This window comes from Triticum aestivum, chromosome 1D (assembly GCF_018294505.1).
Source record: "Triticum aestivum cultivar Chinese Spring chromosome 1D, IWGSC CS RefSeq v2.1, whole genome shotgun sequence".
Lineage (NCBI taxonomy): Eukaryota > Viridiplantae > Streptophyta > Magnoliopsida > Poales > Poaceae > Triticum > Triticum aestivum.
The window spans coordinates 162,611-234,699 of NC_057796.1; the positions used below are offsets into that span (position 1 = coordinate 162,611).

Genomic DNA, 72,089 nt, shown 5'->3' on the forward strand with positions numbered 1-72,089 from the left:
CCTATTTTGAAACGGAGGGAGTAGATAACATCTTGCTAATTAGCACACAAACATATGAAACAAGAAATTAAAAACAAAGTTAATATTGCTAACAAAGGCTTGAAACAAGGTAGGTACCTGGATGGTAGAATACTAAGAATAGCATGATTTCGCTTCTGCTTAGTCACGAACAAAAATCTGAGCTCCTCCTTTCTAATCCCAAACAACACAAGAAATCAGAGCGTGAGAAAGAGATATGTACGGGGATGATCTTCATGAAACCAACGAACGATCTATAAAGACTACAGGAAAAAGACAGATTTGCATTGAAGAGGAGGTTGATTGAAATATGAAAATTTATACTCGGAGTACCTTCTTCCACTAATCACGCACAGCAGCAGAAAAATCACGAATAGAAGACTCGGGCGAGGCTGATTCGTTTCCAATGGGAGAAGCAGAAGATTGCGCCCGTGCGGCAAGCCGAGAAAATAGCGTCTGTTACCCTTTTCCCGTCTCTTTAGAATAAGTCTATCTATTACATTTTTTATTAGGGAAGTCTATCACTTACCTATGGAAACATATCCTGATATCCATCGGGGGCCTCTTCGTATTTAGGAGAGTCTATCAGGTACGTATGGAAACCAATCCATCGGGGGGGCCTTCATACTCGGGGGCCTGGGCCGGCCCATAGCCTTCACCAAAATGCTCATTACGACCACCACGAGCTATCCCATCACTAGATCGAGGTGTCCGATCCCTTGCCTCCCTCATCTATCTACAATGCATCCACGGTGGAAAATTGGCAAAAAAAACGCACAGAGTTAGTCGATGCTTATTCCTTAGATACCGTCATTATTTCTTCTCCGACAAAAAAAGTTGACGACCCGTAGGCCTTCCACCTCCACGCGGCATTGCTCCGTCAGGCTTTCGCCCATTGCGGAAAATTTCCCACTGTTGCCTCCCGTAGGAGTCTGGGCCGTGTCTCAGTCCCAGTGTGGCTGATCATCCTCTCGGACCAGCTACTGATCATCGCCTTGGTAAGCTATTACCTCACCAACTAGTTAATCAGACGCGAGCCCCTCCTTAGGCGGATTTCTCCTTTTGCTCCTCAGCCTACGGGGTATTAGCAACCGTATTTTGGTGTAGAAATGAGAGAGTTTTCGCCAACAAAGGAGAAGAAATGAAGAACGGAAGAGAAGGAGAGAAAGAGGAGAAAGAAGGGAAGAAGGAGTGGGCGGGCGCGGGGCAGGCCTCCTGTCGGTCAACAGCAAGCCGACAGGGCCTGGTCGGTTGGGCCCTGGCACCGACAGCGCGCTGCAGGCCGATTGGGAGCGGGCGGGGGGCGGGCGCCAATAGTCGGCCGCCACGTGGCCGACTGGCCAGCGACAGGCCGAAATAACCCTGTTGGCTTCTCGTCCAGCGACTGGATCCAATCGGCTGCCAGATGGCCGACAATGTATTATTTAAAAAAATCGGTGTAATATTTCTGAAAATTAATAAAAAAAAAGTGTACTATTTAAAAAAATAGCTTCGGAATAAGGCACCCCATAGGCAAATTGGGATTGTATACTCCCTCCGTTTCTTTTTAGTCTGCATATAAGATTTGGTCAAAGTCAAACTTTGTAAAGTTTGACCAATTTTGTATGAAAAAGTATCAACATCTACAATACTAAAGTTATATGGTATGAAAATTAATTTCATGATGCATCTAACAATATTGATTTCATATTATGTATCTTGGTGTTTTTTCTATAAACTTAGTCAAAGTTAACAAAGTTTGATTTTGACCAAATTTTATATACAGACTAAAAAGAAATGGAGGAAGTATGAATCAAGCTAGGCTCCTCCCATTCCTTCTAGGCAAACCAACATGTGTCAGAGGGACAGTTTAGGTACAATCAAATATCACATAAGTATAGGTACAATCACAAGTTCTTAAGTTTACAAGTTCATAACCCTATAAGCAGACACGGCCTCTACTGTTATGGAGGGGGACGAGGCAGGTGTTCCATAGCCGCCAAACTTTGAGAAAGCGCCTTCAGTTAGTTTTGTTGGAATTGTAGTAAAGCATTCTATCGGATATGAATGTTGGCACTAACTAAAAAGAATTAACATGGAATTGTGCCTTGATTCTTAGGTTTACCTTATCCTTCTCGAGCCACAGGTGGGTGGCCATCGTGGCCTGGCGCAAGGCTTCCGTAGCCTCTGACATTGTATCTTCGCCCGGAAGGGGTGTGCAGACAAATATTCACTTTTACACCTGTCTGGATTGTCTCTCGATCTCAATTTTAAACACGTTATCAGCACGCTCTTCCCTAAGGTCTCGGCGATCAGACGAAAAAGGAATCGAAAACATTCAATCCAGATAGATCGCTGACGATGGAATCCGGAGCGACCCGGCGTCCCATCCGCCCAAGGCGGAATGGCTCCCAGCGTGGAGCCCCTCGGCCCTGTCTCTGCCTTCGGCGGATTGACATCAGAAACCGGCGGCCAGCGAGTGCAAATCCATGGCGATCTGAACCGCAACTGCCAAGTCCACAGCAAGATGGCGTACAGAAAGGAATTGATCAGAAGATGCCCCGCGATGGTGCTTTGGGCAAAAAGCCATGGTGGTCTTCAACCCCATCGATTGAGATTTATATGCTAATAAAGGAGAAAGGTACCATGTGTTCAATTTCTCTTGCACTGGATCGGGCGGCAACTGCTGCTGCTTTTCATCAACATCGCTAGCGGCGCCCGCGTCCATGAGCCTCGGCTACTTCACCACGGGACGCATAGGCTAAAGTGCACACGGCGACTCGGATGAGCGGCTAGGGCTAGATGAGCGGCTGGGGCCAGATTCATTTACTGGCTATAAAGATATCATATAATCCTGCAATCTTGTAAAAGTACGCCTGAAAAAGTGGAGGTACCAACAAAATCTATTTCACTCCTCGTTTAAAGCAACATGGGGAGATGTATGGCAGAAGTACATCAGGATTCAGCTTCTCGCAAGTAAGGATATCAAGGCCATGTGAATCAGTAAATGCAAGTCAACTCCACGTTGACAGACACCTAATGGGTAGTATACACACAGTGGATGGAAAACCTCCACCAACTCAGGTCATAGTGCACATAATGACCGGGACATCGGAATACCCGACTCAATCGCATTGGGAAATCGCGAGCAGTCACCATGGGTAATGATATTTTCTATCAACTCTGTATTGATATATAGATTCTGGAGAAACATAAAACGGAGGTCTACAAATGTCGACATACATTTCTCAACTAGATTGCAAAAACCTTTCAAATGATTCAGATCCAAAGACCATGGCCATGGCAAAGTGTGAACAACACTCGGACTGAACTCAACAAAGGTTATAATCTAGGTAGAGATGATCTTGCTCAATAATGGGAAGGTATTCATAAGCAATACCTACACCAATTTTCTTCTGGAAACAGAATTGAGAATAAGAAGGTGGTGAAACATAGAGCAAGTATTGTAGCACAAGGGTTCACGTAGATACCCAACTATTCTCCAGAGGTGGAATCTCTTTCCGATAACTTATATCATTGGCAATACAAAATCATCTATCTCTGCGATTGATAGATGTAGTGATTACATATCCATGTGGATCACTAGATTCAAACATAGTTGGTTCCCGATGGAATCTCAATTCTGAATCGAAGTACAAAATGCAACATATATTGTGTAAAATCAATAAGTCACCATATGACTTATTATTATCGTCGGTACATTTGGTACAACCGACGTAGTGAGTTCCTTATTCACAAGGATTACTCCTACAATGATGATTATCCATGTTTGTGTGTCTGCAATGACGACACATGTAATCATCTAAATGACGGAGTTTAAAATGAAGGATTTGGGTAAACCAAAATACCGCTCATTACTACAACTTGAGCACCTTCATTCATACATTATGTTATACTATGTTGTCTATATCCAAAATATATTGGAGAAATTCATTGTGGACAAATCTTATCCATCCATAGAGAAAGGTCTATTTAGCCCAAGAGATATTGGAAATGAGATATTGGGACTGAACGTTCCATAATGCCATTGGATCCACCAAAAACAATTGGTTGGTACTCAAGAATATCTTTGGATATCTCCAATGCATCAAACATCTTGTTCTGGTTTTTCAGTTTCACAGATATGTGAACACGGATATCATTGGATACATCGTTCAGATCCCCACTATGTCAGATCGTAGACAAGCTTAGTGTTCCTACTAAGTGTGGTAGCCCTCTCATGAAGAGTCTTCGAAATAGACCTCATGGCTGCATGCACCAACCATTATCTCAACGATAATGTTTCTTGTGTTGCCCGGATGCAAAAGGTTACATAATAAGCAATATCACTATATTGCATATCTTGCAAGTCAAATCATGCGACTGATTTGTTCACCAGGTCTCTACCAACTTCTATGTTCCAGAAATGTGTTTATGGAATTGGTATATGACAACTTCGGAATATGCAAGAATCAGGGGGAGTATCTTCCTGAATTGTTCCTGTTTAAAGCATCATATTATACTCTTTTTCCCTTCATGAGTTTATTTTATAGGCTCTCATAAAGGTTTTTAATGAGGTAATATCAACACAAGACCATATGTCATATTTTATGTTTTCCCCACCGGGGTTTTTAAGAAAGTATATACGACATATTTATTGTTCTCAAAACTCTATGAGTCTTCTCGTATCGAGTTAAATGAGGCAATAACCATTATATGTTGCATCATTTTCTTCTTATTTTTCCACCAGATTTGCAGGAGTTTTAGCAACATATCAAACACATATATCCTCACTTTTTCCCATAGGGTTTTGGAGGAGTTTTTCAAAATGATTATATTTACACTAAAAGCATGGATTAGGGGGAGTGTTAGGATTTAATTAATTCTAATAATCCCTACTTTCCTAACCAAGGCGGTTGCTTCACGTCCTACGGACGCACCCCTTCGGGGGCTATATATTTGTAATCTCATCATCGGTACAGACAACTATTCACTTTACACCTGTCTCGATTGTCTCTCGATCTCAATTCTAAACATAAACTAGCGTAAATCTCCTCCACTTTGATGTTAGTTTTTAGGTCATCTGTCAGCTCCTAGTATCTTTAGTTGTTGCCGCGTGTGTTTGCATGTATTCTAATAATTATTGATTGATGACATGCACATTTTACTTTAAAAAAATACACAACCTCACAAAAGGTCATAAATTACTCCATGCTTCCATGCGCTGGGGACAAAGCTGCCATCGCCACCAACCATATTCCTCCAGCGCAGCAAGTATGAATGGCATTTTCCTCTCAGGGCCGAAACTGAAACTGATACCGAAATTGGTCCATTGAAGCTGATTGTTGTATGGATGGAAATATATTTTTTGCTTTGATGATCTATTGCAAGTTAATTTTGTGTATTTATTGATGGACGGTGATATTTGGCAACCGTGTGACAGATTGCAAAAGTACCAACCCACCTCCCACCTTGCGATCCCACGTCCTCCCGAACAGTCCGCCTCCTTTGATCCCGCGTCCTTCCCGATTTTCTGGGCTGTTCCTGTTCCCCGCACAAAAATAGGTAAAAGAAACGGCGACCTCCTACCCTTCGATCCCACGTCCTCCCGAACAACCCCGTACTTCGATCCCGCGTCCACCCCATGTTTTTCCCTGGAAAGAGTAAAAAATAAGGGATTGGTGGGGGATCGAACCCACAACCCACATAGTAAATTTAGCAACAACATCCAGTTGGGCTACTCTGCTCTACTGATTACAAACAATTTACACACTGATTGTATCTTGTTGAGACAAGATTGAACAAAAAGGACAGTAACTTAAAATTCAAACCGGCAGCCCCACTAGTTCGGGTATTAGGACTATGCACCCTAGTTCCATATATTTTTCTACATGTTTCACACCGGTTCATAGAGTTCACAAACCCAAGCGTTCCTTTCCCTCCTTTTCAGATGCAAAATACCATGGTGCCTGCACGTTTATCATGTATGGGGTTCATCTTTTATCATGCTAATTACATAGTGGTGTTTGTACTTAAGTTATTAGGTATGCGGTTCATATATTACCATGCTATTTAGATACAAGTTTTTGTGGTATATTTTTCAACAACTCCTTCCCCCCTCCCCACAGTAAAAAATGTTACCGCAATGGTGGTACTTAAGTTATCAGGTATGGATTTGGTTTATTACCATATAGTTTACATAGAAATTATTGAGGGTATGTTTTTCAACAACTTTTCTCCCTTGGTCAAATTTACCGTGGCATTTGTATGTAAGTTATCAGGTATACGGTTCATATTTTACCGTGCTATTTTCGTACAAGTTACCGGGGGTATGGCTTTCAACAACTTTTCCCCCTTTGGTCAAATTTACCTAGGCGTTTGTATGTAAGTTATTGTCCATGTTGTTCGTATATTACCATGCTATTTTACATAAGTTAATAGGGGTATGTTTTTCAAATAACTTTGTTCGTTTGGTATCCAGTGGCATCTTGAACACCTGCATGTGGAGCGCTGAATTTGTTTGAGCCGCGTCCAGACATGGGTACGATGGTGCCATTCCAGCAACAATGCTCAACTTCCCCATTTGGGTATCATTGTACTTGAACAGCCGCGTCCAGACTTGGGCAAGATGGTTCACCCATGGCCGCTCGCGAGCCCTCTAGCACTTCTGTCGTCAACCTTCCGCCGTCTCGAACCCTTCTCGACGCATGTGGCTGCGACCACCCTCGAGCACCTCCGTCACGTCACGAGGGTGCGGATTCGGACGTACCGCAGTGGTCGTGGTGGATCTAGCCGCCGGCTGACCTGGATGCTCGATTTGGGGCCTCAGATAGGATGATAGGGTGAGGGAAGGGGAGGTGGAGATGCTAGGGATAGCGGCGGAGGACGGCGCAAGACGGTGAGGTCGCCGGCGCAAGCGATAGCTGTTGGTTTGGGGTTGGGGAGTAAGTCGGAAGAGAGGATGAAGAAAGGGCGCGGCTGGGTTTCCCCCACGAATCGAGCGGGGATGGAGGAGGCAGCAAACATCGTGTGGATCTAGCGATCGGGATCGAAGGGCAGCCAGGACGTTCGGCAGTTTTGTCAAAACGACTGGTGTGCCAGATAGATATTTCGTAGAAGTTATTAGGGGATATGTTTTTCAACAAATTTTTACCTTCTTGGTTGAAGTTACCTTGATTTTTGTATGCAATTTATCGGGTATACGGTTTGTAAATTATCGTGTTATTTTCACATATGTTATCGGGTGGTTATATTTTTCAACAATTATTTACATCATTGGTTAAAGTTATCGGGGTATTTGTATGCAAGTTATTGGGTATGCGGGACATATATTATCATACTATTTACACGTAAGTTAGCCAGGGCATGTATTTCAATAACTTTTTTCCCCGGATCAAAAAGTTACCAAGGTGTTTGTATGTAAGTTATCGGGTATGCGGTGTTTATATTACCATATTATTTACACAAATTATCGGAGGCACGTTTTTAACACCACTTCATTGGGTCAAAGTTATCGATGTTTGTACATAATTTATCAAGTCTGTGAAGCATAAATTACCATGATATAAGCTTAAGTTAGAGAGGTTATTCCCCACAAAAAAAAAGTTAGCGAGATTATGCTTTTCAGCAACTCTTTCCCGGAGTCAGTGTTACCACCAGATTGGTGTGTAAGTTATCAGGTGTGTGTTACGTACGTTACCACACTATTTATCCAAAAAATGACGGCGGATATGTTTTCAACAACTCTTTTTTCTGGGTCCAAATCGTCCAAAGTTATCAATGTTTGTACATAATTTATCAAGTCTGTGAGGCATAAAATTACCATGATATACGCATAAGTTAGCGAGGTTATTCCCCGCAAAAATAAGTTAGCGAGTTATGCTTTTCAGAAACTCTTTCCTCAAGTCAAAGTTACCATGAAATTTGTGTGTAAGTTATCAGGTGTGTGTATGTATATTACCACACTATTTATTCAAAAAAATGACGGTGGATATGTTTTCAGCAACTCTTTTTTCTAGGGTCAAAATTTTTACCACAGTAATTGTCAACAGTTTTTTTCTGGGGGCCAAAATGATCCTCATTACCTACTGTTCTTTTTACCACCAACAAACTGCTCAACATGAGCATGGCAAAAAAAATCAGAGATATAAAAAAATTGGGCAAAACTAGGAATTGATCCCTGGTGGCCTAGGCTATGATCCATAGCACTAGCCACTTGGTAGTAGTTAGTTTCATCTTGTCATATCAACACGAGGTTTTTTATAGGCAGACAGGCACCAGGCTTCACTTGGTCTGCAGCCCTGGCTGCTGCTTGCGACGGATCTTCACGCTTCCCCTTGGCGTCTTGGGGGTGCGGATGAGCACATGCATGGTGCAGCGGGGCACGGCCTTGCGTGCCTGCTGTGTGTGCACCGGCCGAGCTCCCATGCTCGAGCTCAAGCTCATGCATGGCGGCCTGCCCTCGGGTGCATACGACCAAGGCGAGCGGGAGGAGGAACGGCGATTCTCACCACGCTCGAATGCAAGATCGACTTGGACAGAGACAGACGAGGAAGCCGGTGAGGAGACACTGATTGCCGGAAACGGCTCCGCCGAGGAGAAAACAACAATGGCGTGGTCAGGCCCAAGCTCCTGTGGACAGGCCGTTGCACAGGTGGACGACGGACGTCATAGCGGAGATTCCCGTCGATGAGGTGGAGGACGAAACGGACCACAGCAGCGAAGCGAAATTAGCCCCACGGGTCAACACCCAGGCCACTCACACCCGCAATCGAGCAACTGCACCCGCGCATATCGCCAACAATCGCACGATCTCGATAGAAGCACCCCGAGGTCGTGTGGTAGTTTCACAATCTGCCACACGGTTGCCATATACATATTTCGTTTATTGATTGGGGATTTCGTACACTTATGCCACATGCTCTCTGCGAAGTCATTATGCATAATGCATGTATTTTATACCAGCCCCATGCTTTTACTACAACTGCTACCATGCAAGACCAAAGTTACAGCAAACTTAATCATATGATGATCCAGACCTACTACTAGGAGCACAATCCAGTTAATGCAGATGGCTGGCATCACTAACAAATATAGTAATGTCCAGACTTGAATCAAGTCTGCATTTGCTTCACCACGACAGCAAATGTAACAGCGAGACAGGACAACAACAAACAAACAAACATATGGACAGTAACAACTAACAACGATCAGTTGATCGGACCACCGGTGAGATTAATAACAATAACCTCCCTCCCTCCCTCATGGATAACACGACGTCACATTCTCTTCTGGGTATTACATAACATTAATAATATACACATTCCCAGCAGCAGCATCGGGTAACAACTTAACAACAAGACTGCCTACATGCTTTGATTGCTTGGTATTTACCAGCTCCAGCGGTCCCAGCTACTCGGCACCACCTCATCTTCTTCCAAAAGGCTGTACCAAAAAGTTCAAAAGCAGCTTTGGTTACCCACCCACCGCATTTGTTCAAAGCATGCCAGCGTCGTCTCCAGATTAGATGATACCATGGCTGCAAACAAGAAAACATCAACCGGTCCAGATTAGATTAGATAGATGATAATCTAGGTGTGGGTGCTTAACAATGCACATGTCACTGTAAGCTAAAGAAATCACCAGAATCTGCCAGCATGGCCCTAGGACCTAGAAAGAAGAAATTTATGAAACCGCTGTGCTTTCACGACATCAGCTGCCTTGACAAAATCGGCCTTGCCAGGTGCGGCGGCGGCGGTTGCACCAGATGAGATTCTCCTCCTGTTCCTCATACGGAATAAAAAGTCTTCTGTATCAAGGACATACGAAACCTGCAAATATGACCCCCATACTTCACCAATTAATTACTCCACACACAAAAATAGTAGTAAAATGTAGCCAATGGCCAAAGCGGCGGCACCATCAGCCAAGAGTTTCAGTAGCACAAAACAGAGTAGATTCAATGTTACATCACTATGGTAGTGACAGGCAGAATGCTCCTTCCCACTAAGTTATATATACGTACCTTTGAGGATTTGCAGGTTATCTTGCATTCAAGGCCATTCGCGACCTTGAAACCATCCATGACCGCCAAGGAAGCTTGAGGGCCATTGCTGCTCCCGCGTTTCCGCTTATTCCTGGGAAAATGAGATGAGGTTATTAACCCATGAACAGAACAAGATGAAGATCATGAGAGCCACGGCACAATGCCAGAAAAATACTCACCTCTCAAGGAACACATCTTCAGACACCTTTGAATCCGAAATACTTGACAAGTACTCGTCATAAAGATATGACGAAAAGTTTGGATCAATTGAGACTGCAGTTACTTCAGGCTTTTCATGCCCATACTCCATGAGCTGAACAGATAATCTCGTAGGATTTGAGCGCTGCAAATTACAGCAGGAAGAGTGAGTGAGTGGTTTGGTACGACACGAACAATCCTCTGCAGGAGTATCCCTCTATTTGTTGACCCTAGGAAACTACATTACGTAAATAAACTTCTAACAGCTGACATGATTTATTATCAAGGGGCAGAACATCAGATGTCTGAAAAGTGTGACAGCCTCTCTCACAAATTGGGAATTATCTGGTTTTTGCCCGGTTTTTCCCAGTTAACTAGGCAACTCTCTTCTGCTATATGAAATGCAGGAAGCCTCTGCCCCTCTCAAGGTGTTACTCGAATTTTGGGGGGAATTATCCGGCTGATTAGTGAGCAAGTTTGTATAGAAAGGAGGTTTCTTACGAGAAACATTGCCTGGTAACAAGGCACAGCAAAATGGAAGTAACTATGCAAATCACTGAAAGATGAATGTGTTGTAAAGAAACTAACCCGTTCAAATCGATATATGCTCTCGTCATGGAGAAGAACCCGAGCATTTTCATGGTAAACTAGATCAAAGAACCTTCCAGGAGACCTGGACTTCTCATATATATAAAGCTGGAGCAGCTTGTTATCCATTTCATCAGCTGCTATTGCTTGAAGCTGAAGACAGACATGAAAATGATATTGTAAGCACTTCCTAATATAACAGAACTATGTTTGCAATATAATAGAGCCAATCATTAAGGTAACTTGCCTGCTTCACAACTTTGTATATCAGCTTATCTAATGTAAAAAGAACATAGGACTGAGTCCCGATGATTGAACGGCAGTCATCCTCGAATTTGGTGTTGTCAGAAGAGCCATCAATCAAGTTATAAAGTGCACCCATAAACCTGCACTAACAGCACATTAGTTATCCATCACGGTGAAACATCCCAATGGAGCAGAGTAGCTATGCAAATGTTACTTTGAGTATTGGTGTGGGGAGCTCGTATCCTTGGAAGTTCTCCACTTCTTTTCAGCTGTAGAAGAGTTTGTCTTGGCTGATAGTAGCCTCTCGTATAAGATCTGCAGACCAGTGCAAGTTAGCCAAGGGGTGTTAACTATATAGGCAAAGAACATGTCAAAAGGGGTGCTGACTATATAGGCATGCATGTATTCAAACAACTAACCTGGTGTAGCCTGAACAGAACATAAAATGAATCATTTCCATAAAATATGCGTGAAAACTTCCCGCCATGATCCTGCAAAGCTGTGGGGACATGCTTGGCGAGTGGTCTAACTGTATTATGCAAACGCTCTGAAAACGGTAGTGACATCCCTCCGTCGGCATCATGTGCCTCTGTGTTTCCCTCTGCCTCACCCTCACTTTCAACCTTAGCATCAGGATCATCATGATCAGCATCCTCTTCGTCCTCGTTATCTTCCCGAGAACACTCCTCGCCGTCACCAGATTCACTACCAGAAGCGTCCTCGCCAGCCTCAGATGCATTTTCACTTTCTGTAGATCTCTGGGCACTTTCGTCACCTTCATCATCTGCATCAGCATCATTCGCTCCAGCAAACTCAGCTGCTCTAGTTCTACCAGCGGAAACTTCCTTCGGCTTCGAAGCTCCGTCTACAGCTGCATTTCCTAGAGGCCCAAAATTATCCTCTTCAAAATCCCCATTAGGAGATAATTCTCCCTCTTCTCTTTCAACCTTTGAATTCTTCTGAGGCACAGATCCTGGCCTCCCAGCTTCTCCTCTCTGTGAAAAAAGAATACAAATTAACATAAGCAAAGCATAAGTTTCTTGAAATCTATTTTAGGATAAGGGGTATATGCATGGTGATGTGACCATCCGAAATTGCTCCTTCACACGTGGGCGTTGCAACGCCGGCTCGGACAGCGTCCGGAGCGCCCTGTCTCCTTTCAGTTTCCTTTCATGGGAGAGGCCCACCGCGTGACCAGCTAGTAAACGCCAGGAGGCATGCACGGGAGGCTTGCTGTCCCATGTACCACCTGGCCCCACTAGCCTTTACCCCTTGCGCTCGCATGCAAACTCATGGGCCCACCACCTCCACTATTCTCAATCCCTCCCTGTTAATTTACCGCATGTAAGCAACACGGGCCCACCACCTCCTAATCTTCCCCTCCCCCCCATATAACCGGTGGGGACCAGTGAGGCTCTCTTGTTCTGATTTGCCAAAAGGGGAAACAACACTCAGCGAGCGGTAGAACAAACGTGCGACATAGCAACCCTCATGAACATCGGTGCCAAAGCTATTATTTCACGTCCAAAAATACTTCAAGCTATTTCATGTGCTACACAAAAGGAAAGGGACTTGGATCATGATAATTTAATGCGACAAGTTTTAGTCATTGTTCAAGAAAGCGCGCTTAAGCACTGAGCGATGGCAAACCGCTTCGCTTTTGCCCTAAACGGTAGATTAACCGTTTGGCCAGAATGTGGCTATTTTTGAACTACTTTTGCTTGTCTGCTTGCGCAATTATGGCAATATGCCATTTATCTTATTTAAGCTCTGTATGGGAACTTCCTTCATATTCTGGCAAAATTCTGGCCACATGATCTCTATTAGGTTATGACTATTTGAACTAAACTGCATTTTAGTTGTTATTTTGCTTGCCATGTGAGGAAGGGAGCCTTGGCGCAGCGGTAAAGCTGTTGCCCTGTGACCAAGAGGTCATGGGTTCGAGTCCTGGAAACAGCCTCTTGCAGAAATGTAGGAAGGCTGCGTACAATAGACCCAAAGTGGTCGGACCCTTCCCCGGAGCTATATGCACCGGGCTGCCCTTTGCTTGCCATGTGAACCTGATGTGTATCCGCTATGGTGTCAACTGTATTTTAGATGTTATTCAATTACCCATGTGCCATGTTCCCTATTTTCCTGTGTATATTATTCAAAATCTGTCAAATTCTAGCCAATTTCAAAAACGCTTAAGCGCAGTTAAGCTGCTCTAAAGCATTCATTGCTCTAAGCTGTGGCGATCCGCTTCGCTTACGCTATCCGCTTTTTTGAACATTGGTTTTAGTTGGTTCTATGTTGCTCCAGATGCCTCCACCACAAAAAGAGATCAGACCAAAATTCAGGACTCCCCCAAAGAGGTTGTGTTACCGATCCATGGCAAGAAATAAGGAAAGCTAGCTATGTTATGTTTTCTTCCTTTGCATTGTTCCATAGTCCTTTTGTCACGTACCGAGTCTAATTCGGTTGCTAGTGATCAAGGTAGCCGCATAATTTGTTAGGAAAATCTTTTGTTAGTTTGAATAGGAGTCTGTATCAGGTTTGTTTACCTGTTTGCTTGTGACTCGTGACTCGGTTTGGAATGACCGGGGGTGTCGCCTATAAAACGGGCTGGCTATAGTTAGATTGAATTTAGAGCTTTAGACATCCACAATGAAGCGGACCTCTGGGTGTCTGTTTTATCTATCTTTGTGGAACTTTCTGATTGAAGATTTACTTTGGCAAGATGATTCTCATGTGTACATCAAGAGATTGTAGCTATTGGATCGAGGTCCATCACCGGCGGGTTGCGTGCTGGTTACGTTCTACTATGGCGGGAGGTTCCTCGTGTATCGAGGGCATTGTTTATAAGGCAGACCTAAGGCGAGCACCACCCGCTCTAGCGCCTAGGTGGCGCCTAAGCGACTAAGGCGGGCGCCTAAGCGCCTAAGGCAGGCATATTTGTAAGGCGCTGCCAAGGCGCCTTATCGCCTTAGTGTCACCTAAGCGTCTAAGGCAGGACACCTTAAAATCATAGGTCGAGGGATTTCTTGTTGGTTGTCGTTCCCCATCTGCAGGTTACGTGTACTGCTCACGTAATTGGGAGATTTTAACGGTGGATTTCGGAGGAGGACGTTGCATCGTAAAAGATCAAGACAAATCAGCAGCTGTTCGAGGTTGTGCTCATATCACATCACACATGTAAAACTAGACAGGTTCTTACTAATTTCATGGTTTTTATTTGACCATGTACGATTACACTTGGCATCAACAACATTGCCACCAATAAGAATAAACTAAAAGACACAATGCAACCAAAGGCATGAAAGCGAACACACAAGCATAACAATTACTAGTAAGTAAACCCAGTTTAAGAATGATCATACCCCTATAGATGGAATTGTTTCATTGCCACCCATAGCTTCAACAACAGCCTCACTTCCGGAGAAATTATCTCTAGAAGAATTAGTACCTGAAAGGCAAATTAAACCAATGAGAATTGGCTAAGACAGTAGTAACAAATTAGCTACGCTAAAATGTAACTTAAAAGACATCCTCACGTATTTAACAGAGGACAGCACATACCTGATGTAAGCTCCATATTTGTTCTCCGCTGATTCTGTTCAGTCTGATGTAATGACATGTTAGATGGCCCCTCACCTCTGCGGACAGTTCGATCAGCATCATGGAAGCCATTTTGAGCATCTTCTGAAACTCCATTCGCCAATAAACCACGAGAAGATTGTGCTTGTTCCTTCGGAATGCTTTCATCTCGGTTGGCTTGCTTAACAGTGACTGCACCGTTTGGTATTACATTATTACTTTCCCCTGCACTTGCAAGACCAGTCGTAGGGGTTCGGCTCTTCGATTTTACCACACTTGCATCTTCAACGGCAGGAGTTCGGGGTTGAACTCCCAAAATAGGTTCCACAAATGTCGTCCAGGTTCTCATCACTTTGTCAACTTGATCTGGAGAGCTGCAGACTTCTCCACAAGAGTACTTGATGATCTGATAAACATCTTCATGAATTTCTGAATCTACATACTCAAATGACATATTGGGAACTATTGGCCGCCTATTCCCAGCAGCAATAGCAAGAAGCACATCATCCTCCTTCCTTTTCTTCTCATTAATTTCTTTGATCTCAGACAATAGAGCTGCACAGGGGGGGAGGGGGTAGTTTAAAACATACAGCTTTGAAGCAATGGGAAGTATCATATACTAGCATCATGCATATGATACTAGTGTATGATACTACCTCCACAATACATAGTATCACAACTTGATATCATAGTAGCCTCATTTATTGCCATGCAAGACTTGGTATCATAGTATCATAACTTGGTATCATAGTATCATAGCTTGGTTCATAGCAGTCTCATTTATTGCCATGCAAGTCACATACTAGTACATCATTTAACATGATACGGTATCATAGTATGATACTCAACCCTCTCCTTCCTCATTTAATTGTGTGCCACATAAGCTAAAATGCCTAGTTGGCATGCATGATACTACCTATGGTACTCCCATTGTGACCCGCCTGATGATTTCAGTTGCAGTATCATAAATGCATACCTCTTGTGCTCAGATTCTTCGTATCTTGTTGTTTGAAATAGAAACTGCGATGGTCAAGGGACTTGTGATAATTCTTGGCATATATTTCAGCCCAAACCTTATTAAAATCTGACCGGCACCTTGACCATTCCTCCTGCTTTTGCTTAAGCCTAGTTAAAATAACTGGTAATGCCACACTCGCATTTTTACGAAGAACATCCATGACATCAAGGCCATGGTCACCATATAGCCGTTCTATGCACCTCAAATTCAGAGCTGTCAAAAGCACAAAGAGTTAAATGATACACATGTTCTTTTCAACCATACAAGAGCAGTCAAAAGCCATGCAGCAAAGAACTACCATACATGCCCAGCGCATGCTGGCAGATACTTACAGGTCAAATGTTCATCGATGCGTATAGGGCTGTCTGGTTTGATTGAATTTTCTTGCATTTTTTCTATCAACTCCTCAACACGCTTAATCGCCACATTAACTGATTCCAGCAGCATGTCCAACTCAAACCTGAAAAGTGCATTTCACAAAGAGTAACTAATTAATTATTATCATCCACGGGCAACTTAAATGGCATGATAAGCTGTGGAGTAATGCTACTCTGGTTAATGGGTGACACAATGCAGAAAAAGAAACACAAAATGTGATACAACTGTTATGGACATATTATTTATGATTAAGAACAGGTTCTGGTTAAGCAAAAGCATCTTATTTATGATTGAAATTAAATCTCTAACGCATACAAATTATGGAAGAGTGTTTTTACGTGTTTTCTTGCTTTATGGTTACTGTCGATCAGTTATTTCTTCAGTGTTCTACGGTTCTAACTTCCTACTGTGATGGACTCTGTTTTTGTAGTCAGTGGCTTTTCAATTTTCCTAAGAATTGTGGGTGCATGACAATTCAGAAAGGATTAATGCCTGTTGTCAACTCTAGCCTACCCAACTTGTTTGGGACAGAAAAGCTTTGTTGTTGCTGCTGTTATTAATGCCTGTTTACAAAGTTAAGTGCATCATGATCCCAGAGAGTTGACAGTTGTAGTCGTGCATCACTAGATTAACCTTTGAGCTAACATGAAAACAAAAGAGAACCGGAACCGAATTCTTCAATGGGGTTCCAATGGAGTCTATACAGGGCAAAAGGATGGGGGCTCCTGTGGTTTGCCAATTGGAGAACAGATGGCACCAAGCATCATGATGGTGCAGCAACAGTTAATGTTGGATGCTTGGTAAGGAAATGAAGATGCATGGAAGTTTTGCTGAACTAATGTGTCTACTTTCCATGTCATGTTATGATTCTCATTTTGGACAAGATTGTACCCAGTCTAAGGTTATGGTCCTAGTGTTGCTGGTAGGGTGGGGTCCTTTTTTCTAACATGTACTATTGTGTGCTTTGCTGGTGCCAACAGTAAGATACTCCCTCCATTTTTATTTACTCTGCATATTAGGTTTGACTGAAGTCAACTTCGAAAATTTGACCAAATTTATAGAAAAAAAAAATGAACATTTACAATAGAAAATCTATATGATGTGTAAGTGTATTCAATAATGAAACTAATGGTATTGATTTGTTATTGTATATGTTAATATTTCTGTCTATAAACTATGTCAAAGTTTACAAAGTTTGACTTTGACCAAAGCTAATATGTGGAGTAAATAAAAACAGAGGGAGAACAATCAAATACGAAACATATTCCAGAACCTGTCATCTTCGCATCTAAACAAGCTTTCTTCGTACTGATTCTTCCGCATGTGTTTAAATGAATAATCTTCGCTTCCTGAGGTAACTGATACCCAGTGATCATTGAGCACAGAGATTCCAAGGTCAGTTCTGCAACTTGAAGCAGGCACGGGGTACTGAAAAATGAAAGGAAGTGTGAGATATTGTGGAAAGAATTGTCAGACAGAAATGGCAGGGAGTAAAAAAAAAGAAGATACTACGTTGAGTTGAACCAGCTTACATTTTTAGGCAAAAGTCGGTAACTGGGAGTGCACCGCTGACAGTTTGAGAGGTCAAGCTCTGATATTGGCTTGCATAGATACTTCTCTTTCGCAGAGAACGTGGTAGCTTTGTGGATAGTGGCTTCCTTAGAATTGAGCGCAGACACTTTATCAAGCCTTTCTCGTTCCTTTTCGCTCGGTTTTTCAGCATCTCTTTCCCTGTCCTCCCCTGCACGCCCTTTGTCTCTCTCTTTTTCCAATGCCTTGACTGTTCGTGATGTTTGCCCTTCATTAAAAAAAAGAACTACTATAAAGAATCCCTATAAAGAGTAAAAGCAATGAAACTTTGAACTTCAGGGTAAGGGATCGCTTACTTTTATTGATGACTCCATCCAGAAAACCATCTACAGAGTAAAGGAAAGGAACTCTTTAGAAATGGGGGAGAACATAATAATAAAACAGAAAGTGCATTCAGCAAACATAATTCACAAGTGAACGAATATATGTGGTCTACCTATGTTTTCACAATGTTCCAAGAACTCGCTAAATCCAGTCATAAGCTCTGGGTAGCGCTGAAGTATGTCATGTACCTGAAAATAAGCAAGGCTATCCATGTTCAGAAATGCAACAGTAGGTTTATCCAGTGGTTGGGTAGGTATCTCACAAACTCTTTACAGATATCATTAGCTAAGATTCATAATTTATCTTTATAACAAATCAGTCTAACTTACCAGATTTTTCAATTCACTTCTTGTAATTATTTCCTGACTGTATATGTGAAGGCATTTCAAAAACTCCTGGTAAGCTTCAGGCTCTAGCTTCTCCTTGACTTTCTCACAGAAAAGGAACTCTTGTGTGTATGCACCTGATTTTGAATGATAGAAATGAATCTATAAATCCAAGAGGAAGGACTGTGTAGGGCATTATTACATTGGAGATCGACGATGTATGCTAAGCTGAATAAAAGCACAAGATAAATTCTACAGCTAACAGGGCCATACGCAAGTCACTGGTAAATTCCAAAATTAATAGAAACTGGAGATCTCCAAGGCACTGATGATGCTATACTGCACAAGTATCCACACAAATTGGCGTCTCAGTACTATTATCAACATGGTCAGGGACTCACTTTTCAGTGCATCATTATCATTGTACGACGAAGCAGAGATGCTTGCCGCCCCTTGGTGTGTTTCACCCTCCAGCTTCTTTGAGAAAGCTTTGCGCTTGCGTAGCCCTCCGTCCAAATCTTTGCTTTCGTACTCAGCATCCTTGTCATGATCTTTTCTGTCCCGGTCGATCTTACGATCCTTTTCCTTGTCGACACGCTTCCTGTCGGGGTCATGCTCGAGATCAGGGCGATCAACACTGCTGTCACGCTCAGCAGTTGATGGCTGAGGCCTCTCTCTCTGGAGACGGAGAAAACGACAAGTCAGCATAGAAGTTCTGTGGCCAGTGAAGGACTCCCTCCGTTCCAAAAAGAAGTATCTCAACTTAGTACAAAGTGGAGACACTTATTTTGGGACGGAGGGAGGGAGTATTACAGCATTGAAGTCCAAATGTATATGCCGGATGATTTTATATCTACAACTGTCAAATCAATCAAGGCATGGAGGAGCCAATGCCAAATAATATACAGTGATCCAAAAGCCAATGTAAGAACTCAACTCCATCATCAGTACATTTCATTCATTTCAATAGAGTAAATGTTGCTGGTTCACATATAAGGAAAGGAAATTGTCCCTGCTCCTGCTATGCACTGACTATATAAAGCCAGAAATGAAGACAGATAACCATACCAGTGGTCAATGTCCATATTTACCTTGATGCTCTGCACATTCCTGGCACTGGCAGAAGGCACTGCCGCGGTCTCCTGTTTGGCGGAAACGGCTTTAGGAGCAGCCAGCACTTGCGGAGCGTTGGACGTATCAGGCAAGAAATGCTTGAACTCCTCGAGCAGGTCGGGGTGGTCGTGGAACAGCGTAGCGACCTGGATCAATCCCATCCGTGTTAGCATCGTATGCACAAGCACCACATATCTAGATAAATCAGGAAATTCTTTGCTTCTACAGGTAGAAGAAGATGAAGATGGGAAATAGACCTCCTGGTAGACGTCCTGGATGGACTTGTTGTGCATGCGGTACATGTTGAGGATGGCGAGGAATGCCTTGTAGACGTGGTCCTGTGCCTGGAACCTGGCCTTGATCTTGTTGACGAAGTTGATGGCCTCCATGAAGTCGACGGGCTGCTTCTTGTCGCCGGCGGTGCCGTCGATGTCCTGGAGCTTGATGGCGAAGCCCTTGGGCAGGAAGGCGTTGAAGCCGAGGATGAGCTCCGGGTAGCCGCTGAAGAGCGTCTTCACCCGGATGATGACGCCCGCCGTGTCGATCCTGCCACGACCATCACAAAGGCAAAGGGGAAAACTTAAATCGGCCAACATGTTTCCTTGGGTTTCCCGTTTCGGCGAAACCCGAATCCCGGCCGGAATCGCGGCCGGAATGGGGCGATTGAGATGCGGGGAGGGAGGGAGATGGGGAGAGACGGACCTGGCGCTCTTGAAGTCGCGCATGACCTCGAGGAACTCGTCGTACTTGGCGCGGTTGTCGTGGAACTTGTCCTTGACGGCCTTGAGGTAGGCGAGCGCGTCGTTGGTGGTCAGCTTCTGCGCCGACAGCGCGGGCGACGCCGGCGGCGGAGACATCCTCGCCGCCCTAGATGCGACGGAGGATGGATTAGATCGGGGAGGGAAGGAAGTTTGGGGAAATGGAAGGGAGGCGCTCACGGATCGGATCGACGGAGGAAGCCGCCGGTGTCGGAGCGGTCGGGCTGCGGCCCCGTGCGGCGGGGCCGGTCAGCTCGTCCGGCGGCGCCGCCGCCGCCGGCCGGATCTGCTCGGCGCAAACCCTAGGCAGCGAAGCGGGGGGGAGGGAGCGCGAGACGATCCACAGATGAGATGAGAGAATGTGTTGCGAAACAAAACTGGGAAGGAAGGCAGGCAGGAAATACGAACCAAACCCACCGCGGCCGATGGGAAAACAGAGCGTGTGTTTGTGATACCATCCGTGTGGCCGCGGTGTTTCTTTCTTTTTCTCTTGTGTGCTTCCCCAAGTGAGCGGGCAAGCAAAACACCGGAGGCCACGGTTTATCTGGGCCGTCCGATCGTGGGACACAGCGGATAAGCGGTCGGATCCGGATGTGCATGTGAGATTAGGTTGGACATCGACGTGAGAGAACACAGTGCGGTGTGTGTGTGCTGCGATGCCATCTGTGGTTGTGGCGTGCGTCTTCTCGTGCTTCTCCAAGTGTGCAAGCGAGACACCCGCCACCGCCGATGATCTAGACTGTTCGGTCAGGGGATAAGACGGATAAGCGGTTGGATCTGGGTGTCTGTGCGGGGTTACGTCGGGTTCGGACATGGCGGGGCGGTGGACCGACACTTCCCCACCGTCGCCGATGTGGGTCATGCAATCGGCGAGTATTTCGTAGAGGAAGGAGTAAATATGAACCAAACCTGGCGAGGCGATGGGAAAACACTGTGTGTGTGATACCATCCGTGTGGCTGCGGTGTTTCTTTCTCATGTGTGCTTCTTCAAGCGAGCAGACAACAAAAACACCGAAGGCCACCGCTGATATGGGCCATCCGATGATGGGATACTGCGGATAATCGGTCGGATCTGAATGTACATGTAGGATTGGGCCGAATATTAACGTGGGAAAACAAACAGAGAGTGTTTGTGTGTGATACCATCCGTGTGGCTGCGGTGTTTCTTTCTCATGTGTACTTCTCTAAGTGAGCAAACAACAAAAACACCAAAGGCCGCCGTTGATCTGTGTCGTCCGATTATGAGACACTGGAGATAATCGGTCAGATCCGAATGTACATTTAGGATTGGGCCGAATACTAACGTTGGAAAGTAAACAGTGTGTGTGTGTGTGATTGAAGGAAATATGCCCTAGAGGCAATAATAAAGTTGTTATTTATATTTCCTTATATCATGATAAATGTTTATTATTCATGCTAGAATTGTATTAACCGGAAACTTAGTACATGTGTGAATACATAGACAAACAGAGCGTCACTAGTATGCCTCTACTTGACTAGCTCGTTGAATCAAAGATGGTTAAGTTTCCTAACCATAGACATGAGTTGTCATTTGATTAACGGGATCACATCATTAGAGAATGATGTGATTGACTTGACCCATTCCGTTAGCTTAGCATTTGATCGTTTAGTATATTGCTATTGCTTTCTTCATGACTTATACATGTTCCTATGACTATGAGATTATGCAACTCCCGAATATCGGAGGAACACTTTGTGTGCTACCAAACATCACAACGTAACTGGATGATTATAAAGATGCTCTACAGGTGTCTTCGATGGTACTTGTTGAGTTGGCATAGATCAAGATAAGGATTTGTCACTCCGATTGTCGGAGAGGTATCTCTGGGCCCTCTCGGTAATGCACATCACTATAAGCCTTGCAAGCAATGTGACTAATGAGTTAGTTGCAGGATGATGCATTACGAAACGAGTAAAGAGACTTGCCGGTAACGAGATTGAGCTAGGTATTGAGACACCGACGATCGAATCTCGGGCAAGTAACATACCGATGACAAAGGGAACAACGTATGTTGTTATGCGGTTTGACCGATAAAGATCTTCGTAGAATATGTAGGAATCAATATGAGCATCCAGGTCCCGCTATTGGTTATTGACCGGAGATGTGTCTCGGTCATGTCTACATAGTTCTTGAACCCGTAGGGTCCGCACGCTTAACGTTCGGTGACGATCGGTAATATGAGTTTATGTGTTTTGATGTACCGAAGGTAGTTTGGAGTCCCGGATATGATCACGGACATGACGAGGAATCTCGAAATGGTCGAGACATAAAGATCGATATATTGGAAGCCTATATTTGGACATCGGAATAGTTCCGGGTGAAATCGGGATTTTACCGGAGTACCGGGAGGTTACCGGAACCCCCCGGTAAGTGTATGGGCCTTATTGGGCCATAGTGGAGAGAGAGAGGAGACCAGGGCAGGCCGCGCGCCCCCTCTCCCTCTGGTCTGAATTGGACTAGGAGGGGCGCGGCGCCCCCCTTTCCTTCCTCCCTCTCTCCCCCTTCCTTCTCTCCTAGTCCAACTAGGGAAGGGGGGGGATCCTACTCCCGGTGGAGGGGGGCCATAGAGGGCCGGCCCTCCCCCTTCTCCACTCCTTTATATACGGGGGAGGGGGAACCCCATAGACACACAAGTTGATCATTGATCTTTTAGCCGTGTGCGGTGCCCCCCTCCACCATAATCCACCTTGGTCATATCGTAGCGGTGCTTAGGCGAAGCCCTGCGTCGGTAGCTTCATCAACACCGTCATCACGCTGTCGTGCTGACGGAACTCTCCCTCGAAGCTCTACTGGATCGTGAGTTCGTGGGACGCCACCGAGCTGAACGTGTGTAGATCGCGAAGGTGCCGTACGTTCGGTATTAGGATCGGTCGATCGTGAAGACGTACGACTACATCAACCGCGTTGTCATAACGCTTCCGCTTACGGTCTACGAGGGTACGTGGACGACACTCTCCCCTCTCGTTGCTATGCATCACCATGATCTTGGGTGTGCGTAGGAATTTTTTTGAAATTGCTACGTTCCCCAACAGTGGCATCCGAGCCAGGTTTATGCGTAGATTTTATATGCACGAGTAGAACACAAGTGAGTTGTGGGCGATACAAGTCATACTGCTTACCAGCATGTCATACTTTGATTCGGCGGTATTGTTGGATGAAGCGGCCCAGACCGACATTATGCCTACGCTTACGCGAGACTAGTTCTACCGACGTGCTTCGCACACAGATGGCTGGCGGGTGTCAGTTTCTCCAACTTTAGTTGAATCGAGTGTGGCTACGCCTGGTCCTTGTGAAGGTTAAAACAACAGATACTTGACAAAATATCGTTGTGGTTTTGATGCGTAGGTAAGAACGGTTCTTGCTCAGCCCGTAGCAGCCACGTAAAACTTGCAACAACAAAGTAGAGGACGTCTAACTTGTTTTTGCAGGGCATGTTGTGATGTGATATGGTCAAGACATGATGCTAAATTTTATTGTATGAGATGATCATGTTTTGTAACAGAGTTATCGGCAACTGGCAGGAGCCATATGGTTGTCGCTTTATTGTATGAAATGCAACCACCATGTAATTGCTTTACTTTATCACTAAGCAGTAGCGATAGTCATAGAAGCAATAGTTGGCGAGACGACAATGATGCTACGATGGAGATCAAGTGTCGCGCTGGTGACGATGGTGATCATGACGGTGTTTTCACTACAAAAAAAATATACTTCCGTGATGATACGTGTTTGTCACAGTAGGTCGCGTATTTTGTCATGCATGTACATCCATGATAAATTTATGACAGAATTAAGATAGTCATACCTGTGCTGTCGTAGAAGTGTTCCATGACATTACCAAAATTATCATCACGGAAGTGTCCACTTCCATGACGATAAATCGCGCGTCACAGAAGTGCTTTCGTCAAGGGTGACCGACACGAGGCATCCACCGTAACGGAACGCCGTTAAGTTATCGGGTCCGGTTTTGGATCCGATAACCCGTTAACAGCCCCGACCAATGGGGATTTTCCACATGTAAAATCATCATTGGCTGGAGGAAACACGTGTCGGCTCACCGTTGGGACAGATGTCATCCACTCATTGGACACAAAGCGCCTATGATACGTTGACACGTGGCACGGCCCAACAGAGGCCCATTCGTGTGAAAAGGCCGGCCCGTTTGACTTGGTCAAAAGGTGGCGGGCCGGCCCACGGCAAGCTTGTTAACGGCCTGTTCGCATATAGCCCATTTACAGCCTGCTATCCCAGGGCCCGTTTACGGCCTATCCGAATTAGGCCTAGTAGCGTCATCTGGGCCGTCCAATATAATTTCAGCCCGTTTTAACTTCCGGCCCATGTATGGCCCATGACGTCTTTCGACCAATATATGCCCTTAGTAACCCTCGGCCCCTTAACGGCCTGTGGTAAAACTGGCCCGTAATGAACAGTGTATCACTTTATACCCATTAACGGTCCATTATTCCGTTGGGCCGTTTCCAGCCCATGATATCTTTCGGCCTTCTCAGGGCCCATTTAATCTTGGGCTCATTTCCAGCATTCGGTTACTTACGGCCTGTTACTGTCATTTTCTGCTTGTGGGCCAAATTCAGCCCGTGGTTACAGTCGGCCCGTTTGCGGCCCGTTAATACGTTGGGCCGTTTTCATGTCGAAAAAAACCTATTGGGCTGTTTTCATAGAGTTATCAAATACGGCCAATAAACGGCCCGTTATTGTCCACGAATAGTACGTCCCATGATTGGCGAAATGATGATACGCCCCGTAGAAGGCCCATGGATCCTACGGCCCGTAAAAGGCCCATGGATCGTACGGCCCGTAGAAGGCCCATGGATCCTACGGCCCGTATAGAAGGCCAATGGATCCTACGGCCCGTAGAAGGCCCATGGATCATACGGTCCGCAGGAGGCCCATGGTTACAACAGTCCGTGTGTTGCCATGATTATTAGAAAAACACAGAAAAAGAACTGCAGTGACTACAAGCAAACAACTAAACAAGACAATAAGGAAATAAATAAGCAAGCAATTAACGCTAGCCTATTACCGCTATTACACATATTACATCCACTGGGCATCAAAGTTCGCCACCAGTGCAAATATAGGGAACAAAGCAGCATATTACATACTGGCCGTCAAAATTGGCCACCAGTGCAAATAAACGCGGCAGCAAAACAAGAGCATAACTGAAACAACTTCATAAGAGCTCAAGAAACGTGGTATCCACCATGCTGGCAATAAGCTTAGCAAGCTTATTAGCTTTGTCCTGTTTGGTGCTAAAATCCTCCAACGCTTGCTGTTGCACCAGAAAGTATGCATCTGAATGCTCCAGGGACTTCCGCAGTCCTTCCGCTTCTTGTCGCAGCACAGCTGATCGATGTCTTTCAGCTTGTAGTTGAGACTCAAGAAACCGAACTGATTCAGACAGTGGGTTTGAATAGCTTGTGCAAGCGGTAGTGGCCAGTAACTCCAACACTAAACCAAGACAGGACTTTGGGGTTGTCTCACTGTCTTCGAGATAGTCTTCCTTAGCTGTTTTATCAGCTTTGTTGGAGATCAACAAAGATGTGTCACTATCCTGAACCTTATCTGCATTACTTCCTTTACCATTACTTAATAAGGCACTCTTCCCCAATATTCTGTCAGCATTCTAAAAGAAGAAACAAGCAGGCACATAACAATTTAGCATGTACTAGTATATGAAACTCATTTCGGTGAATCAGTTCATTAGTAAGGTGGACAGGATTAAACTACCAAGTCTTCTATTGCCAAGTACTAGTACATAATAAAAGCATCAAACAAACATATATCTATGTCCTATAGTCACTGCATTGTCTTGCCAAATCAAAATAGAGACACGGTTCAAATCATATCAGTTCAAGACAAAGCAGCAGTGAAAGAATACAAAGCGTGTGAAACTACACGGCACAACAAGATTTCAGATGGGTACCACGGGTCTACATGTACAACAATACTATTGGCTCTGTTGTGATGCTAGTAATGTGCATGATATGAGAAGTCAACTGTATATACAATTGAAATTGAAATCAGCAGAGCTATTGATAAGAGCAAGCCTGTTAAAGAAACATGCGTGGACATACCTGCTGTGCCATTGCAGTTTCGATTGGATCCTTCAATTTAAAAATAAGTTTGTATGAGTAAATACAGTGATAGAAGAGCAAAGCAGTATGCACAATAGCAATCATAGTTAAAAAAGGCACGCCTAGGCTTTGGGCGTTGGCGAAACGCATTGCGCATAACTACGCTTAATCTGTGTATAACTGCGCATAAGCATGCGCTTTGGTCAGTAAAGCGCAAGGCGGTGGCAAAACGCACAATTAATGCCTAGCGCTTTTTTGAACTATGATAGCAATGGAATCTTAAATTAGAACAGTTGTTATTCAGGTTTAGGCACTTGTTCTACATGAACAGAGTACAATAAGACGCAAGAATATAGTACTTAAAAATAGAAAATGAGCTCATAGACCTAACCACATTCTTGGTTCGGGACCAATACAGAACAAGGCGTTCCCAGTCATCGTCCAGTAAATGTGTCTCAGAAGAACGTAAGGGAATTTGATGAGTTTCTTTACCGGTGACGTATGTTTTCTTCAGGTAATTCCGATACTGCCACCAAGCATTCTTGAAGATAGCAGAGGTATTAGCACAGGTTACCTCATCCTGAGTTTCCAAATCGGTCCTTCTCTATAGAGAAAAATGGGAAATTTTGCTGTATTATAACCATCATGGAGGTAGGATGTATAGGACAAAGCAAAGTAATTGCCATGAATAACATTACTTACACATAACTCCTGGACAAACACCTGCAACTGGCATTTTCCTTCATCTTCAGTATAATATTTCCAAGATGGGAAGATACGCACATACGATTTAACAAGATCAAATGCGATAGATGCTAAACTACGACTAGCTGGTTGTGCTTCCTCCACAGGAATAGGCGTACTAACTGGTGGAGTTGGGGTTCGCCGTGGTAGTACTGGCCCTTTGGGCACTGGAGCTGCCTTACTAACTGCTCTTGTTTGGGAGCTCTGTGGTGGAGATGGTGCTGTGTCAATAGGAACTGGGTTACTATCTGCTGGGGTTGGGGTTAGATTGCGTGAAGCTGGTTCTCTGTCCATCGCAGTAGGGGTACAATCTGCGAGAGTTTGGGTTATGTGTGGTAGGGCTGGTTCTCGTGCATGTACAACTGGGGTGCTATCTCCACCAAGAGGTAGCACTGTTTTATTTGAAGACCGTGTTTTTAGTCCGCTAGATCACCCGCTCCAATTCAAATGGCTGATAAACAGGAAACATAGTTGAATGTACAGACATTGTATGAGAGACAGATACAATAGATAGTGTGGAAAAAAGAGGGCATGAAATAGTTGACATGTATATTGTTTAACTAAAACGGATAGCATGACATAATTTCACATATATGATGTCTATCTAAACTGGATAGCATAGCATAACATAATTCAAAGATATGATGAATAACTAAACATGATCGCATGACATAATTCACCTACATGTTATCTAAGTAATCAGGATCGCATCATTTAATTCACATATGTGATTTATATGCTAAACAGAGGGCATTAGATATGATGTCTGAACTAAGAACATGGTGTTGAATATTGTGTATATGATGTCTAATCTATGCAATGCAAGACACCATATGCATGATATGAGCAGTATAACCGTGCCAAGTTAGAGCATACACCTCGGTGGGGGAATAGAACTGGTCATCTGTCTCTGAATCCATCTCTGAGGAGCTATCGGGACCCAACAAGAGATCTGCTTCGACAGGTAGCACTGTCTGCGCAGAAGGCCTTGTTTTCACTCTAGATTTTTCAATCTCCCACCCAAATGGCTGATTCACAGGAAGATTAGTTTAATGTACAAACATTGTCGACAAATGGAAATGTAATGAAGAAAAGGATGGACAAGATATCATTCAAATATATGATGCCTGGTTAAACAGGATGGCATTGCACATTTCATGTATATTATGGCTGGCTAAAAGACATGAGACTGCACAATTCCCATATATGATATAGAAACTAAACAGGTGGCATTACAGAACATGTCTAAACTAAGCAGATGACATATATGATTTCAAAAGTAGGCACTGCAAGGCAACATATGCATGATATGACTAACATCATCATGCCAAGGTAGAGCAAACACCTTGGGGGGTAAATAGGAGTGGTCAGCGGCGTCTGAATCCGCCTCAGAACAGATAGCTTCCTCTGGATTACAATCTGGAGAGGGGTGGGGAGGGTTTGCCGTTGAACCCACCATGGAGCGATGTCTACATGACATTGTATTGCCGCGCAAAACTCTTCTCTTTTTCTCTACATGCTCAGCATGACTGTGTACAATATCTGACATGCATATAAAAAAATATGGTGAGATTATGTAAGGAGAGCATGCAGAAATTTAGAGTGATGGTAACAACCAGTGGATGGATCCAAAAATAATGATAGCAGGCTGATGATTGCTTTAATTTAATAAAAAGACAGATGATGATTGCTTTGCTATTTGTTTCCCACCCAAGATGAACAACATAGGCATACCCTAGGTGAACCAGATATTAGACAGAGATACTATTCATTGCTTCCTCGATATGTGCCCCATAACTAATTTAGAACTCAAGTTTGAACATTAATTTGGAATCTGAATGTTACTGTCGAAACTGAACGCAATGGTAGCAGAGAGGCACTTGACATGTAGTTTAGGGAGGGCCTGCAGTTCATCTTCAACCTGCACCCCCTGAGCCGCCAGCCACCACCGGCCGAACCGCCGGCCCCAGCGCCGCCTCGCCGCCCCGAAACAACTCCCCACCGCCGGTCCGCCGCCGCTCCGAAACAACTCCCCACCGCCGGTCCGCCGCCGCCCCGAAACAACTCCCCACCGCCGGTCCGCCGCCGCCCCGGCCAGCCCTATAGGCCCCCCGCCCCCACCCTGAACCCTAAGATAGATAGTGGGGTACCTCTCCGGCGAGCCCCCGTCCCCGCTGCGGGTGGTTCTTCCTTAACTCCGGCGAGCCCCCCCACCCCCTGAAAATCGACTGGCCCAAAAGTCGATTCAGTCGACTGAAGTGTAGCTAAATCGGAGCAGAGCAGCAGCACGAGCGAGGAGGAGAGCAGCAGCAGCAGCGCGAGCGAGCGAGAGCCGGAGCAGCAGCAGCTGGGCAAGCGATCGAGCGAGAGCCGGAGCAGCAGCAGCGCGAGCGAGCGAGAGCCGGAGCAGCAGCAGCTGGGCGACCGAGCGATCGAGCGAGAGCCAAAGCAGCAGCAGCAGCGCGAGCGAGCGAGCGAGAGCCGGAGCAGCAGCAGCAGATCCGGCTGGTATGGCCGCCGCCGCCTAAGGGGCCTCGCACTGGGGGAGAGCCGCCGTGGAGATGTCGCCCGCGGCGCTGGCTTCAAGGTAGCCGCTCCATGGGGGTGCGGGATGGAGCACCGTCGGCGCCGGGAGGTCGAGCTAAGGAGAAGGTGCGATGCGATGAGTGCACAACCTCTTTGGTGGCGCCGAGTAGGCCTCGGCTTCGTCCGAGGAGTCGGTGAGGATGCTGCGGTTCCGGTGGAGCAGGTTAAGGCGGCGCTGTGGGGATGGAGCAGCCGCGATAGACGAGGCGATCGTCGGAGCAGCTCCTTGGAGGTGGAGGACGGGGCGGCTGAACCGGCGGGACGACGAGATGGACGACGGATCCTCATCCGGGGAGGTGGACGAGGGACGTCGAGCTATTGCGGTGGACGACGTCGTCGGGGAAGAGGCTCCGGCTGGGCAGCGGTGAGGTGGCGGACGGAGGAGGGTGGGGTTTCGCGGCTGGAGCGGAGAGGTTATGGCGGCCTGGGATTTCGAATGGCAAAAAGGAGGCGATGGGAGGGGGTGAACCATGACTTAGGGACGCGCTTGTCCAAAATGTAGGGTGTGTTACAAAAGTACCCCGCACCGATTTGAACTAGCGGCCCTTTCGGCTCAGGGTTAGAAGGGGGATTTCGCGTGTCGGGATTTGGCAGCTGGAGGGAGTTTTCGCGCGCGTTGTAATTTCGGGATAGCAAGGCGCGGGTTGTGAAGGCGCCAGTTTTGGGAGCACGATATCTGAATTTTCGGGATATAACAAGGCGCGGGTTGAATTTTAGGGACAAGCCTAACGTGTAATATTGTACTTGTACGTACCAAATCAATTCGCACTTCCCTCAACCAAAAAGAAAACGAAAAAAATAAAACTATTCACACCACACAAAGAGAGAGTCTTGCCCCGTTTTACTATAAAAATGCTATTTAAAGCTACTCATACCAACAATTTAGTGCAATTAAATGCTATTCGGTAGTATGAATCCATGTTATGTCCAATTAAATTTTTTCGCTTGCTGTATAATGCATGTAACCTACTCATACCAACATTTTAGTGCATTCCAAATGTCTATACTACCGCTGCAATTCGAACTGAATTTGAATTCGTTTCTCTATTTCAATAACAAATCTACAATCATGATTGTTGCCAACTTCAACCATCATTCGTGTATTACCTTAATAACACACCACATGATTACTATAGAGATAGATATGAACTATGTGTACTACATGAACTCGAATTCTATTTTTTGAATACACTTGATGTTGATTCCAAATAATAGTACATTTGATGTACTAACTATATATTCATAATCTAAACCATGTTCCATACGTGTACACCGTGTTTATCACACATAGTATAGTGCCCCGCCCCCTACATTATGACAAGTATTTAGACCTGAGCTGCAAAAGCCACACATTAGCCCAAATTATGATCAATGTTCTATATGTTATACGTAGTACTAGCAAGATGCCCATGCGTTCCACAGAACATCAACATGATCAAGGGGAGGCCTAATTTGCAAATATGGAGAGGGGTGTGGGTATCTTTTTTCAAAATTGCCATAGTTTCCTTCCTATCCGTCAGATATAAATCGGACGGCCTATATTGCAGGATGGCACCATCATCAACAACTCTGTTTTTTTATAAGAGTAGAGATAAAATATATTATATGTAGTATAACATGTTCATAACCACACCATGTGTATCACCGTTATATATATTCACACATGCGTCGGTTTAAAACACTATGATAAATTCTTCAAATATCCGAATTCGCTTTTTATAATGAAGTATGATCTCTATTCGTCTTTTACACCCACACAATCCTCTTATCTTTGTAGCTAGCTAGCGCTAACTTTCTCTCGTGCATGCAGACGCCCGCATCCCTCTAACCCTCCCTCAGCATTCTCTAGCTCCATCGCGCAAATTCGTCTTTTCACTTTAGGTCGTTCACCCACGGTGTGTGTAGGCCCCCCAGCTCCTTCTTTACGGCACACATCGATCGATATGCCTCTCTAGCCAGGTGTGCCTAGCACAAAACACAAGCTTCCCCTCTTCTCTTATCACCGTCCATGCCTCACTCCCACCACTCTTTTCATCGATCTCGTACTCGCACACTTCTCCCCCTCGATATAGTATGACTCTCGCACCACCTCCTAGATGCATCCCTCTCTCTCTATCCTTCTCCCCGTGCCTCATTTGCTTCTAACACACACATGCATGTATACCGATCGATCTCCCAACATATACCTAGGTCGACTTTAACTATTCCCCCCCATCGATCGACGTACCTCACAAGTTATGTCTCTCCTTTCTCTGACAAAGGACGATTGATCTTCCTATGTAGTTATGTCTGCTTACCACATCCATATCGCCCCCCATCATTCGTGCATGCCTCCTGACCCGTCTCTCACACGCACGTGCACAGACAGGCAGCCATCCCCTCTCTTATTGATATTGCAGGCGTGCCCTCCGGTTGTCTAGCAATCCTATCCCACCATTTGTTAGAAGCAACTCCACTACCACCCCTCCAACACTCTAGCTCTGTCTCTCTCCCAACCTTATTCCTCTCCTGCACATATGCATGGATGCCGATCGATCTCCCTTAATACATGAGGTAGATCGATATCCCTTAATACATGAGGTAGGCCTCTCTCCTCCTCCACACATATACCAGCCATTGTACCTCTATAGTTAATTAGGCCTCCCTCCCCCCCACCACACACCGATAGTCGAGCGCTGTAGGTAGGTATCCATGCCACAGAGAAAAACCGCACCTGTCCCTCTCTCGTTCTAGTAGGCCAGCCACTCTATATCTTTGACGTGGGCACACACAAATTCGATGGCACTCTTTATCGACCGCGCGCGCGCACACACACACATCATCCCTCTCTTTGATTGTATGGACACCTCAAGTCAATGATACCTCCACTCTCTTCTCATGGATCGCCCCCTCTATATATATGATATATCCAGGACTCTATTTCACACACATTGCATATGTTACATTTTTTGATTGACCCCCCCCTAAAAAAACTCTCACGAACCCACACACTATATCTCTCTACGTTTGTATCTCTCTCACACAACCCCACGTAGGTGGTGTACGTATACAAGAAGAGAATAGGTGCACCGTGCACGTACTCACGCTTCGTGCCCAGCCACACCCGCGCGGGTACACGGTGGAGCTCATTTCTGTACGAAATGGCAGCCCACGTGCTAATTTGAACGCGTGTAGCGGTTGTTTACCTACGGAGGTCGTGTACCACGTGTGCACGAAACAAAGTTCGACTTGATGCGTTGGCGCGTTATTTTTAAATAAAGTTATATCGCTCAATGGCACGTACACAGAATATAAAACGATTTTTATGGAGAAAAAGGTAGTCCGCTCCACTATATACTACAATGGAGCCTGCCTGCCTGGTTTGTCTCTCTTTAGAGTATCTCACACAAGGCTGCGGTGGCCTCTCTCTCTCTCACCGTTGGTCACTGATCCGGCCGCATCCCGTCCGTCGGCGAAAAGGGAGGACGTGCATCGTTTCTCCATTCGATGGCGCCGAGGCAGCACGTCCCGATCTGCGGTACACGTCGTTCTCTCTGACCAAGCTCCGGCGTGGTAGGGCCTACGCCACCTGCTCGCTGCCGCAGTATGGGCAGATTCCGCCCGCCGCCGCTCACCTAGTTACATCCCGACGACCTCCAGGTATCCCCTCCGGCCTTGCTCCACTGCCCGTCTTCCCACGTCGCTGCATGTGGATCTTCCATAGTTCTTTGCACAAAACGTAGCTCGTCCGGCGTACTTTCCATATTGCAATCTCGTCCTCACACCGTTTTAGACAAACACAACCGTGTTGTTATCTTCCCTTAGGACAAGGAATATGCTTCTTTTTTGTCGTCGCAACTGTCATCAACAATATTTGTCTTTTTACAAATTTCAAATGGGCATATTTTAGAGTGTAGATTCACTCATTTTGCTTCGTATGTGTACTCCCTCCATTCCTAAATATTTGTCTTTCTAGAGATTTCAACAAGTGACTACATACGGAGCAAAATGAGTGAATCTACACTCTAAAATATGTCTATATACATCCGTATGTAGTAGTCCATTTGAATCTCTAAAAAGACAAATATTTGAGTAGTCACTCGTTGAAATCTCTAGAAAGACAAATACTCCGGAGTATATTTAAGAACCGAGGGGGTAGTGCACAGCCGCATGGGAGACTCAGACCGGTCGTTGCGCCGCATTAATAGTGAGTAATGAGCAGTCAAATCATAAGCCCCACCTTTCCCACTGTAAGTTGCTCGGAAGAAGCAACCATCAATACGCTCTTCTTTGAATCCGCTCATACTACTCCATCCGTCACTGTTTATAGAGCGCGCTTCAGAAAAAGAGAAAATCTCTGGGACCAAGGCGACTAGCGGTCGGCCTGAAAAATAGCATTGGTAGTTATAGCACGGCGTCTATTACTAGAGGAAATAATGCGTACACACATGCATGCAGTGCTTCCACCCCGGGTAGACACATGCATGCACGTACTCCACTCTGTAGTACTACATCGAGAGAAAATTGCGGTTACCACGCCCTAATTAATTGAGCATTAAACCAAACGCGTCTAAAGTCTCTCTGGTGGTGGAAATGCATTGAGAGAAATGCATCATAATGAAGCGCGCCCTGTAAACTGTGACGGAGGGAGGAGTAGTATGAAGGTGCAAAACCAAGTACGCGTATGGCCAGTCGGTCAACGCACCTCGTCTTGGCATATCACTGACATGTGGGACCGGAGTGTGAGCAAACCGATCTCAATTGACGGCAAAATGGCCAACCCGCCATTCCTTGAGAGAGACGAGGAGCGAGAACACACAGACGGGCTCGCACGGAGGCCAAGATATATTCGAGCATGGTTGATCGATATCATCATTACATGTTGGGCTGCCGTTTTCCGCCCTTCTCCGGAATAAATGTGTACTTTATCAAAGATTAAGAAAAATAAGAGTACAGAGGCTCCACCATGCGGTTCTAGTAGTAGTACTACTCGTACTACTAAACCTTGCGCTTGGCTCTTCGCCTCTTCATGAAGTCGAACAATGATGGTACTCCGCATGTTCGGTACTACAGTGTATGCCTCTGGCAATCTGACACCGAATGAACTGATGCATGTCCACCGCCTGGGCGAGGTACGTTGCATTAGTCAAAAGGCGTAAGCGAGCTTCACCTTGTCCTGCAAGCTTCTCCTCGTTCCGCGAGTTGACGGGACACACCAACAAGTAGTGCTAGTCCATACTCCCTCCTTTCCGGTTAATATGGCTTAATCTTTTTTGTGGGTAAATGAGAGAGCTTTATTCATATATAAGCATTCTTAGGACGATCAGCCAAGACCCTGGTCACTAGGAAGCGAGGTACCCGCAAAAAAAGAAGTAGGAAGCGAGGTGTTTCATCAAGCCAACTCTCGGCCACATTCAAAGTGCAGCAAGCACGGTTCGCACAAAGACGCGCCGCATGGTTTGCTGACCTGTTTACATGCTGAATAACAAAAAGGAGAGGAAATATTACCGAGCGCTCCTATTTGTAACAGGATATGAGCCAGAATTAAGCGAGAATTGTGGTGAGTGTTCCATGCAATCAACTTCCATTATCACATGGGAGAACCCTCGAAGAGAACCAAATGTGTTGAAGATTGCTTTATCACATTTTAAAAATATAATAAGAGTGCAGACGCTCCTCCATCCGGTTCCTAGTAGTAGTATAGTACCTCTATAGACTATAGTAGTAGTACTAGTAAACTTTGCGCTTGGCTGTTCGCCTATTCGGGAAGTGCAACAATAATAGTACTAGTATAGTGTATGCTTCTGGCAATCTGACACCAAATTAACTGTTGCACGTCCACCGCCTGAGCGAAGGACAACTTGCATTAGTCAAAAGTTTCTCCTTGTCCTGCGAGCCACCGCGCGCAAGCTTCTCCCGTCCTGCAAGCTTCTCCTCATTCGGCAAGTTGACGGGACACAGCAAAGTAATGCTAGTCCATACTGCCTCCTCTCCGGTTAATATGGCTTAATTTCAAACGAATAAATACACTGTCTGTCACTGTATATTTGTAAAAATACAGTCAGTGGACTTCATAATACGCTCATTACGCTCAATATATACATTTTCCGGTGTTTATACGGTCACTAGCTCACCCTGGCTGAGTATGTGTGTGCATGCACGTGTAGGTTGAGCACTTGAGCGTGACCGTGTGTGTTCCGTCGTGTGCTCGGACATGCATGCATTAGGGCGTCGCGCGTGTTTTTTGCGTCCATGTGTACGTGTGACTGTTGCATACACGTAGGGGGAGTACGTGTAGGGGCCACTAAAGGAGCAGTCAAATCACTCAGTAAGTTAGTCGGAAGAAGCAACCATCATTTCACTCTTCAATGACACGTACGCAATATAAAATGGTTGATATGGAGAGAAAAATAAAACCACTATATATACACTAGCAGGAGCCTAAGCTACAAGCCTGCTTGCTTGGGTTGCTCTCTTCACAAGCATCGAATGACGGTGGCCACACCGCTGGTCACATATCCGGCCTGATCCCGCAGCTGGGGGAAGGGAACAATGTTCTGCGTAGACGCGATCGACATCGGCGAGGGAGAAAATCCACAGTCGGTGCGTCCCAATCGGGGGTCACCGCGGTATGGGCCGATGCCGCGTCCCAACCGCCCTTCTAGCTACAGCCCGACGTCCGTTTCAAAAATAATAGTGCATGTCAGCAAAAATTATACTAGTATCGCTGTTCCGTTTCGAAAAAAGCATATAAGCTGTTACTTCTTACCCAAAGGATCTTTATATCCAACAGACACAAAATATCCATTCGACTGTTCGAAATTACTTTCACTGCTGATCTGATGTCGTGGTAATTGCTGCATCGCCACCAAAACCCACCATCTCTTAAGCTAAAGTAGACCGAGCTAACCCTATATTAGCATATTACTAAGATAAACAGAAGGCACTATAGAATCATTTAGGACGTGAGCTTGCCAATATGAATGTGGAGGGACACCAGCTTAGCCCCGGCCAGCAGCTTGGGCGGAACTGTGAAGAAGTTCAGCTCCTGCACGGCGACGTCGCCGGGACCCCTGCTGCTTGTCACCTCCATTTCCACCTTGACGACGTCGGTCCTGCCTTTCGATCGTCCATTTTGCATCATGCTTTTATATCGATATTTATTGCATTATGGGCTGTTATTACACATTATGTCACAATACTTATGCCTATTCTCTCTTATTTTACAAGGTTTACATAAGGAGGGAGAATGCCGGCAGCTGGAATTCTGGGCTGGAAAAGGAGCAAATATTAGAGACCTATTCTGCACAACTCCAAAAGTCCTGAAACTCCATGAAAGTTATTTTTGGAAATAATAAAAAAATATTGAGTGGAAGAAATACATCAGGGGGGCCTCCACCTGGCCACGAGGGTGGGGGCGCGCCCTACCCCCCAGGGCGCGCCCCCTGCCTCGTGGGCCCCCTGTTGGCCCTCCGGTGGCCATCTTCTGCTATATGAAGTCTTTCATCCGAAGAAAAATAATAAGCAAGCTTTCGGGACGAGACTCCGCCGCCACGAGGCGGAACCTTGGCGGAACCAATCTAGGGCTCCGGCAGAGCTGTTCTGTCGGGGACACTTCCCTCCGGGAGGGGGAAATCATCGCCATCGTCATCACCAACGCTCCTCTCATCGGGAGAGGGCAATCTCCATCAACATCTTCACCAGCACCATCTCCTCTCAAACCCTAGTTCATCTCTTGTATCCAATTCTTGTCTCCAAGTCTGGGATTGGTACCTGTAGGTTGCCAGTAGTGTTGATTACTCCTTGTAGTTGATGCTAGTTGGTTTATTTGGTGGAAGATCATATGTTCAGATCCTATATGCATATTAATACCCCTCTGATTATGAACATGAATATGCTTTGTGAGTAGTTACATTTGTTCCTGAGGACATGGGAGAAGTCTTGCTATTAGTAGTCATGTGAATTTGGTATTCGTTCGATATTTTGATGAGATGTATGTTGTCTATCCTCTAGTAGTGTTATGTGAACGTCGACTACATAACACTTCACCATTATTTGGGCCTAGAGGAAGGCATTGGGAAGTAATAAGTAGATGATGGGTTGCTAGAGTGACAGAAGCTTAAACCCTAGTTTATGCGTTGCTTCGTAAGGGGCTGATTTGGATCCATATGTTTCATGCTATGGTTAGGTTTACCTTAATACTTTTGTTGTAGTTGCGGATGCTTGCAATAGAGGTTAATCATAAGTGGGATGCTTGTTCAAGTAAGGACAGCACCCAAGCACCGGTCAACCCACATATCAAATTATCAAAGTACCGAACGCGAATCATATGAACGTGATGAAAACTAGCTTGACGATAATTCCCATGTGTCCTCGGGAGCGCTTTACTTTATATAAGAGTTTGTCCAGGCTTGTCCTTTGCTACAAAAAGGATTGGTCCACCTTGCTGCACTTTATTTACTTTTGGTACTTGTTGCTCGTTACCAATTATCTTATCACAAAACTATCTGTTACCTATAATTTCAGTGCTTGCAGAGAATACCTTGCTGAAAACTGCTTATCATTTCCTTCTGCTCCTCGTTGGGTTCGACACTCTTACTTATCGAAAGGACTACGATAGATCCCATATACTTGTGGGTCATCAAGACTCTTTTCTGGCGCCGTTGCCGGGGAGTGAAGCGCCTTTGGTAGGTGGAATTTGGTAACGAAAAATTTATATAGTGTGCTGAAATTTACTGTCACTTGTTACTATGGAAAGTAATCCTCTGAGGGGCTTATTCGGGGTATCTTCATCCCGACCAGTAGAGCAAAGAGTTGCTCCTCAACCTACTGAACCTACTAAAAATGAAAATGAAAATGTCCACTTTGAGATTCCTTCAGGTATGTTAGAAAAACTGCTAGCTAATCCTTTTGCAGGAGACGGAACAAAGCATCCTGATGAGCACCTAATATATGTTGATGAAGTTTGTGGATTATTTAAGCTTGCAGGTATACCCGGTGATTTTATTAAGAAGAAGGTCTTCCCTTTATCTTTGAAGGAAGATGCATTGACATGGTATAGGCTATGTGATGATACGGGATCATGGAACTACAAACGATTGAAATTGGAATTTCATCAGAAATTTTATCCTATGCATCTTGTTCATCGTGATCACAATTATATATATAATTTTTGGCCTCGCGAAGGAGAAAGCATCGCTCAAGCTTGGGGGAGGCTTAAATCAATGTTATATTCATGCCCCAATCATGAGCTTCCAAGAGAAATAATTATTCAAAGTTTTTATGCTCGGCTTTCTGATAACAATCGCACCATGCTCGATACTTCTTGTGCTGGCTCTTTTATGATGAAGACTATTGAATTCAAATGGGATTTATTGGATAGAATTAAACGCAACTCTGAAGATTGGGATCTCGATGAAGGTAAGGAGTCAAGTATGACACCTAAGTTTGATTGTGTTAAATCTTTTATGGGTACCGATGTTTTCCGTAAATTTAGCACTAAATATGGACTTGACTCTGAGATAGTAGCTTCTTTCTGTGAATCTTTTGCTACTCATATTGATCTCCCTAAGGAGAAGTGGTTTAAATATCATCCTCCCATAGAAGTAAAAGTAGCTGCACCTATTAAAGTTGAAGAAAAGACTATCACTTATAATGATCCTATTGTTCCTACTTCTTATGTTGAGAAACCACCTTTCCCTGTTAGAATAAAGGATCATGCTAAAGCTTCAACTATGGTTCGTAAAAGCAATATTAGAACTTATACACCTCCTGAGCAAATTAAAGTTGAACCTAATATTGCTATTGTTAAAGATCTCTTGTCTGATAATATCGATGGGCATGTTATTTATTTCTGTGATGAAACTGCGAGAATTGCTAAACCTTGTGCTAAAGATAAACATAGACCTGTGGTAGGCATGCCTGTTATTTCTGTTAAAATAGGAGATCATTGTTATCATGGCTTATGTGATATGGGTGCTAGTGCTAGTGCAATACCCATTGACCTATACAAAGAAATTAAGCATGATATTGCACCTGCTGAGTTAGAAGATATCGATGTTACAATTAAACTTACCAATAGAGATACTATTTCACTAATGGGAATTGTTAGAGATGTTGAAGTCTTATGTGGGAAAACTAAATATCCTGCTGATTTTCTTGTTCTTGGCTCCCCACAAGATAGCTTTTGTCCCATTATATTTGGTAGACCCTTCTTGAATACTGTTAATGCTAAGATAGACTACAAAAAGGATGTCGTTACTATCGGTTTGGGTGATATGTCTCATGAGTTTAATTTCTCTAAATTTAGTAGACAACACCGTGAAGAGGAATTGCCTAGTAAAGATGAAATTATTGGTCTTGCTTCTATTGCCGTGCCTCCTAGTGACCCTTTAGAACAATATTTGCTAAAAATGATATGTTTATGAATGAAAGAAGGAAAATAGATGAAGTATTCTTTAAATAGGAACCCATCCTGAAACACAATTTGCCTGTTGAAATCCTAGGGGATCCTCCTCCACCCAAGGGTGATCCCGTGTTTGAACTTAAACCGTTACCTGATACTCTTAAATATGCTTATCTTGATGAAAAGAAGATATATCCTGTTATTATTAGTGCTAACCTTTCAGAGCATGAAGAAGAGAGATTATTGAAAACTCTGAAGAAGCACCGTGCTGCTATTGGATATACTCTTGATGATCTTAAGGGCATTAGTCCCACTCTATGTCAACATAAAATAAATTTGGAGGAAGATGCCAAACCAGTTCGTGATCATCAACGACGGCTGAATTCTAAGATGAAGGAAGTGGTAAGAAAAGAAATACTAAAGCTCCTTGAGGCAGGTATAATTTATCCCCTTGCTGATAGTCAGTGGGTAAGTCCTGTCCATTGTGTCCCTAAGAAGGGAGGTATTACCGTCGTTCCTAATGATAAAGATGAGTTGATCCCGCAAAGAATTATTACAGGTTATAGGATGGTAATTGATTTCCGCAAATTAAATAAGGCTACTAAAAAAGATCATTACCCCTTACCTTTTATCGATCAAATGCTAGAAAGATTATCCAAACATACACATTTTTGCTTTCTAGATGGTTATTCTGGTTTCTTTCAAATACCTGTGTCAGCCAATGATCAATCAAAGACTACTTTTACTTGCCCTTTTGGTACTTTTGCTTATAGACGTATGCCTTTTGGTTTATGTAACGCACCTGCTACCTTTCAAAGATGCATGATGGCTATATTCTCTAACTTTTGTGAAAAGATTTGTGAGGTTTTCATGGACGACTTCTCCGTTTATGGATCCTCTTTTGATGATTGCTTGAGCAACCTTGATCGAGTTTTGCAGAGATGTGAAGAAACTAATCTTGTCTTGAATTGGGAGAAGTGCCACTTTATGGTTAATGAAGGTATTGTCTTGGGGCATAAAGTTTCTGAAATTGAAGTTGATAAAGCCAAGGTTGATGCTATTGAAAAGATGCCATGTCCTAAGGACATCAAAGGTATAAGAAGTTTCCTTGGTGACGCCGGTTTTTATAGGAGGTTCATTAAGGACTTCTCAAAAATTTCTCGGCCTCTGACTAATTTATTACAAAAAGATATACCATTTGTCTTTGATGATGATTGTGTAGAAGCATTTGAAATACTTAAGAAAGCATTGATCTCTGCACCTATTGTTCAGCCACCTGATTGGAATTTACCCTTTGAAATTATGTGTGATGCTAGTGATTATGCTGTAGGTGCTGTCCTAGGGCAAAGAGTTGATAAGAAATTAAATGTTATCCAATATGCTAGCAAAACTCTAGACAATGCTCAGAGAAATTATGCTACTACTGAAAAAGAATTCTTAGCAGTTGTATTTGCTTGTGATAAGTTCAGACCTTATATTGTCGATTCTAAAGTAACTATTCACACGGATCATGCTGCTATTAAATATCTTGTGATAAGTTCAGACGCAAAGGCAGAAGCAATAAGTCAATGAAGCTGCGTCCCTCCCTTGCCCATGAGCGTGGTGGTTGGCAGGACTAGGAGAAGCTTTCGTTCGCTACACGCTCTCCCTCTCGTACGCGGTGGACATGCAGTAGTTCAATCGGTGTCAGATGGCCAGAAGCATACTGTAGTACTCCTCCATTGCAGTAGTACTCCATCATTTTGTTCGACTTCCCGAAGAGGTGAAGAGCCAGCGCAGCCCGGACGCTCGTGTGGCAGTTTCATGTGTAGAGTAGTCTAGGATAGCGTGTACCGTGCCTGTAAGCTTAAAATCGTTGGGGTCGGCTCCATGCTATATTTTTTTGATTAAAATTATCTTCTGGCCCTACCTGTCATCCTAGTGATTCTAGTTTGCACGCTCATCTGGTCAAGACAGGAATATATATTTTAATTTGTGGTGGGGTAAATGTTAGAGGTTGCAGCAAATGGAGTATTGTACACTGCGGGTCTTTCAGCCAAGTTTAGAGGCAACCATGTGGGGCCAGTGCTATGATGTGTCGCGTCAACTCGTACAACGAGGAGAAGCTTGATTTTACTACTACACGCCTTCTCCCTCGCCCATGCGCGCGGTGGCTCACAGACGAGGATAGGCTTTTGCTTATATAGTACTACAACAAGCTATCCCCCCCGCTCGCGGTGGACGGACATGCAGCAGTGGATTCGATACTGTAGAAGCAGTAGTAGTAACACCATTGTTCGTCTTCTCGAAGAGGCGAAAAAAGAGCTAAGTGCAACCCGAACGTGGCAGTTGCGAACCTTGGAGCACGCATATAGCCAGGCTCTTGCATGAGACAAAATTTCTATGTGAGCCCACTATTGTAGTAAGTACTTGCTAGTATAGCCCTGTAAACCAGAAAGGAGTATTTGCCTTTCTTGAGATTTCAACAAGTGACTAGACTACACCGAGACGGAGTACATATGGAGCAAAATGAGTGAATCTACACCGTAAATAAACACATAGTTCTCTCGTTTTCCTCTTGGCCTTGGTCGCGGTGCACAATATTGAGTATACTTGTACTATCATCTTGAAATTTACGAAGTCACCATAGGCACCTCGTCATCGACGGGAACGTCTCCTGACACGAGATAGATGCGAGCGGCAGTCGCCTCCATAGGTGCTTGAATGCCAAGGAGGGAGAGGGTAGCGGTTCCCGAGACGTTGAACGGTCAATGATGCATCCTCAAATTACTCTACATGCAGAGGAATTAATTTTTTTAAGGAGCAGAGGGAATTAATTGGAGAAGCAGAATAGAGCCAGCACGATGTGAATGCAACAGAGTTTGGATTCTCATATAAAGGCGCCCCACCACTCCAATCCATCTACTCCTTAGTCTCTGCGCAACACTGCTCACTCCAATTCAAGACCAATTGACTAGAAGCCCGAAGCACCTATGGAGGCGATGGACGCGAGCGGCAGTCGGCTGTGCCAAATCATCCAAGGCGCCGGCCTGCGGCCCCGCACCGCGCAGCATTTCCAGACGGTGCTGGCGACCGCCAGCGTCGTAGCCCTCGCCGATGCTGGCTTCGCCTCTCGCATGGACGACATGATGGTCAACTCCATCCGCAAGTTCGCCGCCGTCAAGAAGCGCGCGGACGACCTTGCCGTACTTCTCCAGCCCGCGCGCCCAGGCTCCTCATTGCCTGCCACCCTCATCGGCCTCCATGGCGACGAACTCTTTCAAGCCCTGGTGGCCATGCAGTTGCCGGAGGTCGCGATGAAGAATGTGCACCTCGAGGCCGCGCTCATCGCGCAGCGCCTCGCCATGCAAGAAACCGTCGACCTGCACATCCACGTCTAGGAGGAAATCGTCTACATAGGCCACTACAAGGCCAGCGAGGACAGAAAGACGTTGGCCTTCTTCCAGCGGCTGGAATCTTTGGACGCCATTGTTCAGAAACACGTCGACCTGGCCACGAAAGCCGCTGCTACTTAGCCGCCGTTCGGTGGGCCGGCGCCCTGAGTCGAGGAGGTGGACGTCGTCGATGGATGCATCTCTTCTTATTGCCTCCTATAACCAGCACTGCATCGCCTCGTGGCCTTAATGTTTTGTTAGTATAGGAGTATATGGCATTTTTATTCCAGTAGTAACATTTTCACTGTGAGGTGGGGCCGCAGTTGAGCAAACCGACCATCGGCAAATCCCCACCCCGCCAAGACCAAGTGACTAGAAGCCAGAAGCACCTATGGAAGCGATGGTCGCGAGCGGCAGTCGGCTGTGCCAAATCATCCAAGGCGCCGGCCTGCGGCCCCGCACCGTGCAGCGTTTCCAGACGGTGTTGGCGACCGCCGGCGTCGTAGCCCTCACCGACGCCGGCTTCGCCTCTCGCATGGACGACATGATGGTCAACTCCATCCGCAAGTTCGCCGCCATCAAGAAGCGTGTAGCGAAAGCTCCTACTAGTGCTGCCAGCCACCACGCTCATGCGCGAGGGAGGGGGCGTTGTAGTAATCAAACTTCTCGGTCTTGTACGAGTTGACGCGACACATCAAAGCACTGCACTCGATATAAGTCTTTTTACACATTTCAAATGGACTACTACATAGGGATGTATGTAGACATATTTTGCTTTGTATGTAGTCACTTGTTGCAATCTCTAAAAAGACTTATATTTGGAAACGGAGGGAGTACAACGCATGCATGCCGTGACCTCCCTTTTGATACTTGCATGTGTTGATTTGATGCACCTTGCCAAATTTTGACTATAAATTTAACTAACCAAATTTTCACTATAAATTTAACTAACCAAATTTTCATGCATGTCACAAAAAATTACGGGGCTGTTTGGATTGTGACTATGTTTGTCTTATGTTGCCACATTATTTTTCCCACACTTGCCACACTTGCCTAACTTGAGTTGCTCAAATTGTTAGACACACTTTGGCTTGCCTAAGGGAATCTTGCCACACTTTTTGTGTCTATGACATGTGGGGTTCACTGCTAATAATTCTTTTTGTCTTAGGTGTGGCTAATAAAAAAGACTTATATTTAGGAACGGAGGGAGTAGAAAATATAAATAATAATGCATGTTGGGGCAACCCACGTTTTCGATAATTTTAGCCGTGGGCTTGTTCACAATTTTTACGAGGGGGTGGTTGTTCATTTAATGGAGGGACTTGTACCAGACTTGAATGATACAAAGTGCGACCTGGCACCCTCAAAAAATAAAGTGCGACCTGGCACACCATAACACCACTTGGAACAAGTGGGTAGCTATCTCAAAAAACAATCAACAACTATAAAAAAACGGCGACCTGGCACGTAGTACACAATTTTAAACAATTGTTTTGATGGAGTGAAAAAGGAAAACTACCCCACTACGTATATATAGGCCGGAGCCTCCGCGCTTGCTTGCTAGGGTTGCTCTATTCACACACTCTCATCCTCTCCAGATCTAAACAAGATAGGGGTGGTAACACTGTCTTTCTCCCTTCAAAAAACACTATCTTTCTATCCTCACCGCTGGTTACAGATCCGGACGTATCCCCCTCCACCGGTGAAGGGGAGGAGGGCAGCGTTTAGTCCGTCGTCGACAGCGAGGGAGGAGACCCACTGCCGGCCTCACCGTTATCTTTGGCCGAGCGCCGGTGCGAGAGGTCCTCCGATCCCTTCGTCGTTGCCCTAGTGTGGGCGGATCCGGCCTCCCGCCGCCCACCTATCCACATCCCGACGACCTTCAGGTATATCTTCCTTCGAAACCGCCTTAGCTCTACTTCCCCAGCTCGCTACATCGCTGCATGTGCATCATTTTCTACCTCTCAGCCCCTCTCGATCGGATGGTCCAACGTCACCTATTTTCTTCTTCTATTGTTAGAGGTAAAGCTACTTCATGGAGTCGAATCTTGTACTTGGTTCAAACAAGAAATAAAGTGGGGGGTGGGGGAATTTAGTATGTAGTACATCGGACTTGGTACAAACAGGAAGGAAAGGGGGTGAAAGTAGTACAGACTAGTCATCCAACCGGTCTCTTGGTCGAAAAGGGAAATCTAGGGGTAACGCTGTACACAGTGGTATGACCAGGACTAGATTTGCTATCCACACATAGGAGTAGGTGGCTAGAGTGAACAAAAATGGGACCAACCCAGATATGTTTCTTGGATGCTTGTTTCTCGGGGCAACAAACTATGAATCACCACTTTATGCCCCTGTTTAGGTACATGGTGCTGGACTGCTGGTGCACCCACTGTCCCATGCCCTTATACCAAATATTTAGCCGTTCTTAATCTAATGCCCCTGGTAAAAATAAAGCCATGCCACTGTTATAAGCCATGACAAGTTTAGCCAAATGTTTTTGCTTGTAATTGTTTGAGACTCTGACTGTTTCCTCTGTAGCTTTTTGTGCAAACAGGGATATCCATTTCACCTGGTTGCTGTTGTGACCTTTTGGTGCACTGCACAAAACTCTTCTTAAAAGAAGTGACTTTTGTGCTGTTTAACTGGAATGTTGGAATGGAACAGTTGGTTCATTTCAGTGGAACTACACAAAGGGAGATCTGTGTTCCAATCCTCATCATCCATATTGGCACCATAACCTTCCTTTAGGTAAGAATGATATTTAATGCATGTGTTCATCTCTATTTTGCGACTGCCATGAGAAAATAATGCTATTTTTTACTAGTACACTTGTACTCCCTCACTGACAAAACCAATTCTGAAATAGAAGGCCAATCATGTACTTGGTTTCACCAACTGGTGAGGAGACTGAGAAACAGAGCATGAAGAGGAAGAAGAAGAAGAGTAAATAGTGCCAAGGCGATCTTGCTGAAGCCAGAGGCCTCAGTCAAGGCCATTCAAGGGCTCCGACAATGACTACCTTACATGTGAGACGATCCTCCAGGGAGCCCTTCCACTTATGCTGTCTCACTTAATTAATTAGGAGTACTTAAGTACCACTAATTTATTGCTGCCTAATTTTCTTGTCGGAGTTAAACAAATCTTTAGTAGCACCCTATGCTGAATCATGTACGTGTGTATGTTTGTCTATGAGGTGAATCATGTGGTGGAGCAGGGAGGGCATGCTAACTTTACCCATTAAGATAATGAGGATGCTTCTATTTGTTAGTGTATGTTTCATCAACTAGTCCCACTAGTACAGTAATCTCACTCTCTCAATATATGTGCCAACAGGGATGCTCGATTTTGGTGGAACTGCACAAAAACTTTGGGTGCTTCATTGCCTCGACAGCTTCCTTCCATTCCTGTTAGTCGCTAATCTCGGCTTGCATTCTTCTTTTGCTGTCAGTCGCTTGGCTTATCTCGGCTTCCAGTCAAAGGAAATACTAATTGATATGCTACCTCACACAGGTTGGTACTGGTCTTTATCCTGATTATTGTGCTTGTCATATGTATTGGTAATTTGGTATTGTGCTACTGTTTGCCGATTTCATAAAGGAGTAACTTGGAGCCTGAACTCGCAGGCAAATCATTACATCGGGTGATTTCAGTAGAACTGCACAAAAAGATCAGATGGACAGGTACTTATGCTGCTGCTATGTACTCCAAAGTTCACTCAGACAAGCATTGATGTTGACAAGAAGAAGTGCCGATATTCATTCGAGTATCAACCGGCATCAACAAATTGTCAAACTCCAAGTATTAGGAGAGTGAACACCAAAAATATTGCTTGGCGCATAGCCCAGAAAAACGCAGTCCAGTATTTGGTCCCAACTTGTGCCTTTTGGTTATCTGCACATATGGTAGCGAATTGTATGGCATGGAGTCTAAAGATTCCAGACAAGTTGGTTGACGCGTATATTCATCTGGCACTTAATCAGTCTGCACGCCAGGGATGCTCCATTTTAGTTGAACCGCACAAAATTTGGGTGGTTCATTTTCTCAACCGCCTCCTTTCTCGTCTGCAATGTAGAATTTTGGCGAGATACAGGACCAAGATGAGCCAGTAAACTAGTTGGATGAAAGTAGTGGCCAAGTTGCTCAAACCTCCCTCGGCACGAGGCCACTATTTGAGGATAAACCTACAAGCAAAGTTCAGATTGTCTGTGCTGCCTCTTATGTACTCGAAAGTTTACTCGTAGAAGCATTAATTTTAGTAAGAAGTACCTCTGACCGAACACCATTTACCAGTCTGCAATGTAGAATTTTGGCGAGCTACAGGACCAAGATGAGCCAGTAAACTAGTTGGATGAAAGTAGTGGCCAAGTTGCTCAAACCTCCCTCGGCACAAGGCCACTATTTGAGGATAAACCTACAAGCAAAGTTCAGATTGTCTGTGCTGCCTCTTATGTACTCGAAAGTTTACTCGTACAAGCATTAATTTTAGCAAGAAGTACCTCCGACTGAACACCATTTACCAGTCTGTACCCTAGGTAATTAAAGTTCGTCCATGGATCATATTGGCCGTGATCTCAATCATTTGGATGCATAAACATACTGAACATGTGTATATCTGAATCTTTTTGTGAATTATCTATGAATATTGTTGTGTGATCTATCAATCATTTGGATCCATAGACATGCTGAACTTGTGTATATATGAATCTTTTGAGTTGTTGATAATGAATGTTGGCTATGAATATGAACGTGTCCTGTGAACCTGAGTTTGATATGAATGTTTACCTTTTCTGTTGTGCTTGTGTGTGAACTTGTTAGTATGCCTACTATGGGGTATGTGACGTGTGGCTGTCAACGGCACACCTTCTCCCCGAGAAGAATTGCACCTGCTTTGTTAGGGTAGCAATGGCGCATCAGCTCTTTTTAATCTTTTTTGCTTTGTCTTGCCCCCTCCCCCACTCAACCCCTGCCGTAATGTTTTCGGCCTCAAAACAAACATAGTAATGCGTTGTTTTGGGGGCTTGATGAAAAATCGAGTGCTGGTTTATGTAGGTTGGCCCGCCCAGCAAATGGGCTGCTGGTCCACCATGGACTGGGAGGCTAAAAATGCAAGTTGTATGGTGCAGAGGCAAGTAAAAAAACGCCATCGAGAGCCATCCACTGAAGAAAAAAAAATCTCTCCTGATGTGCTTCTTCAGTCGTGCCGCCGGCCCCCTCTATAATCCAGTTCGCTCGGGGATCTGGTATCTTTTTTTCCACAGGGCGAACAAGTATCAGCTAGGCCTAGGTTTTGTATTTTAACATGCGTAGCCCACAACATACGGGTGACAGTGGTTTCAACTTATTTTTTGAGGTCCATACCGGCCTATGGGCTTTTCTTAAAGGTCGGCAGCCCAATGTATTTTTTAACCACATTATATATATTTATATTATTACTATTATCATATATTTTATAGAGACTTATATATACATTATGAAAACATCCCACGTGTTATTAACTTATAAAAGTAAATGTTTAACAGAAGTTGGCAAGGAAAATCCTTGTGATTGCGTACAAAAGCTTGCGAAGATTTTAAGGACCAATGTAATAATAACGCGCTCATTTTTATTTTGAGCAATAACTCGCTAATTTGTTAATTATGTATATAAAAAATGTGCCTCTCCGGTTTATTTTTGATATTAATTGCTCCTTCTAACATAACATTATATATATAACGAGCCCAGCTAATTCGTGTATTTGAAGGAAGTGCAAATGGGCTGGGATATCTTAGATAATATAAATGGGCCGCATTGACGCGAAATTATTTGTTCACCCAGCCCAGCAAATGGACTGTACATTCTAGAAAACATGGGTTAAATATATGCCACATTTTTGCAGGCTGACATGTGGGCCAATAGGTCGAAGCCTACGCAGGGCGTTGTCAACTTGGTCGGCATGCACCTTCAATCTCTCGTCTTCTTCCTCCAGCGTTGCCGGGACCGCCTGGTCCGGCCTCCGGTGGCTAGCGGCTCTGCTTAGCACGCATCGCTGCGAAGCGCTACCCCACCGCCGGCCAGGCTATCCCTCCACCCCTCCACACCTCTGAAGGAAATATGCCCTAGAGGCAATAATAAAGTATTATATATTTCCTTATATCATGATAAATGTTTATTATTCATGCTAGAATTGTATTAACCGGAAACATAATACATGTGTGAATACATAGACAAACAGAGTGTCACTAGTATGCCTCTACTTGACTAGCTCGTTAATCAAAGATGGTTATCTTTCCTAGCCATAGACATGAGTTGTCATTTGATTAACGGGATCACCTCATTAGGAGAATGACGTGATTGACATGACCCATTCCGTTAGCTTAGCACCCGATCGTTTAGTATGTTGCTATTGCTTTCTTCATGACTTATACATGTTCCTATGACTATGAGATTATGCAACTCCCGTTTACCGGAGGAACACTTTGTGTGCTACCAAACGTCACAACGTAACTGGGTGATTATAAAGGTGCTCTACAGGTGTCTCCAAAGGTACTTGTTGGGTTGGCGTATTTCGAGATTAGGATTTGTCACTCCGATTGTCGGAGAGGTATCTCTGGGCCCACTCGGTAATGCACATCACTATAAGCCTTGCAAGCATTGTGATTAATGAGTTAGTTGCGGGATGATGTATTACGGAACGAGTAAAGAGGCTTGCCGGTAACGAGATTGAACTAGGTATCGAGATACCGACGATCGAATCTCGGGCAAGTAACATATCGATGACAAAGGGAACAACGTCTGTTGTTATGCGGTCTGACCGATAAAGATCTTCGTAGAATATGTGGGAGACAATATGGGCATCCAGGTCCCGCTATTGGTTATTGACCGGAGAGGTGTCTCGGTCATGTCTACATAGTTCTCGAACCCAAAGGGTCCGCACGCTTAAAGTTACGATGACAGTTTTATTATGAGTTTATGTATGTTGATGTACCGAAGGAGTTCGGAGTCCCGGATGAGATCGGGGACATGACGAGGAGTCTCGAAATGGTCGAGACATAAAGATCGATATATTGGACGACTATATTCGGACTTCGGAAAGGTTCCGAGTGATTCAGGTATTTTTCGGAGTACCGGAGAGTTACGGGAATACGTATTGGGCCTTATTGGGCCATACGGGAAAGAAGGAAAAGGGCCTCAAGGGTGGCCGCACCCCTCCCCTTGGTCTGGTCCGAATTGGACTAGGGAAGGGGGGCGCTCCCTTCCTTCCTTCTCTTTTTCCCTTCCTCTTTTCCTATTCCATATGGGAGGTGGAATCCTACTAGGACTAGGGAGTCCTAGTAGGACTCCACACTTGCTGCGCCCCCTCCTAGGGCCGGCCTCCTCCTCCCTTACTCCTTTATATACGGGGGCAGGGGGCACCCCATGGACACATTTTGATATACGATATTTTAGCCGTGTGCGGTGCCCCCTCCACCAGATTACACCTCGATAATACCGTCGCGGAGCTTAGGCGAAGCCCTGCGTCGGTGGAACATCATCATCGTCACCACGCCGTCGTGCTGACGAAACTCTCCCTCAACACTCGGCTGGATCGGAGTTCGAGGGACGTCATCGAGCTGAACGTGTGTAGAACTTTGGAGGTGCCGTACGTTCGGTACTTGATCGGTCGGATCGTGAAGACGTACGACTACATCAACCGCGTTGTGATAACGCTTCCGCTGTCGGTCTACGAGGGTACGTGGACTACACTCTCCCCTCTCGTTGCTATGCATCACCATGATCTTGCGTGTGTAGGATTTTTTTTTGAAATTACTACGTTCCCCAACAACCTCCTGTTATTCTCCACCGACTGCAGCCCCACGCCGCACCAGAACCAGTTATAACCCTTCTCCTCCACTCAATCTGCGACTCCACCGCCGCGTCTTCCCATCTCCGAGTCGTTCCCGTCCGGGGCCTCGCCGTCGTCCACCGCCTCGCTGCGCTCGGTGCGGCGTGGTAAACAAACGAGAGTCATCGGAAGAGGATTGTACGTGGAGAGCCTGACGGCTGGGACCCATGAGGTCCATGGTCGCACGCAAGGAAAGTTCCTCCTTATTAAGCTGAAAAAATGTTTCCTCCACCTGACAGCTGGGACCCATCGGCTGTATCTTCGCACGGAAGGAAGTGCGTCCTTGTTATGCGAAAAAATTTATTCCTCCCGTTGACAGCTGGGACCCGTCAGATTTGGTGGCTGACTTGTGGGCCTACTAAGCGGACGTGTACGCAGGGCTTTGTCAACTTAATCAACAAATGATTCTAGCAGCTGGACCGTTGGATGTTAATCCAACAGCCGTGCTCCTTCTTCAACCTCTGTTCTTGCTCCTGTCTCCCGTGGGCGGCACCGCGGCTGTGCTGCCGCGCACCCGAACCAGTCAAGTTTCCCACTCCTCTCCATCTGTGACTCCACCGCCCCGTCTTCCCCATCTCCGGGTCGTTCCAGTCTGGGTCCTTGCCGTCATCCGTCGGCCTTTGGTGCGCTCGGCATGGTATGGTCAACGTGGTCAACAACCGAGAGTCATCAGAACATGACTGTACGTGAGAGGCTGACAGTGGGGGCGCACCACACCCATGGACGCATGCATGCAACGGAACGCGGCGTGGTCAACGTGGTCAAGGAACGACTTCCATCGGAAGTGTACTGTACGTGGAGAGGCTGCCAGCTGGGTCCACAGCCGCAGCAAAGAAGTGCCTCCTTATTACGCAGAAAATAATGATTCCTCCACCTAACAGCAGGGACCCACCGGAAGGGCCACCGTATTTTGCGAAAAAAACGTATCCCCCCTGACTGCTGGGACCCACCGGACGGGTCACCGTATTTCGCGAACAAAACATTCCCCCCGCTGTCAGCTCGGACCCACCAGATGTGCCTCCTTATTACGCAAAAAATGAATACTCCCCCTGCTATTTGGGACCCACCTTGGTGGGTGGCTGACTTGTGGGCCTACTAAGTTGACGGGGACAGAGTGCTTTGTCAACTTAGTCAATATGAACGATTCTAGCTCCAGTGACCGTACGATGTCCATCCAATGGCCGTAGTGCTTCTTCAACCTCTGGTCTTGTTGCTCCAGCTGCCCAAAGCAGCGCCGGTCGTGCCGCATGCTCCTTCCTCCCGTGGTCGGCTGTGCTGCCGCGGAGGCCTCACCGCCCCTACTATTCCCACCGCTGGCCAGGCCCTGCGGCGACGGCAGCCTCACACCGCAGTCGAACCAGTGAACCCTCGTACTCCTCTCCGCGCGGGCTTCCACTGCCGTGTCTTCCCCGGCTCCGTGTCGTCCCCTTCCTAGGCCTCGCCGTCGTCCACCGCCCTAGTGCTCTCGGCGCGGCGTGGTCAACATGGTTAAGGAACGGCTTCCATCGGACGTGGACTGTACATGGAGAGGCTGACAGCTGGGTCCACGACGGCAGCAAGGAAGTGCCTCCTTATTATGCGGAAAATAATGATTCCTCCACCTGACAGCAGGGACTCACCGGACGGGCCACCGTATTTCGCGAAAAAACGTTTCCCCCCTGACTGCTGGGACCCACTGGACGGGCCACCGTATTGCGCGAAAAAAACGTTCCCCCCGCTGTCAGCTCGGACCCACCGGAAGTGCCTCCTTATTACGCACAAAAAAATGAATACCCCCTGCTGGTTGGGACCCACCTTGGTGGGAGGCTGACTTGTGGGCCTACTAAGTTGACGGGGACGGAGTGCTTTGTCAACTTAGTCAATATTGATAGGAATATGCAACTTGTATTTCCAGGTGGCCATAGGCCAGTATATATACATGTACATGTGTGGAATATATGCAGGAAACCCCTTATACAATAGGGTAAATACGAAAGGTTACATGGCTCTATATATATAACTCTAACACCCCCCTCAAACTCATGGCGGATTAACAACATTGAGTTTGGAGAGATAGAAGCCATGCTGCGCTCTAGTTTGGGCCTTCGTCAGAAAATCCGCCAACTGTAACTCGGAAGGCACATACTGAAGAGCAATAACCTGATCCTGCACACCAGCGCGCACATAGAAAGCATCAACACCAATATGCTTGGTGAGCTCATGCTTCACAGGATCACGCGCAATGCTAATAGCACCTGTACTGTCAGACAAGAGCGGAGTAGGTGTAGTAACAGAAACACCAAAATCCTGAAGTAACCACCGTAACCAAGTCACCTCTGCCGTCAAAATAGCCATAGCTCGTAACTCAGCCTCTGCACTCGAACGGGAAACTGCAGTCTGTTTCTTCGTCTTCCAGGCAATGAGAGAACCGCCAAGAAAAACACAGTAAGCAGAAAGTGAACGGCGATCAGAGGGATCACTAGCCCACGTAGCATCCGAATAGGCCTGAAGCTGTAAAGAACTGGAGCAAGGAAAGAATAGACGGTGAGAGATCGTGCCCCGAAGATATCGGAGAACACGAAGGAGGTGACTATAGTGAACCGAAGTGGGAGCGGAGACAAACTGACTCAGAATATGAACCGGATAAGAGATATCCGGACGAGTGACAGCTAGATAAACAAGACTCCCAACAAGATGACGATAACGCGTCGGGTCAGGCAAGGGGTCACCATCAGTATCACGGAGGTGAACATTGAGCTCCATTGGAGTCTCAACAATGCGCTCATCGGTAAGAGCAGCACGAACAAGAAGATCCTGTATATACTTTTCCTGGGATATAAAAAAGCCATCAGAGGTAGAAGAGACTTCAATCCCAAGAAAGTAGCGAAGAGGTCCAAGATCGGACATAAGAAACTGCTCACTAAGACGGGCCTTTACAAAGGCAATATACTCGGGGTCGTCACCAGTGATGATCATGTCATCAACATAGAGAAGAAGAAGAGTCCGACCACGAGGAGAAAGGTGGACAAACAATGCTGGATCATGAGCACTCGCTGAAAAACCAGCGGCAGTCACCACAGAGGCAAAACGCTCAAACCAGGCACGGGGGGCTTGCTTAAGGCCATAGAGAGAGCGACGAAGACGACATACCATGCCATCAGGAACAGAATACCCAGGTGGTGGCTGCATGTATACCTCCTCACGCAGCTCACCGTTAAGAAAGGCATTCTTAACATCAAGCTGAGATACAGACCAGTGGCGTGCAGAGGCCATGGCAAGAAGTGTGCGGATAGTGGTCATATGGGCCACATGAGAAAATGTCTCATCATAATCACGACCATGCTCCTGCTGAAAACCACGAGCCACAAGACGAGCTTTGTAACGCTCAAGAGAACCATCAGAGCGAGTCTTAACCTTGTAGACCCACTTACAAGTAATGGGACAGACACCTGGAGGAAGAGAAACAAGATCCCATGTACCAGTGCGTTCAAGAGCAGCAATCTCCTCTGCCATTGCAAACTGCCATTCATGATGAACAACAGCCTCGCGATAACTAGTCGGCTCAAGAACAACAGCACCAGCGGTGGAAAAACCAAGGCGATCAACAGGCGGAAGCGGACAAGGACGCAAGCCATAGGTAGGCTGAGACGAGGAGGACGACACGTCAGCAGACACATCCACATTACGTGAACGACGAGTGTAATACTGAGGCAACGATGGAAGAATACTAGGAGGAATAGCTGAGGTAGAATCAGGAGGTGGAGACGAAGAAATCACCGGGGATGAAGGTGCAGAATCTGGTGACATGTGAGGTGAGGAAACCGTGGGAGATGGTGGCGGCAAATCGGCAAGAGGTGGAGAAGTAGAGTGAGCAGGACAGAGAGACAAGGGCTCAACTGGAGTGATAGGTGTGTCAGGAAAAGTGAGGAAAGAGATATCCTCCACAGAAAAGGTCGAGGAAGATGGACGCGGGTACAAGGGACGAGACTCATCAAAAGTCACATCCCGAGAAATACGCATCCGACGACCGATAGGATCCCAACAACGATAACCCTTATGCTCATCACTATAGCCTAAGAAAACACACTCAACAGACTGAGCGATCAGTTTGGTGTGTTCCCGAGGGGCAAGAAGAACATAGCAAACACAGCCAAACAAGCGAAGCGTCGAATAATCAGGAGAACGATCAAAGAGACGCTTGAAAGGAACACCACCCTGGAGAGCAGCGGACGGCTGAAGGTTGATGAGATAGGTGGAGGTGAATATAGCCTCAGCCCAAAAATGAGGTGGAAGAGAAGCGGCGATCATCAACGCACGAGCCGTCTCAAGAAGGTGGCAATGCTTTCGCTCAGCCACGCCATTCTGAGCATGAGCACCAGGACAAGAGAACTGAGGAAGAGCGCCCTGCTCAGCAAGAACACCACGCAACATCTTGGAAATATACTCGCCGGCGGAGTCAGCACGGAACACACGAATAGTTGAAGCGAACTGAGTGTGAACCATGGCAGCAAAACGCTTATAGATGGAAAGAACCTCACTGCGAGAAGTCATAAAATAAAGCCAAGTGTAACGAGAGAAATCATCTATGAAAATAATATAGTATCGATGGCCCCCTTTTGAAGCGAAGGGAGCCGGACCCCATACATCAGAATGGACCAAATCAAAAGGACGTTGAGACACCGACTCACTAGTAGGGTAAGGTAACTGAATCTGTTTTCCTAGTCTACAGCCCTGACACTCTAAAGAGACATCTCCTGAGACAGACCCCAGAAGACCTCGACGAACTAATGACGACAAGCGAGACCCACAAAGATGACCAAGTCGATGATGCCACTGCTGGAAGGAGCCGGTAGCTGAAGCGACACAAGCGGATGGACTGTCGATAGTGGTGGCAGCGGAAGGAACACGAAGCCAGTCTAGCTCCCAAAGACCCTGAGAGTCACGGCGGTGAGGGCCAGCCCCAACCAAAATGTGCGTTCGACGATCCTGAACAGAACAAGAGTCAACGTCAAGGATGACGTGACAACCAGAATCAGTAAGTTGACCGGCAGAAAAATGATTCATGGTAAGTCGAGGAACATGAGCAACATCAGGAACAGAGTAAGAAGGTGTGGTAAGATTGCCTCGACTAGCAACAGAAAGAGGAGTACCATCAGCAGTGAGTACATGAACAGGAAAATCAAACGATTTAAGAGAGGACAAATTTGAAGAATGAGAACACATATGAAAAGAAGCTCCGGAGTCCAGAATCCATGGGGATGTACCTGATTGTGTAGAGGGTGGTTGCTCAGTGCGGGAAGCATCAGTCACAGAACCTGCAGTACCCGTCGAAGGAGAACCTGAAGCGGCAAGCAGACGCTTAAGTCGCAGAATATCCTGCTCAGTCAAGGCGGTGGCTGAAGATGTCAAAGTAGAAGAAGTCCCTGAAGCTGACGATCGCGCCTTACGCAGGTGTTTCTTCTTCTGGAAGCACTGAGACTCAACATGACCATCCATCTTAAAGTAGCCGCAGTGAGGACGAGACCGACCCTGGCCGCCCGTAGGAGTAGGCAAGAGTGGCGGAGCACTCGAGTGGGAAGGAGTCGGTGCAGCAGGCATAGCAGGAACTCGAGTAGCGAGCACAAAGGGAACCTCAAGTAAACCAGCACCACGGAGGCGAGTCTCCTCAGCACGGATCTCAGAAAGCGCCTCCATGAGGGAGATACGACCACGAGCAAACAACTGAGCGCGCCGGGGCTCAAACTCCTTACGGAGTCGAGACAAGAACTCATAGACACGATGAAACTCCAAATCAGCCCGCACAGCCTGGCAACACTGACAAGTACGACAACCAGCAGTGCGGAGAGAATCAAGCTGACGCCAGATAGCAGAACTCTGTGCATAGAACTCATCAACAGTGGAGTCACCCTGCTGAAGAGCATGCTCCTGACGAACCACAGACAGGTATAAGGCATCACCAGAGGGCTGATAGCGCTGACGAAGCCGAGTCCACATCTCAAATACAGTAGAGAGGCCGAGAAACTCAGAGGAAAACTGAGGCATAACACTAGCAGTCAAAACAGCTGCAGCACGAGCATCATCATCAAGCCACTGAGTGTAAGCAGACAGAGCTGCATGATAAGTCTGAAGTGCGTCCTCATAGGTCTAAACCTGCTCATCATAAGCAAGAACGGCAGCGTCATTAGCCAGCTTAGCTGCATCCTTTGCAGCCTGATCAGCGTCGGCAGCAAGAACCGGTGGCGTCGGCGGAGTAGGAGCCACAGGAGGAACTGGACACGGCGGACTAAGGACCTCGCCAGAAAGAACACCCCAAAGACGAAGGCCACACATGTGAATGCGCATGAAGCCAACAAACTCGATGAAGTTAGTGCCATCAAAAATCACCGGACAACGAGGAACTGCCACATAGCCCGTAGATGTAGACATAGTACCCTTTTTTTCAACGGAAGCAGACGGAAAACCGAACAGCCAACGCACATGCACAGCTAGCAGAAGTGGAGACCAAGTCCACGCGGGCGAACACTACTTCCAGCACCAATGATGCATCAAGGGCGAGCAGCGGAGACCAAGTCCACGCGGGCGAAGACCACTTCCAGCACCAACGATGCAGCGAAGACCAAAACGGGTGGCGACTGAGGCGAGAGTCTCGATCGGAAGCAGAGGACGATCCAGAAATCGGCGGCAGCGCGCGACCTTCTCTGCTCGATCTGGGCAGGGAAATCGATCGAGGCGGTCGGGCCGAGCGATCAGGGGCGACGGCGGGAGTCTTCGATTGGGGGTGGCAGCTATCAGGCGGCGGTGGGCCTCACGAGACAGAGGCGGACAAGGGCGGGTCGAGCAGATCGACCTGGGCGATAGGAAGTCTCGATCGAGGTGGGAGGGAGAAAAAACCAGTAGCAGCCTGAGGATTTGGCCACCACGGAGAGTCAGCACAGCCAAGGATGGAGGCGTCGCGACGGAGGTGGATCAACAACACGAGTTGCGCGTGCTATAAAATTGACCTAGCTCTAATACCATGATTTTTTTGCATTGCTTTAATACCATGATAGGAATATGCAACTTGTATTTCCAGGTGGCCATAGGCCAGTATATATACATGTACAGGTGTGGAATATATGCAGGAAACCCCTTATACAATAGGGTAATTACGAAAGGTTACATGGCTCTATATATATAACTCTAACAAATATGAACGATTCTAACTCCAGTGACCGTACGATGTCCATCCAAATATGAACGATTCTAGCTCCAGTGACCGTACGATGTCCATCCAACGGCCGTAGTGCTTCTTCAACCTCTGGTCTTGTTGCTCCAGCTGCCCAAAGCAGCCCGATCGTGCCGCATGCTCCTGCCTCCCGTGGCTGGCTGTGCTGCCACGGAGGCCTCACCGCCCCCTACTATTCCCACTGCTGGCCAGGCCCTGCGGCGACGGCAGCCTCACACCACAGCCGAACCAGTGAACCCTCGTACTCCTCTCCGCGCGGGCTTCCACTGCCACGTCTTCCCCGGCTCCGCGTCGTCCCCTTCCTAGGCCTCGCCGTCGTCCACCGCCCTGGTGCTCTCGGCGCGGCGTGGTTAACGTGGTCAAGGAACGGCTTCCATCGGACGTGGACTGTACGTGGAGAGGCTGACAGCTGGGTCCACGGCTGCAGCAAGGAAGTGCCTCCTTATTACGCGCAAAATAATTATTCCTCCACCTGACAGCGGGGACCCACCGGACGGGCCACCGTATTTCGTGGAAAAAATGTTTCCCCCTGACTGCGGAGACCCACCAGCTACATCTTCGCATGCAAGGAAGTGCGTCCGGGCAAAAAAATGATTCGCCCCCCTGACTGCTGGGACCCACCAGCTACATCTTCGCAGGCAAGGAAGTGCCTGACAGTCGGGACCCACCTGGTCGAAGCATACGTAGCGTTGTCATTCTGGTCGCGAACATGTACGTACATACTGGTCGATGTAGAGGCGCACACGTGTCGTAGTAGAGGCGCGCACGTAGCATGTACACGTACGTACAGCGGCCAGTGTGTAAGAAAGAAAATACGGCCACGTATGTACATACGGGCAGGGTCTCGAATGCCTACTCGCGCATACGTACGGCCAGGGCTCGTGTACATGGCTGGGTCGGAACGGAGAAACAACATCATCATCGTGTTCATGGGGAGCCAACCGGCTGGGTCGGAACGGAATGCGTCGTCGTGTTCATCGGGAGGGCTTGGACGGAACAGCCGATGGAAACGAGGCCTAGCGACCGTAGAACGGAGGAAACGGCCTTGTGTTCGACCGGCCACGTTCGAAATGGGATCCTGTTCATCGGGAGGGGTCTGGCATACCGCAAAACGGAGGAAACGGACCTCCTATGGTCGAAACGGGGGTCCTGTTGATCGGGAGGGGTGTGGCGTACCATAAAACGGAGGAAACAAACTTGTGTTGGAGCGCTACGGTCTAAACGGGGGTCCTGTTCATCGGTAGGGGTGTGGCGTACTGCAAAACAGGACTCCACGGGATACTGTTCATCTCCACCGTCGACCCCCTCCAGCCTCCACGGGCTACTGTTCATCCACCGTCGACCTCCTCCAGCCTCCACCTGCGACTGTTCATCCAGCCTCCACCGCGCGCTACTCCACCGGCTACTGTTCAACCAGCCATCTCCACGGGCTCCTGTTCAACCACCCCTCCATGGGCTACTGTTCATCCTGCCCTCCACCGTCTACTGTTCATCCTGCCCTCCACGGGGTGGTCCTGTTCATCCTGCCCTCCACGGGGTCCTGTTCATCCAGCCCCAGCCGGCTCGAACGATCGGGGTACTGTTCATCAAGAGGCAACACCACGGGCTCCTGTTCATCCACCCCCACCGAGAACTGTTCATCCAAACCCCCCCGCAATGCTCACTGTTCATCCAGAGGTAGCATCGATCGGCTTTAGTTAGCAGCAGTAGCGAAGGAATCGGTCGATCGGGTTCAGTTAACAGCCATCGATCGATCGCTCGGGTTCAGTAACGCGTAGCCTGCAGTGCAATCGCTCGGGTTCTGTTAGAGCCCAACGCCTCGCTCGGGTTCAGTTAGAGCCCAACGCCTCGCACACACGCGCGTACGTACGAGAGAAACGCGCATCGCTCGGCCCCCGACCACCCACCGTAACCGGGGACTCCCCGATATTTTCCGCGCCCTCGCTTCTAACATGGTTTTTTCCGTCATGGACGGCCAAAAGAATGTCATGCAGCTGCGTCTCCGCCCCGCCCAGGACGAAAAGCCCATTTTCTGTCATGATTTTTTTGTCATAGAAGTAGGACCCCACCACATCTATGATGATACCGGGTTTTTTCACAATTATCGTCATAGAAGTGTCATAAGTATGACAGAAAAGATTTTCATTCAGCCCAAAATGTCACGGATGTGTCTTTTTTTTGTAGTGTTTGGAGATGGAGATCAAAGGCACAAGATGATGATGGCCATATCATATCACTTATATTGATTGCACGTGATGTGTATCTTTTATGCATCTTATTTTGCTTAGATCGGCGGTAGCATTATAAGATGATCTCTCACTAAATTTCAAGGTATAAGTGTTCTCCCTGAGTATGCACCGTTGTGAAAGTTCGTCGTGCCGAGACACCACGTGATGATCAAGTGTGATAAGCTCTACGTTCACATACAACGGGTGCAAGCCAGTTTTTGCACACGCAGAATACTCGGGTTAAACTTGATGAGCCTAGCATATGCAGATATGGCCTCGGAACACTGAGACCGAAAGGTCGAGCGTGAATCATATAGTAGATATGATCAACATAGTGATGTTCACCATTGAAAACTACTCCATCTCACGTGATGATCGGACATGGTTTAGTTGATATGGATCACGTGATCACTTAGATGATTAGCGGGATGTCTATCTAAGTGGGAGTTCTTAAGTAATATGATTAATTGAACTTTAATTTATCATGAACTTAGTACCTGATAGTATTTTGCATGTCTATGTTGTTGTAGGTAGATGGCCCGTGCTGTTGTTCCGTTGAATTTTAAAGCGTTCCTTGAGAAAGCAAAGTTGAAAGATGATGGTAGCAATTACACGGACTGGGTCCCTAACTTGAGGATTATCCTCATTGCTGCACAGAAGAATTACGTCCTGGAAGCACCGCTAGGTGCCAAACCCGCTGCAGGAGCAATGCCAGATGTTATGAACATCTGGCAGAGCAAAGATGATGACTACTCAATAGTTTAGTGTGCCATGCTTTACGGCTTAGAACCGGGACTTCAACGATGTTTTGAACGTCATGGAGCATATGAGATGTTCCAGGAGTTGAAGTTAATATTTCAAGCAAATGCCCGGGTTGAGAGATATGAAGTCTCCAATAAGTTCTACAGCTGCAAGATGGAGGAGAATAATTCTGTTAGTGAGCATATACTCAAAATGTCTGGGTATAACAATCACTTGATTCAACTGGGAGTTAATCTTCCGGATGATAGTTTCATTGACAGAATTCTTCAATCACTGCCATCAAGCTACAAGAGTTTCGTGATGAACTATGATATGCAAGGGATGGATAAGACAATTCCCGAGCTCTTCGCGATGCTAAAGGCTGCGGAGGTAGAAATCAAGAAGGAGCATCAAATGTTGATGGTCAACAAGACCACCAGTTTCATGAAAAAGGGTAAAGGGAAGAAGGGGAACTTCAAGAAGAACGGCAAGCAAGTTGCTGCTCAAGTGAAGAAGCCCAAGTCTGGACCTAAGCCTGAGACTGAGTGCTTCTACTGCAAAGGGACTAGTCACTGGAAGCAGAACTGCCCCAAGTATTTGGGGGATAAGAAGGATGGCAAGGTGAACAAAGGTATATGTGATATACATGTTATTGATGTGTACCTTACTAATGCTCGTAGTAGCACCTGGGTATTTGATACTGGTTCTGTTGCTAATATCTGCAACTCGAAACAGGGACTACGGATTAAGCGAAGATTGGCTAAGGACGAGGCGACGATGCGCGTGGGAAATGGCTCCAAAGTCGATGTGATCGCGGTCGACACGCTACCTCTACATCTACCTTCGGGATTAGTTTTAGACCTGAATAATTGTTATTTGGTGCCAGCGTTGAGCATGAACATTATATCTGGATCTTGTTTGATGCGAGACGGTTATTCATTTAAATCTGAGAATAATGGTTGTTCTATTTATATGAGTAATATCTTTTATGGTCATGCACCCTTGAAGAGTGGTCTATTTTTGATGAATCTTGATAGTAGTGATACACATATTCATAATATTGAAGCCAAAAGATGCAGAGTTGATAATGATAGTGCAACTTATTTGTGGCACTGCCGTTTAGGTCATATTGGTGTAAAGCGCATGAAGAAACTCCATTCTGATGGACTTTTGGAATCACTTGGTACTTGCGAACCATGCCTCATGGGCAAGACGACTAAAATGCCGTTCTCCGGAACAATGGAACGAGCAACAGATTTGTTGGAAATCATACATACTGATGTATGTGGTCCAATGAATGTTGAGGCTCGCGGCGGGTATCGTTATTTTCTCACCTTCACAGATGATTTGAGCAGATATGGGTATATCTACTTGATGAAACATAAGTCTGAAACATTTGAAAAGTTCAAAGAATTTCAGAGTGAAGTGGAAAATCATCGTAACAAGAAAATAAAGTTTCTGCGAGCTGATCGTGGAGGAGAATATTTGAGTTACGAGTTTGGTCTTCATTTGAAACAATGCGGAATAGTTTCAAAACTCACGCCACCCGGAACACCACAGCGTAGTGGTGTGTCCGAACGTCGTAATCGTACTTTACTAGATATGGTGCGATCTATGATGTCTCTTACTGATTTACCGCTATCATTTTGGGGTTATGCTTTAGAGACGGCTGCATTCACATTAAATAGGGCACCATCTAAATCCGTTGAGACGACGCCTTATGAACTATGGTTTGGCAAGAAACCAAAGTTGTCGTTTCTTAAAGTTTGGAGCTGCGATGCTTATGTGAAAAAGCTTCAACCTGATAAGCTCGAACCTTCTATCACAGTCCTTATGAGAAATGTGTCTTCATAGGATACCCAAAGGAGACTGTTGGGTACACCTTCTATCACAGATCCGAAGGCAAGCCATTCATTGCTAATAATGGATCCTTTCTAGAGAAGGAGTTTCTCTCGAAAGAAGTGAGTGGGAGGAAAGTAGAACTTGATGAGGTATCTGTACCTGCTCCCTTATTGGAAAGTAGTTCATCACAGAAATCTGATCCTGTGACTCCTACACCAATTAGTGAGGAAGCTAATGATGATGATTATGTAACTTTAGATCAAGTTACTACCGAACCTCATAGGTCAACCAGAGTAAGATCCGCACCAGAGTGGTACAATAATCCTGTTCTGGAGGTCATGTTACTTGACCATGACGAACCTACGAACTATGAGGAAGTGATGATGAGCCCAGATTCCGCAAAATGGCTTGAGGCCATGAAATCTGAGATGGGATCCATGTATGAGAACAAAGTGTGGACTTTGGTTGACTTGCCCGATGATCTGCAAGCCATCGAGAATAAATGGATCTGCAAGCCAATGAGTGGGAGCTCTATAGCATTTCTAATATTATATGTGGATGACATATTGTTGATTGTAAATGATATAGAATTTCTGGATAGCATAAAAGGATACTTGAATAAGAGATTTTCAATGAAAGACCTCGGTGAAGCTGCTTATATATTGGGCATCAAGATCTATAGAGATAGATCAAGACGCTTAATTGGACTTTCACAAAGCACATACCTTGATAAAGTTTTGAAGAAGTTCAAAATGGATCAAGCAAAGAAAGGGTTCTTGCCTGTGTTACAAGGTGTGAAGTTGAGTCAGTCTCAATGCCCGACCACTTCAGAAGATAGAGAGAAAATGAAAGGTGTTCCCTATGCTTCAGCCATAGGCTCTATCATGTATGCAATGCTGTGTACCAGACCTGATGTGTGCCTTGCTATTAGTTTAGCAGGGAGGTACCAAAGTAATCCAGGAGTGGATCATTGGACAGCAGTCAAGAACATCCTGAAATACCTGAAAAGGACTAAGGATATGTTTCTCGTTTATGGAGGTGACAAAGAGCTCATCATAAATGGTTATGTTGATGCAAGCTTTGACACTGATCCGGATGACTCTAAGTCACAAACCGGATACGTGTTTATATTGAACGGTGGAGCTGTCAGTTGGTGCAGTTCTAAGCAAAGTGTCATGGCGGGATCTACGTGCGAAGCGGAGTACATAGCTGCTTCGGAAGCAACAAATGAAGGAGTCTGGATGAAGGAGTTCATATCCGATCTATGTGTCATACCTAGTGCATCGGGTCCAATGAAAATCTTTTGTGACAATACTAGTGCAATTGCCTTGGCAAAGGAATCCAGATTTCACAAGAGAACCAAGCACATCAAGAGACGCTTCAATTCCATTCGCGATCAAGTCAAGGAGGGAGACATAGAGATTTGCAAGATACATGCGGATCTGAATATTGCAGACCCGTTGACTAAGCCTCTCTCACGAGCAAAACATGATCATCACCAAGACTCCATGGGTGTTAGAATCATTACTGTGTAATCTAGATTATTGACTCTAGTGCAAGTGGGAGACTGAAGGAAATATGCCCTAGAGGCAATAATAAAGTTGTTATTTATATTTCCTTATATCATGATAAATGTTTATTATTCATGCTAGAATTGTATTAATCGGAAACTTAGTACATGTGTGAATACATAGACAAACATAGCGTCACTAGTATGCCTCTACTGGACTAGCTCGTTGAATCAAAGATGGTTAAGTTTCCTAACCATAGACATGAGTTGTCATTTGATTAACGGGATCACATCATTAGAGAATGATGTGATTGACTTGACCCATTCCGTTAGCTTAGCATTTGATCGTTTAGTATATTGCTATTGCTTTCTTCATGACTTATACATGTTCCTATGACTATGAGATTATGCAACTCCCGAGTACCGGAGGAACACTTTGTGTGCTACCAAATGTCACAACATAACTGGGTGATTATAAAGGTGCTCTACAGGTGTCTCTGATGGTACTTGTTGAGTTGGCATAGATCAAGATTAGGATTTGTCACTCCGATTGTCGGAGATGTATCTCTGGGCCCTCTCGGTAATGCACATCACTATAAGACTTGCAAGCAATGTAACTAATGAGTTAGTTGCGGGATGATGCATTACAGAACGAGTAAAGAGACTTGCCGGTAACGAGATTGAACTAGGTATTGAGATACCGACGATCGAATCTCGGGCAAGTAACATACCGATGACAAAGGGAACAACGTATGTTGTTATGCGGTTTGACCGATAAAGATCTTTGTAGAATATGTAGGAACCAATATGAGCATCCAGGTTCCGCTATTGGTTATTGACCGGAGACGTGTCTCGGTCATCTCTACATAGTTCTCGAACCCGTAGGGTCCGCACGCTTAACGTTTGGTGAAGATTGGTAATATGAGTTTATGTGTTTTGATGTACCAAAGGTAGTTCGGAGTCCCGGATATGATCGGACATGACGAGGAGTCTCGAAATGGTCGAGACATAAAGATCGATATATTGGAAGCCTATATTTGGACATCGGAATAGTTCCGGGTGAAATCGGGATTTTACAAGGAGTACCGGGAGGTTACCGGAACCCCTCGGTAAGTGTATGGCCTTATTGGGCCATAGTGGAGAGAGAGAGAGAGGAGACCAGGGCAGGCCGCGCGCCCCCCTCCCTCTGGTCTGAATTGGACTAGGAGGGGGGGCGGCGCCCCCTTTCCTTCCTCCCTCTCTCCCCCTTCCTTCTCTCCTAGTGCAACTAGGGTAGGGGGTGGAATCCTACTCCCGATGGGAGTAGGACTCCTCCAGGGCGCGCCGTAGAGGGCCGGCCCTCCCCCTACTCCACTCCTTTATATACAGGGGAGGGGGCACCCCATAGACACACAAGTTGATCATTGATCTTTTAGCCGTGTGCGGTGCCCCCCTCCACCATAATCCACCTCGGTCATATGGTAGCGGTGCTTAGGCGAAGCCCTGCATCGGTAGCTTCATAAACACCGTCATCACGCCGTCGTGCTGACGGAACTCTCCCTTGAAGCTCTACCGGTTCGTGAGTTAATTCGTGGGACGTCACCGAGCTGAACGTGTGCAGATCGCGGAGGTGCCATATGTTCGGTACTAGGATCGGTTGATCGTGAAGACGTACGACTACATCAACCGCGTTGTCATAACGCTTCCGCTTACGGTTACGAGGGTACATGGACGACACTCTCCCCTCTCGTTGCTATGCATCACCATGATCTTGCGTGTGCGTAGGATTTTTTTTTTGAAATTGCTACGTTCCCCAACAGTGATATCATCCGTGTGCCCGCAGTGTTTCTTTCTCATGTGTGCTTCTCCAAGTGAGCAGGCAAGAAAAACACCGAAGGCTGCCGCTGATCTGGGCCGTCCGATCATAGGATACTGCGGATAATCTGTCGGACCCGAATGTACATGTAGGATTGGGCCGAATACTAACATGGGAAAACAAGCAGAGAGAGTGTGTGTGATACCATCCGTGTGGCTGCGGGGTTTCTTTCTCATGTGTGCTTCTCCAAGTGAGCAGGCGACAAAAACACCGAAGGCTACCGTTGATCTGGGCCGTCCGATCATGAGATACTGCGGATAACTGGTCGGATCCGAATGTACATGTAGGATTGGGCCGAATATTGACGTGGGAAAACAAACAAAGAGTGTGTGTATGATACCATCCGTGTGGCCGTGGTGTTTCTTTTCATGTGTGCTTCTCCAAGTGAGCAGGCAAAAAAAACACCGAAGGCCGGCGCTGATCCGGGCCGTCCGAGCATGGATACTGCAGATAACTGGTTGGATCCGAATGTACATGTAGGATTGGGCCGAATACTAACGTGGGAAAACAAATAGAGAGTGTGTCTGTGATACCATCTGTGTGGCAGCGGTGTTTCTTTAACATATGTGCTTCTCCAAGCGAGCAGACAACAAAAACAAGGAAGGCCGCCGCTGATATGGGCCGTCCGATGATGGGATACATCGGATAACCGGTCAGATCCGAATGTACATGTAGGATTGGGCCGAATACTAACGTGGCAAACCAAACAAAAAGTGTGTGTGTGTGATACCATTCGTGTGGCAGTGGTGTTTCTTTCTCATGTGTGCTTCTCCAAGTGAGTAGACAACAAAAACACCGAAGGCCGCCGTTGATCTGGGCCGTCCGATCATGGGATACTACGGATAACTGGTCGGATCAGAATGTACATATAGGGTTGGGCCGAATACTAACATGGGAAAAGAAATAGAGAGAGTGTGTGTGATACCATCCGTGTGTCTGCGGTGTTTCTTTCTCATGTGTGCCTCTCCAAGTGAGCAGGCAACAAAAACACCGAAGGCCGCCGCTGATCTAGGCCGTCCGATCTTGGGATACTGCGTATAACTGGTCGGATCTGAATGTACATTTAGGATTGGGCAGAATACTAATGTGGGAAAACAAACAAAGAGTGTGTGTGTGATACCATCCTTGTGGCTGCGGTGTTTACTTCTCATGTGGGATTCTCCAAATGAGCACGCAACAAAAACACCAAAGGTCGCCGCTGATCTAGGCCGTCCGATCATGGGATACTTCGGATAATCGGTCGGATACGAATACACATGTAGGATTGGGCCAAATACTAACGTGGGAAAACAAACAAAGAATGTGTGTGTGATATCATCGTGTGGCCACGGTGTTTCTTTCTCATGTGTGCTTCTCCATGTGAGCAGGCAACAAAAACACCGAAGGCCGCCGCTGATTTGGGCCGTCCGATCATGGGATACTGCAGATAACCGGTCGGATCCGAATGTACATGTAGGATTGGGCCGAATACTAACGTGGGAAAACAAACAGAGAGTGTGTGTGTGATAACATCCGTGTGGCTGCGGTGTTTCTTTTGAAGGAAATATGCCCTAGAGGCAATAATAAAGTTGTTACTTATATTTCCTTATATCATGATAAATGTTTATTATTCATGCTAGAATTGTATTAATCGGAAACTTAGTACATGTGTGAATACATAGACAAACAGAGTGTCCCTAGTATGCCTCTACTAGACTAGCTCGTTACTCAAAGATGGTTAAGTTTCCTAGCCATAGACATGTGTTGTCATTTGATGAACGGGATCACATCGTTACTCAAAGATGGTTAAGTTTCCTAGCGATAGAATGATGTGATGGACAAGACCCATTCGTTAGCTTAGCATTATGATCGTTTAGTTTATTGCTATTGCTTTCTTCATGACTTATACATGTTCCCATGACTATGAGATTATGCAACTCCCGAATATCGTAGGAACACTTAGTGTGCTATCAAACATCACAACGTAACTGGGTTATTATAAAGATGCTCTACAGGTGTCTCCGATGGTGTTTGTTGAGTTGGCATAGATCGAGATTAGGATTTGTCACTCCGATTGTCGGATAGGTATATCTGGGCCCTCTCGGTAATGCACATCACTATAAGCCTTGCAAGCAATGTGACTAATGAGTTAGTTGCGGGATGATGCATTATGGAACGAGTAAAGAGACTTGCCGGCAACGAGATTGAACTAGGTATGATGATACCGACGATCGAATCTCGGGCAAGTAACATACCGATGACAAAGGGAACAACGTATGTTGTTATGCGGTTTGACCGATAAAGATCTTCCTAGAATATGTAGGAGCCAATATGAGTATCAAGGTTCCGCTATTGGTTATTGACCGGAGATGTGTCTCGTTCATGTCTACATAGTTCTCGAACCCGTAGGGTCCGCACGCTTAACGTTCGATGACGGTGTGTATTATGAGTTATGCGATTTGATGTACCGAAGGTTGTTCGGAGTTCCGGATGAGATCACGGACATGATGAGGAGACTCAAAATGGTTGAGACATAAAGATTGATATATTGGACCATGTATTCGGACACCGGAAGTGTTTCGGATGGTTTCGGATAAAACCGGAGTGCCGAAGGGGTTACCGGAACCCCCCGGGGAAGTAATGGGCCTTAGTGGGCCTTAGGGGAGAGAGAGGGCAGCAGCCAGGAGTTGGAGCCCCCCCAAGGGGAGTCCGAATAGGACTAGGGGAGGGGGCGCGGCCCCTCTTTCCCTCTCGCTCTCCCTCTCCTTCCTTCTTCTCCTACTTGGACTAGGAAAGGGGGGAGCCGATTCCTACTTGGAGTAGGACTCCCCCCCTTGGGCGCACCTCTAGGGGCCGGCCAGCCTCCTCCCTCCCTCCCTTATATACGGGGAGGGGGCACCCATAGACAGAAGTTGATCTTTTAGCCGTGTGCGGTGCCCCCCTCCACAGTTTTACACCTTGGTCATATTGTCGTAGTGCTTAGGCGAAGCCCTGCACCGGTAACTTCATCATCACCGTCACCATGCTGTCGTGCTGACAAAACTCTCCCTCGGCCTCAGCTGGATCAAGAGTTCGAGGGACGTCACTGAGCTGAACGTGTGCAGATCGCGGAGGTGCCGTGCGTTCGGTACTTGGATCGGTTGGATCGCGAAGACATTCGACTACATCAACCGCGTTACTAAACGCTTCTGCTTTCAGTCTACGAGGGTACGTGGACACACTCTCCCCACTCGTTGCTATGCTTCTCCTAGATAGATCTTGCATGCACTACAAAAAAATACACTTCCCTGATGATACGTGTTTGTCACAGTAGGTCACGTTTTCTGTCATGCATGTACATCCATGACAATTTTATGACAGAATCAAGATAGTCATACCTGTGCTATCGTAGAAGTGTTCCATGACATTACCAAAATTACCATCACGGAAGTGTCCACTTCCATGACGATAAATCGCGCGTCACAGAAGTGCTTTTGTCAAGGGTGACCGACACGTGGCATCCACCGTAACGGAACACCGTTAAGCTATCGGGTCCGGTTTTGGATCCGATAACCCGTTAACAGCCCCGACCAATGGGGATTTTCCACGTGTAAAATCATCATTGGCTGGAGGGAACACGTGTCGGCTCGCCGTTGGGACAGATGTCATCCACTCATTGGACCCAAAGCGCCTATGATACATCGACACGTGGCACGGCCCAACAGAGGCCCATTCTTGTGAAAAGGCCGGCCCGTTTGACTTGGTCAAAAGGTGGCGGGCCGGCCCACGGCAAGCCTGTTAACGGCCTGTTCGCATATAGCCCATTTACAGCCCGCTAACCCAGGGCCCGTTTACGGCCTATCCGAATTAGGCCCAGTAGCGTCATCTGGGCCATCCAATATAATTCCAGCCCGTTTTAACTTCCAGCCCATGTATGGCCCATGACGTCTTTCGGCCCATATGAGGCCCTTAGTAACCCTCGGCCCATTAACGGCCCGTGGTAAAACCGGCCCGTAATGAACAATGTATAACTTTATACCCATTAACGGCCCATTATTCCAGCCCATGTTATCTTTCGGCCTTCTCAGGGCCCATTTATTCTTGGGCTCATTTCCAGCATTCGTTTACTTTCGGCCTATTACTGTCATTTTCTGCTTGTGGGCCAAATTCAGCCCGTGGTTACAGTTGGCCCGTTTGTGGCCCATTAATACGTTGGGCCGTTTTCATAGCGTCATCAAATACGGCCGATTAACGACGGCCCGTTATGGTCGGCCCATGAACGGACGATTTCAACTCTAGCCCATTTACGGCCATAATGTGGTCTGTTATTGGCCCATGTTTGGCCAACCGATCATACGGCCCGTAGAAGGCCCATTGTGTCAACGGCCCGTATAAGGCCCATGGTTTCTACGCCCCGTAGAAGGCCCATTGTTTGTACGGCCCTTAGAAGGCCCATTGTTTCTACGGCCCGTAGTAGGCCCATGTTAACTACAGTAAATATGTAGCCCATGGTTAATGTGGCCTAGTTTTAAAAAATAGGTTATTGCGGCCACTAGCAAACCGCGGAAAAAGAATTGCACTGACTACAAGAAAACAAATAAACAAGACAATAAGGAAATAAATAGGCAAGCAACTTACGCTAGGCTATCACGGCTATTACACATATTACATCCACTGGGCATCAAAGTTCGCCACCAGTGCAAATATAGGGAACAAAGCAGCATATAAACGCCGCAGCAAAACAAGTCCAGAACTGAAACCACTTCAGAAGAGCTCAAGAAACAATATCCTGGGTACCCATAATGCTGGCAAGATGCTTAGCAAGCTTATTAACTTTCTCTTGTTTGGCGCTTAAATCCTCCAGCACTTGCTGTTGCACCAGAAAGTATGCATCTGAATTCTGCAGGGACTTCCTCAGTCCTTCGGCTTCCTGTCGCATAACATCTGATCGATGTCTTTCAACTTGAAGTTGAGACTCAAGAAGCCGAACTGATTCAGGCAGCGAGTTCGAAGAGCTGGTGCCAGCAGTAGTAGCCAGTAACTCGAACACTACATCAAGACAGGACTTTGGGGTTGTCTCAGTGTCTTCAATATAGTTTTTATCAGCTTTCTTGGAGACCAACAGGGATGTCTCACTATCTTGAACCTTATCTGCATTACTTCCTGTACCATTGCATAACGGGGTACTCTTCTCCAATATTTTATCCGCATTCTAAAAGAGAAACAAACAAACACATCACAGGTTTACAATGTAGTATATGAAACTCATTTTGGTAAACCAGTTCAGTAGTAAGGTGGACAGGATAACAGCATGAAACAAACATATATCTATGTAGTATGGTCACTGTATGGTCTATATCATTCTAGTTTATGTTGCCAAATCAAGATAGATACCGTTCGAATCATATCTATTTAAGACAAAGCAGCTTAGACAGAATATAAGTGTGGGAAACTACACAACAATAACAACACTTGTAAGGTGCATGGCATGAGAATATAACTGTTTATTCAATTGAAACTGAAATCAA

At 46.1% G+C, this 72,089-nt stretch overlaps 1 protein-coding gene and 1 long non-coding RNA gene across 4 annotated transcripts; one reads left to right on the top strand and one right to left on the bottom strand.

The window, feature by feature from the left end:
* The first annotated feature begins 723 nt into the window (after window positions 1–723).
* LOC123161766 (uncharacterized) lies at window positions 724–6,957 on the top strand. The gene is made up of 3 exons (XR_006480877.1): window positions 724–1,016; window positions 1,133–1,135; window positions 6,947–6,957. It is a non-coding gene; the product is annotated as an uncharacterized lncRNA (long non-coding RNA).
* Window positions 6,958–9,058: 2,101 nt separating this feature from the next.
* On the bottom strand, window positions 9,059–20,592 carry LOC123179759 (paired amphipathic helix protein Sin3-like 4). 3 transcript variants are annotated; one of them, XM_044591636.1, is made up of 22 exons: window positions 20,338–20,592; window positions 20,102–20,266; window positions 19,657–19,945; window positions 19,378–19,545; window positions 18,688–18,964; window positions 18,290–18,423; window positions 18,073–18,148; window positions 17,933–17,962; window positions 17,579–17,844; window positions 17,320–17,474; window positions 16,001–16,128; window positions 15,627–15,881; window positions 14,633–15,205; window positions 14,434–14,519; window positions 11,494–12,069; window positions 11,289–11,389; window positions 11,076–11,214; window positions 10,829–10,981; window positions 10,222–10,385; window positions 10,022–10,133; window positions 9,640–9,827; window positions 9,059–9,535 (listed from the first exon to the last, which is right to left on the bottom strand). In XM_044591636.1, the coding sequence occupies exons 2-21, from the start codon at window positions 20,254–20,256 to the stop codon at window positions 9,660–9,662; spliced, it is 4,005 nt and encodes a 1,334-aa protein (XP_044447571.1). In that variant the 5' UTR covers window positions 20,257–20,266; window positions 20,338–20,592; the 3' UTR covers window positions 9,059–9,535; window positions 9,640–9,659. The 3 variants fall into 3 exon arrangements, with proteins under 3 accessions (XP_044447571.1, XP_044447569.1, XP_044447570.1); XM_044591634.1 differs by having other exon boundaries at window positions 19,378–19,945; XM_044591635.1 differs by having other exon boundaries at window positions 19,378–19,945; window positions 20,102–20,261; window positions 20,339–20,554.
* Between the last annotated feature and the right edge of the window lie 51,497 nt (window positions 20,593–72,089).

Bases quoted from the DNA above. Each gene is read 5' to 3' on its own strand.
- LOC123179759 (XM_044591634.1), bottom strand. From the start codon at position 20,256: ATGTCTCCGCCGCCGGCGTCGCCCGCGCTGTCGGCGCAGAAGCTGACC. The intron at 15,206-15,626 runs GTATGCATTTAT...CCCCCTGTGCAG, and splicing joins GAAGAATCTGAGCACAAGAG to CTCTATTGTCTGAGATCAAA. The intron at 10,134-10,221 runs GTGAGTATTTTT...TCATTTTCCCAG, and splicing joins GAAGATGTGTTCCTTGAGAG to GAATAAGCGGAAACGCGGGA.